The 60,948-nt window shown below is 38.2% G+C and overlaps 1 protein-coding gene across 2 annotated transcripts; it reads right to left on the bottom strand.

The window, feature by feature from the left end:
• Positions 1-3,050: 3,050 nt before the first annotated feature.
• LOC129245765 (equilibrative nucleoside transporter 1-like) lies at positions 3,051-56,847 on the bottom strand. Of its 2 annotated transcripts, none has more exons than XM_054884148.1 (9): positions 56,552-56,847; positions 36,723-36,832; positions 36,520-36,662; positions 36,301-36,446; positions 28,789-29,021; positions 24,610-24,778; positions 20,984-21,108; positions 8,359-8,534; positions 3,051-3,271 (listed from the first exon to the last, which is right to left on the bottom strand). In XM_054884148.1, exons 2-9 carry the CDS (start codon positions 36,822-36,824, stop codon positions 3,130-3,132), a joined length of 1,236 nt encoding a protein of 411 aa, XP_054740123.1. In that variant the 5' UTR covers positions 36,825-36,832; positions 56,552-56,847; the 3' UTR covers positions 3,051-3,129. The 2 variants fall into 2 exon arrangements, with proteins under 2 accessions (XP_054740123.1, XP_054740131.1); XM_054884156.1 differs by having other exon boundaries at positions 56,616-56,847.
• Between the last annotated feature and the right edge of the window lie 4,101 nt (positions 56,848-60,948).

Below are 60,948 nucleotides of genomic sequence, written 5' to 3'. Positions count from 1 at the left end.
GTGGAGATACCAAATTCAGACATCGCGGCATACAGGAAAATCCTTTTCGTACTGTCGAATGCTGCTTTGAAATCGACGAAAAGGTGGTGTGTGCCGATTCTCTTTTCATGGGTATTTTCTAAGATTTTGTGTATTGTGAATGATCGATGGTAGACTTTCCAAGTCTAAAGCCACACTCTTAAGGTCCAATCAGTTAATATAGTTGATGGTGGGCTTCAGCCTTTCACACAATACGCTCGCTAGAACCTTATAGACGATATTTAGAAGACTAATCCCGCGGTAATTGGCACAGATTGACTCCAGGATCACCCTTCTTATGGATTGGGCAGAGCATACTTAAATTCCAATCGGTAGCCATACTTTCATACGACCGTGTTTCGCATAGAAGCTGATGGATCAACCTTACCAGCTCCTCGCCGCCATGTTTGAATAGGTCAGCCGGCAGTCCGTCGGCGCCGGCGGCTTCGTTGTTCTTTAGCCGCGTTATCGCTATTCGCACTTTGTCATGGTCGGGAAGTGGAACGACAGTTCCGTCGGCATTGATTGGGGTCTGATCAAATCGGCATGTTCACATTCTCTGTTACATGCACAGCTGTCACTATGTAACAGGTTCCATAATTTAAGTATGCTCTGGATGTCAGTCATCAGATCGCCGTCTTTGTTCTTACAGAAAAACGCCCCGGTCTTAAAACCTTCTGTAAGCCGTCGAACTTTCTGGTAGAATTTTCGGGCGTTGTTCCTATTGGCCAGCATCTCAAGCTCCTCGCACTCACGTATTTCCGCCTCTCGTTTCTTCCGTCGGATAATACGTCTCTCTTCCTTTTTTAGTTCTCGGTAGCGATCCCACATGGTTCGCATTGCGCCCGGTCCCAGCGTGGCTCTATAGGCGGTATCCTTTCTTTCTGCGGCAGCATGATATTCCTCGTCGTACCAACTGTTTTTTCGGGCTCGCCGCAATCCGATTTCTTTGGCGGCGGTACGTGGAGAACGAGAAATGTTGCTTCATTGCTCGTGCATGCCGGTTTGTTGGGCAGTACTCTCTGAGAGCAGGAGTGAGAGTCGAGTGGCGAATCTTCTGGCTGCCTGTTGTGATTGCAGCTTGATTTTTAAGTGGCGGGTACCAAGGCCAGCACACAACCAGCAATCCTGGAATGCTTCGCCTTCTCACGTTAGCTCACTCTCAAACGGATATTCGGAAGCTACCCAGAGGATACGTGGGCTAATCCCGGACGTTGTGAGCTGCTTGAACCATATGCAGAAGAATCGTCCTGACCACTCCCAAGAGAATGGCGATGAGTAACTTTGCCCACTTGCGGCGACTTCTACACATGGAACGACGACCTGAAACACTCTTTCGAAAAGCTTTTAGATCGCGCGAAACAGTGTATCGAGACCGGAGGGACTATTTTGAAAAAATAAACTCGAAGTTATCAGAATAAAACTCCTGTCGTTTCTACTTAAGCTCAGTCTTGTTTATTCTGGACTTCACCTTGTATACGAGGTGTGTTCAAAAAGTATTGCGAATTTTGTCTTTTTTTTAATTATTTGTTTATTCACTAATATCTACTTTGTCCTCTTCAAAGTAATCCCCATGGGATATTATGCACTTGTGCCAACGTTTTTTCCAATTTTCGAAACAAACACAAACCATTTTTTTGTATCTTGTTCAGCTCCTCCTTCGATGCCGTCTTTATCTCGTCAATCGTAGCGTAGCGTCGTCCTTTCATGGGCCTTTTCAGTTTCGGGAACAAGAAAAAGTCACAGGGGGCCAGATCTGGGGAATACGGTGGCTGTGACATCATTAGTGTGTTGTTTTTGGCCAAAAAGTCGCGCACAAGCAACGATGTGTGAGCAGGGGCGTTATCGTGATGCAAGAGCAAATTTTCGTTCTTCCACAAATCCGGGGGTTTCTGGCGGATTGCATCGCGCAAATTGAACTCGTCGACATGAGTACCAACATATCGCCACAAAAAAAATTGAAATTCGAATATACGTAACCTGCGAAAATTCAAATATTCGCGATACTTTTTGAACACACTTCGTATATTGCAGAGATAGTCTCTTCTGATGACGAAGGTGATTTGGAACCACTACGCACACGGTGCAAACCATTATCAGATAGCGATAATGTTTAAAAAAAGAAAAACTTTTCATTAGAAAAAATGAATTAATGACATTCGAAGTAATTTATTAAGCAGCCTATTTCTTTTAACCCCTGCAAACCTTTTTATGCGGTTTTAAGTTAATTTTAACACGATGTTGTGGTTTTATGTGATTTTAGAAAATTACGGAACGTACATATCTCTACTTTTTCAAGACAAGTTAAGTCTTTTTTAATGCGAATTTTTTATATGCGCCTTTCTGTAAAACGTATCTACCACATAAAACAAGAGCTTACAGTATTATGTTACCCACGTACTCTCTCGGATCGGCGATCGGAAAATCCAGCACGATAATTGCAACAATAAGGATACTCTCTTTACCTATATTGAACTGGCCCCGAATATATTGGTTCAATCCATGTCAACATAAAAACAATGGATTTGCTACCAAACATTAACAACAAACACCTCTATTTTTTATGCACCTGGCCGCCGTGGCCGAATGGGTTGGTGCGTGACTACCATTCGGAATTCAGAGAGAGAACGTAGGTTCGAATCTCGGCGAAAGACCAAAATTAAGAAAAAGTTTTTTTTTTTTAATAGCGGTCGCCCCTCCGCAGGCAATGGCAAACCTACGAGTGTATTTCTGCCATGGAAAAGCTCCTCAAAAAAAATATCTGCCGTTCGGAGTCGGCTTGAACTCCATTTGTGGAACAACATCAAGACGCACACCACAAATAGGAGGAGGAGCTCGGCCAGCACCGAAAAAGGGTGTAAGCGCCAATTATATATATATATACTATGCTTTAAAAGCGTCTATTTCGCATATACAGTTATACGAAAGTTTATTAATATGTATGAAAATATTAATTTGATAACGATTTAAAAATTAATATACCAAAATGACGGCATGACCAATCCCATGATTAAGTTTTGTACGCCACTGTATATGGTTACAAACATATTCCAAATTTATTTATATTTAAAATATTATATTATTAAATACGAGTATATTAAAATATATTTCTTAAGCAATCAAATAAGGATTTAAGAAGGAAAATAATATTCCAGCGAAAATTCCAGTTATGAGCATTGCAGCTGCAAACATGCCAGCTTTCACTTGATATTTTGGTTCAACTTTTTCTGGTGCGTACATCATGGCCAACGAGCTGAAAGAAATGATAATAAATTTTATAAAAAAATACAAAGAAATTTGTACGGTAATATTGATATGAATTTAGCAATAATTAAAAATATGGTTAAATATATTTAAAAAAAAACGTTCATATTAGAATAGTACTAAAATTCACGCAATCGTCGCCAATGTTTGTTGGTTAAGGTTTAATAAAATGAAATCAGAACAAACACGAATAGTGCATATTCATGTCGTCTTACCGCGGCTCGACCTCACCATCGTAATCGGTGGATGCAATTCTAGAAAGCCAACACTAAAAAATAAAATATAATTTTAGAGCCAGATAATTTAAACATCTTCACTAGTTCAGCTTAACATGAGTTATACGGTGTTTTGTCCATAGCAGATCGCTAGATCACAATCAATTTTAGGGAGAAAAGTAGATTTTCACCACGAATAATAAATTATCAGGTTTGGCCAAATTGCTATGGTGAAAACCCAAATTGTGCGAGCAACTTCTTTCCGCTCTTCTCACATGTATTCACACACTCGTCCAATCAGTCATTGTTCAGACGGAGTCCTTGTTGAAGAGAATGTTTTTATGCAACAGGAGATGCGTGCGTTCAAAATTCAGTTGCACACAGTCGTTACTTACAGTTCCAAAGTCGGCATTTTATACTCCTCGGTGCATAAAACTCCAACAAGATTTCTGCCGAAAATGGTCCAGTGAATACTTGCAACCGCTGGCGCGAAGCAAATGGCGCGCTTTTCATCCAAATGCGGAAAATGGACAGCTTATAGTGATTAATGATGAGCGATTGCCTCGAAAGTATAGGCCATTAGGTCATATAGTTAATAAACATGCTGGTGCAGACGGAGCTGTTTGAGTTGTTACAATTAAGACGCTATAAAGAGGCCTCTTTCCAAAATTTTTGTATTACCCATTGATAGACAAGCAAGTAACATGAGCATGGAGCAAGGTTCTGCCCAAATATCATCGCTCGTCGTATGGTTGCTGAGGTGGGCGAAATGTGCACAGTACAACCTTGCTAAGCTTATTTAGCGTATTTTACCTTTCGTTCATTTTATCGTTCTTTCCTATATTCATTTTTTTCTAACTGTTGTATAGTAAGCGGCCTCCGTAGCCGAATGGGTTGGTGCGTGACTACCATTCGGAATTCACAGAGAGAACGTTGGTTCGAATTTCGGTGAAACACCAAAATTAAGAAAAACATTTTTCTAATAGCGGTCGCCCCTCGGCAGGCAATGGCAAACCTCCGAGTGTATTTCTGCCATGAAAAAGCTCCTCATGAAAATATCTGCCGTTCGGAGTCGGCTTGAAACTGTAGATCCCTCAATTTGTGGAACAACATCAAGACGCACACCACAAATAGGAGGAGGAGCTCGGCCAAACAGCCAAAAAGGGTGTACGCGCCAATTATATGTATATATATGGTTTGGCCGAGCTCCTCTTCCTATATTGTACTAGGCTAGCAGCTGCCACCTACCTACCTGGAATACGTTTTATGTGTTTTTGTGATATAAGTGCACTGACTATCAGCTTACTATATAATAGGACTATGAATAAGTTCCTTGCGGTTTTACAACAGATGGCGTAACTTGATTATTATTCCATCGATCCACATTTCCAAACATTCATTGGAGAGCTACTGTCGTAAGGCACAAACGTCAGTATAAGTTTTTTATTTGAAGCGTAAACAACAATATTTTTACCACACTTGAAAATGTCGAATTTCGTGCCAAATAATGTGTTTTTGCGGGGAATTCTTCTTCATTATTTTAATATGAAGAAAAAAGCAGCCGAAAGTCATCGTATCTTGGTGGAAGTTTATGGTGAGCATGCTCTAGCTGAGCGAACGTGCCAGAAGTGGTTTGCACGCTTTAAAAGTGGTGATTTTGGCTTGGAAGACGAAGAACGCGAGGGTGCGCCGCCAAAGTTCATGGATACCGAATTGGAGGAATTGCTCGATCAAGATCCGGCTCAAACGCAAGAAGAGGTTGCAAAAACTTTGGGAGTTGATCAATCAACCATTTCCAAACGTTTAAAAGCCATGGGAATGATCCGAAAGGTAGGCCATTGGGTGCCGTATGAATTGAAGCCAAGAGACGTTGAACGCCGTTTTATGGCATGCGAACAACTGCTTCAACGGCACAAAAGAAGGGGTTTTTTGCATCGAATTGTGACTGGCGATGAAAAGTGGGTCCATTACGACAATCCAAAACATCGGGCAACGTATGGATACCCTGGCCATGCTTCAACATCGACGTCGGCGCAGAATATTCATGGCCTGAAGGTTATGCTGTGTATCTGGTGGGACCAGCTGGGTGTTGTGTATTATGAGCTACTGAAACCGAATGAAACGATTACGGGGGATGTCTACCGACGACAATTGATGCGTTTGAGCCGAGCACTGCGAGAAAAACGGCCGCAATACGCCGATAGACACGACAAAGTTATTTTGCAACATGACAATGCTCGGCCACATGTTGCACAAGTGGTCAAAACATACTTAGAAACGCTCAAATGGGATGTCCTACCCCACCCGCCGTATAGTCCAGACCTTGCGCCATCCGATTACTATCTCTTCCGATCGATGCAACATGACCTGGCTGACCAGCACTTCCGTAATTACGATGAAGTCAAAAAATGGATCGATTCGTGGATTGCGGCAAAACCGACCGAATTTTTCACAAAGGGAATCCGTGAATTGCCAGAAAGATGGGAAAAAGTAGTAGCAAGCGATGGACAATACTTTGAATATTAAATTTGTAACCATTTTACGTCAATAAAGTTTCAAATTTCGAAAAAAAACCGCACGAACTTAACCATAGTCCTATTATATAATATATACTTATATGTATACACCACAATATACACACCACAAATAGGAGGAGGAGCTCGGCCAAACACTCAAAAAGGGTGTACGCGCCAATTATATATATAATATATTCTAGTACAATATATACTAGAATCTTCGAAGAAACGTGGAACTATGGTTGTAACGTAGCCTCAATAATTATGCGAAGGCTGAGATACGTTGACAATGAACACAGATGAATGAGTGAATAAACACATCCTGCCCCCACGAAGGAATATCTTAACTGGTCACTACGAAACCTGGTTCAAGAGCTGAGAAATATCGCATGTGAATCGGGCAAACCACAAAACCAAAAGACATCTACTGGACCAGAATAAACGACATTCACTGGGAGACCGTCACCATCTTCTTAAGCTCCTCACCCCTGAATTCCGTTATCGGAGTCCAACCACCACCTATTGCAGATGAAGAGCTCCAGCTTCCCCGTGAGACACGTGTACCACTTGCACAATTACGTTCTGGATACTATAGCAGGTTAAACTCCTACTTATCCAGAATCGACCCCGACATGCCAAACATATGTCCGGCATGTGAAGGCACCCCGCACGACACTAACCACCTTTTCACATGCCCTCTAAAACCGACTCATCTAACACCCCTCTCGCTCTGGGCCCAACCCGTCGAAACAGCATGTTTCCTGGGCCTACCTTTAGATGAGCTAGACGAAGACGACCGGTGATATGCCCTACACTGGCGGGGCTTCTATTACTGTTAGCAAACAAACCCCATCTTGCCAAACTCATCAGCAATTTTAATTCCCTCTATGTTCCTTGACCGCACCTTGACCACGCTCCCGTGATTCCTAAGCATTGTGTATACCTGCAGGATCGCAAAGACTTCTGCCTGAAAAATACTAGCAGAATTCGGCAGTTTTAAGGAAATAGAGGTAACAGCCTCTGTTCCAATGTTTCACCTCGTTCCCATCCTGCATACTTGGAAAGATTGCCCTCACATTCTCTCCAGTATGCGTATAGAGAGATCTAGAAATCTGTACGAAGTTCAGCGAAATACGGTGTCCACTGCCCAAAAATGCTATTATCTCCCTGGAGAGATTACCTCCAGAGGCCAACCCCTTTTAATCTGACTGCCCATTGAGCAGCGATGGAAGTAACGTGAAAGCCAATAAAAAGTAAGTGCAAAACGACATTAAGGCCAGCGCTTCTACGCTGACGCAAATATAAGCAGTCTTTTGTACCTTCCGAAGATCTTCCCACCGAACCAAGTACTTCAAAATTAGCAGAACCAACACGTTGCACACATATTCCAACTATCGCAATAATTTCCATATATTGTACATTCATTTGAATTATAGAAAACGAAGTGCTATATTCAATCACATTAAAGGCTTTTAATAGAGAATGTAGAAGGGCTTTCAAACTGCAGTGTATTGTTAATATTTTTGGAATACAACCCATAATTTGTTCCCCTAAAGGCGAAGAAGACTTTTTGTAAGAGCCTTCTTCATTTCGCAAGCGAATGCTTTGGAAGGTAAAATGTATTATAGAAAGTAAGACTTATCCCGAATACAGCTTAACTCGATCAAAAACAATTTCAATATATGAGCAAATGATTTCATTTTCGAATCTCCGTTCATGAAACATGAACTACCACTTGGTAGGATATGACAAACCACCGAGTATGCTTCGAGAAGGTGCTTGACCATATATCATATATCATATATATATAATCCGCACTTGTCTTTGTTTGTCAATGAAAGCACTCATAAAAACCACTTACCATTCGGAGTCGGCTTAAAACTCTAACTCCCTACATTTGTGGAACAATATCAAGACGCACACCAAAAATAGGAGGAGGGGCTCGGCCAAACACGTAACAGAAGGGTGCGTGCCATTTATTTTATTTTTTATTTATTTAGCTTTCAATTCGTAATTCTGCTACCGTGCATCTTGTATTTTAACAAGTTCATGCCTTCTTTTAACTCTTTACTGCAAATACATACATAGAGTTATATGTACATCTTTTCCAGCATGCTAATATCGAGCCGTGCAGCCTAGCAGCGCATATTCGATTTCTAATTATTGTAGATTTGGTATTAAATATTAAGCTAATGTATGCATAGCAATTCTTTAATGTTAAAGATTTTATCTATTATTGTTAGTCTGTTTTAAAACATACAATCAAAATTAAAGCAATTGGTTAATTATTGGACCTTGATGGTCAGACAGTAGTCTGGTTTTTAAGATATAGAGATAATGCTTACCTTAAATAGCCTGAGCTCCATGACATTATGATAGCGATGAGCCAATAAACCCACTCGTTGCTTATTAAGACTGGCAGTTTTCTATCAACATTAAGTGGTAAGTAGTTGCAATATAGAAAGAGGGGTATAAACACTAACCGCAGTGTTACAGGAACAACCAAATATTTTGGGCCAGGCTGGAAAAAATAGATGTATTAGACGTATTATTTGTGGTCAGAGATGGGCAAACTTTATTCGAATAACGTTATTTCTATATAACAAATAATTTAAAGAAAAAATTATTCGGATGACGAATAAATTATTTTGTTTGTTATTTATTTAGCTATTTATTTGGTTTGATTGAGTATTATCAATGTCCAAAGTCTCGTTCTCTAAATCCATTGCTTCGTTAAACATATTACTCATTTTCAATATTCCTCATTTCAATACAAATATAATATATTAGTAATACCAACAACTATAGAAAGAAGTGAATCGTGATTTATAACCATATGACACTATGAAACGGCGCTTAATTTACCTATTAATATTGGATTTACTGTGATAATTTTAAATTTTACTCAATTTTTAAATATTTTTCTGTAATAGTTTTAAGCATTGGATTACTGTACTCTTAAAAATTGAATTTCACAATACAATACACAATACACATATCCTTGCCATATACTTAAGGGGGGGGTAAGGGATAAAAATCGATTTTTTTTGCATGTTGTAGTAAAACATTTCAAAAATACCGTGTTAAAATTTTAAGTCAATCCGAGCAAAACTTTTTAAGTTATAGAGCATAAAGCCGAGCCGCCTCAAACATCTGCCGAGACCCAGCAGTTGCGCGCCTAGTCCGTTACAAACTTTAAACGCGGTTTTCTCGAACCTTTTTTTTGAAGTGCGTAGTCATTGGCATTTGAAAACTACTCAACCGATCCTTTTGAAATTTTGCACACATATTTTACATATAAAAAACCATTTTTTCGCCATTTTTTTTTTATATTAAGGTGGTTTTATACCTACAAAATGGCGGCATTTTTTCGTCAAAAATCACTTTTTACTTCAAACGACTACCAAATGGCTGAAAATGAAAATAAATCGTCAAAATAAACGTTGGGGGGAAGTTTAACTCATACTTTAACTAAATTATTCGATTTTTTTGATTTCAGATGATTCTACGCTGAGATATGCTGACTACTGCAAAATGTATTTTTGAAAAGACGTCTACGTAAATGTGCTCTCATTCGCTCATTTTGCAATATTTTTACATGAAAATTTTATCAATTATCATTTATATTCTTAAAATGTTACTTTATAATATGCAACAACTTTTAGTAAACTGACTTGAACCGTTTCGCTACAATAAATTCATGAAAAAATTTTTTTTTTTAGCGTTTATCCCTTACGTCTTTGGCGATTGGTTTTCCTAATTTCTTGGAAGACAACTGGCAAACAAATGATTGTGTACCACTCAGAATTTACTGTTCTGCGTTGTTCTAGTGGTACGGTTGCGACATGTCCAGTTTTTCCGAAAAAACAGGCGACCATTTGCTTGGAAGTGCTTCGTGCGCGAACAACTTTTGTTGGATTTGGCTCATCTTGAAACACCCATACAGTCGACTGCTGTTTACTTTGGGGCTCATACGCGTAAATCCATGATTCATCAACTGTCACGATGTCATAGACGTGTTTCGAAGCCCCGCGATCGTATTTTTTGAGCATTTCCTTCGACCAATCGACACGCGCCTGTTTTTGAGCGATTGACAAATTGTGTGTGATCCAACGCGAACAAATTTTTTTGAATGTATGCTGGTCCCACTAATGCCTAAGATTGCCTCAATCTCACGATAGGTCACATGACGATCTTGCAATATCAGTTCGCGCACAGCATCAATGGTTTTCGGAACAACAACTGATTTTGGACGACCTTCACGAAATTCGTCTTGGAGTGAACTACGACCACGATTGAATTCACCATACCATCGATAAACACTGGTCGTTGATGGAACTTCATCGCCAAAAAATGAATTAAGTTCATCCATGCAATGTTGCTGAGTTAATCCACGTCGAAAGTTGTAAAAAATAATCGCACGAAAATGTTCACGATTTAATTCCATTTTTGGACCGAGATGAATCTTTTAAGTTACTGTAAACAACACAAATAGCGCTGGTATTTCAAAACGTTCTGAGTACGTAAAAGCCAAAAAATGTCACACTTTGCGATACAGCTGTCAGTTGCCAGATTGCAACACCAGGGATGCCAAATCCCGAAATATAAAAGGCACCCCTCGTAATATCATAATATAGGCGGCCGAATGGGTTGGTGCGCGACTACCATTCGGAATTCAGAGAGAACGTAGGTTCGAATTTCGGTGAAACACCAAAATTAAGAAAAACATTTTTCTCGGCAGGCAATGGCAAGCTCCGAGTGTATTTCTGCCATGAAAAAGCTTCTTATAAAAAATATTTGTTCGTCGGAGTCGGATTGAAACTGTAGGACCCTTCATTTGTGGAACAATATCAAGACGCACGCCCCAAATAGGAGGAGATATAAAATCATTAATAATTTATTCATTCACAAATGAATATTGTGTTAAATCACCAAAGTTCGCGATCGAGTTTACCACAGTGTACAGTCCTGCAAAATAACCCTTAGTCGACGTCAACGGATTCTATCAAAATCTGAAATATGAGCTATAGAGCGGCAAATATAACGATGGAAAGATACTAGTAAAGACGAGAAAATACACGAGGGTTTCAGTGAAGGTCCCAGAAGAGAAGAATTCCCCCCGATGAAGACTTGATTACATGAAGTAAGACGGCTAGAAAGGACAAAAGCTAAGAAATTGCTGTAGAAATACGGCTACATATTCGACGGGAATTGTGGAAATGTGGAAAAACTGTCATCATGAAGCATCGAATCGCACCCGGTTTTGCATAGATTACAGAAAGGAGATTAGTAATTATTATTTATTAACTATTAATTTTTTGGAGGAAGCACTGTGAAGAGATTGATTCTCTTCCAGCGGGTACTAGACTTCGAAAGTGACTCTCAAAGATCACGGACGGAGACTTCACGCAGAGTCTGGAGGAAACGGGATAGTCTCTTTTCGGAATGTATCAGCGTGGTTGATGAATAACTGTGACAAAACAAAATGGGCGATCTCCACTTTTACTCCATTTAAATCACCAGGTGTTGATAACCCACAGCTGTATCTACTTCAGCACGGCGTGAATGTATTAGCACCGGTCTTAACATATATTTTCAGGATAAGCCTCGAATTAAGCCTAAGAATTGAGGTAAAGCTAGGATAACTTTCATTCTCAAAGCTGCCACAAAGGCGGGCCAAACCCCAAAAGTCTTTGGACACTCAAGCTTAACTTCTTTCCTGCTCAAAGTTATGGAAAAAATAATAGATCAATACGTTAGAGACGTTGAACAATACGCTTACCAGTCAGGTAAGTCAACTGAGACTGCTATACATATGATCCAAAACGCGTTGGCTGGTAAAGAAATTGCCCTCTGTACATCAGTTGACATTACGGTGGCTCTTTCAGCTCTACTGAGGAAGGGATGGGTTCTCAACTTGCTGAAGAATACGATAATAATTTTTTAAACTGGGTCGAAAATTTATGTTTCATTTCAACCAAAGGATGCTCCCTAGGAGGTATTTTATCACCTTTCCTTTGGCTTTTGGTCATCGACGAGCTTTTACAAGCGCTCCATGATTTCGGGTACGAAATTCAAGGCTTTGCTGGCGATCTAGTTATTATGGTTAGAGGCAAGATCGACTTTACTATAGCCGATCGCATGCAACTAGCTTTCGACAATAGGCAAGATTGGTATCAAGAGAAAGGACCCTCGATAAATCCGAACAAATAATGTGTGGTACCCTTCATCAGAAGAAATAAGCCCTAGAGACCATAAAATTACTGAACGCAAACTTAACTCTATCCGGTAATATGGAGTATCTGGGAGTCCGCGGCCAAAAATGATGGCTTGGTCTTATAAAACCTAATAAAAGTAGACCAAATTAAGACCCAAATGACACTTAACAAGTTAAACAGAATAGGCTGTCTTAGGGTAACTGGAGCAATACATTCTGTCAAAAAAAGTACCGGGAATTGTTCAATAACACGCAAAATAATTGTTTCATCATAAAAATTAATTTTGTCGCTTTCAAAATAGGCTCCATTCGAAGCAATACATATATGCCAACGATTAGTCCAGTCATCAAAGCACTTTTCAAACGCGTTTAAAGGGATCTCCTTCAGCTCCTTCACCGAATTCGCCTCAATGGCCTCTATCGACTCAAAGTGGCATCCGCGGAGTGGCAATTTAAGTTTTGGGAAAAAGAAAAAGTCACAGGGGTCTAAATCCGGTGAATACGGTGGTTGTTCGATGATATTTGTCGAGGTGTGTTATCATGGCGCAAGATTCATGAGTTTTCTTTACCCAAATAGGGCCGTTTCCTACGCACATTCTCTCTCAAACGTTGCATAACTTCCAAATAATACAGGGTGGGCCATATAGCGTTTGCTTTTTGAACCACCTATTTTTTTGAGAATGGTAACACAAATGACATGTCAAATGTGTTCATAATTTACTTAAAGGTTTGACATTTACGAAATGGGATGCTATACGCTTGAACAAAATTGGGAAATATTGAAAACCTATTTCCAAAGTGGCGAGTCTTCTTCTTTTCTGATTTTCAACGATGGCTACGTCAATAAGCAAAATTGTCGGATTTGGGGCTCAGAAAATCCACAATTTACTGTAGAGAAGCAAATGCATCCACAACGAGTCACTGTTTGGTGCGGTTTTTGGTCTGGCGACATCATCCGGCCATTTTTTTCGAAAATGAGCGAGGAGCCGCGGTTACAGTAAATGGCGAGCGTTACCGTGACATGGTCAACGAGTTGTTTCCAAAAATTGAAGAGGATGACATGGACGACATTTGGTTGGTCGGTGCAACTTGTCACACTGCCAAAGTTACACTCGAACTTTTGGCTACCGTTTTTGAAAACCGAATAATCAGCCAAAATTCCGATATCAATTGTCCGCCTCGGAGCTGTGATTTAAGCTCGTTGGACTATTTTTTGTGGGGAGCCGTTAAGGACAAATGCTATACGAACCATCCAGAGACGATTGCGAAATTCCAGTTCTTTGTTGAGGGTAGGGTAATCAAACATGTCATTGGATTAGGAATACATATTATGTATGTAATGCTTTTTAATGATACACTAGAGTACAGTACATATTATGAATAGTCACATTTAAGTAGGGTTTGCACACACGGTACATAAATACATATGTCTAAACATTTTTTATAGTACAAAACTAATCTAAAAAAAAAAGTCGAACATATTTGTTTGCTTAAGTTTTGAGACTCGTTTTTTTGCCGCCAAATCTCTTAGGCATTTTAAAGGCTGCACAGAATCGCATTCGCCTTGGTGTCCCAACCATTTAATAGCAGTCTCAAATCATTTATAGGCTTCTTCATTGCACGGACATTTTTCAGCTGAGACGATGTCATCACTAATTTCGTCTTCATCGTCGTCATCTTCAGGAAGTTGAACCTGTGCTATTACATCGTCGTCTGTCAACAATTCGTAGCCAGGATCATCCTCGTCAAATTCTAGCCATTCATGCACGTTTTCTTGGTCACATTCTTTAAATCATGAAACCTCTTTCATCAACTCAACCATTTCTGAAACAAAGTTTTCATTTGTTGGTTCTTTAGATGTAAGGCTAGCTTCGGATTCCACTGCTGGACAAAGCTTATTCCAGGATTTCTTTAGAGTAGTCGCTTTGACATAAGCCCACACCATGTAAACAGCATCCTTCAAGTTAATTCGCGGCACGATAACACCACCGACGCTGTTATATTTAGGAACTGCGATACTAACTTAAATTCATAAAGCGCGTGACAGAAAGCAAGTATGTACATATGTACAACACTGTCAATACCTATGAATCATGTTCTAAATATAACATGCTATCGATGAAGACACGGAAAATGTCAAAATCAGGACGTTCCCTTGCGTCGCTCTCTGAACGTTTCTATTTCATTTGTACATACTTTTTTTTATTCTTTATATCCGAGAAAGGCGTCATGTTTCCTTTCGGTTAACCGACGTTTCGGATGACCGGCTTTCGGATAATCGACGCTCTACTGTAGTTCATTTTCTAGGAGTGTCATTTTATCAACAAATCTTACTGACGATTTCATTAAGAAAAAGTATTTTACATTTTTCATACAAACTTTTATTAGAAATTATTTTCCGAAAAGTACCACTTCTGTAAGGTTGGCGGTTGAGACCGCTTCGTTGGCTTTGGTTATGCGTGGGTGAGATCCCAATATAATTATGTCATCTGCGTATATGAGCACGTTAATATCGGAATTATTAATTTCAGAACTTAATGGCGGGTCAGGGAAATCGGCTAAGAAGATGTTAAGAGAATTGGCAACAACAAATAGCCTGTGGCACACCTGAGCTAACGACTTTTGTCAAAGAATTAAATACTATCTACCTTCATTAACATACAATGATCGCTCTTTTAAATAACCATACAATATTATGCAACGATTTTTTCAAAGTTGAACTTCCTATACATTTTAAATATGATTCCTTCCACCCAAGCAATAAAATCAGAGAGTAATGTTAGTGCGTGGTATGTTGAATGGTATGATAATCTTTTAACACATGTCGCTCTTCAATATGTTGTTTTATTCTTTCAAGCAAAAAATCTTCCAATAAATTTACTAATATTTGAAAGAAGAGATATTAATTAGGAAGATAACTAAGGTCAGTGTTTGGTTTTGGAATGCGTTTTATTTTTGCTGCTTTCCATTCCAGTGGGAAATAGCCTAAGAATCTCCAGAAAGTGTTTGTTGTTTTCTTTAGCAAAAAGTTTGAGATACAGTCTTTTCCACAGCTCTTTTTATTATTGTTTAAGGGGTTATACGCAGTTATGACTTTCAAAAAAATCGATTTTTTTTTGCATTTTTGTAATGTATGTACATATATTCAAAAGTATACGCACGAAATTTGAAGTAGATCTAAGCAATACTTTCGGAGTTATACCTAAATATGTAGAGATGCCTCGGCACGTTTTAAGGTAGGTATTGAAACTTTAAACGTGTTTTTTTTTTCAAAACGGCATTTTTCAAGTCGGTGTACACGATATCTCGAAAACGGCTTGTTTGATCGGTCAACCGTTTTAACTCAATCTTTAAAGATACATTTTCTAGTAATTAATCGTTCCTTTTGTAAATCTGATACTTATTTTCCATTTTATAATCAATTTACGGCCAAATTTTAACGTAAAAATCGAAATCATTTCTTTTAAAAGCTGCCTTTTTGTGAAAATTCACTATTTTGATTAGCCGAACGATTAATTACTAGATAATCTAATATATTAACAAAATTTGTTTGGTTTTTTTGATTTCAGATAATCCAATCCTGAGTTACGATGTACACCGTAAATCGTCTTTTTTTAAAGGAGGTTCCAGAAATCGCCTGCATCGCGCTCTATAATCAACATTTTCATAAATAAAAAATTTTGTTACGTTCTTGAAGGATGCTTTTATAACCGCCAAAAATTTTCAAATTAAAATATTCTGAAGTTTCTTCAGGATAAATCTTTGACAACCCGTCTTTTATTTGCTTCATAACTGTGTATAACCCCTTAATCGTAAGTGAACAGTAACCACGCGACACACCCTTTACTTCTCTCTTATTATTATTATTATTATTTATTAGAGCAATATGAAATAAAGCGTTTTTCAGTAAGAGCGCTTCAACTTTTTTTTTAATAAAACACAAGCGGTTTGATTTTTTTAACTAATTTTTTTTTTATTGTCGAGTTTGAACATATACATTTAAGTATGAAATTCGATTTCTTTTGCATGATCACCGCGTGCACGTTTTACGAAGTCCAATCTTTCAACCCAATTTTCGACCACTCTTTTGCATAAATCGGCCGAAATTCCAGCAATTTCGCGTTGAATATTGGCTATGAGCTCACAAATCGTCGCCGGCTTGTTACTGTAGACCAATGACTTCACATAACCCCAAAGAAAATAGTCGAGAGGCGTTAAATCACACGAGCGCGGCGGCCATTCGACCGGTCCATTTCTGGAAATAATGCGCTCATCGAACTTACTCTTCAACAAATCAATTGTAGCGTGTGCTGTGTGGCTTGGGGCCCGTCCTGTTGAAACCACATGTCGTCTAAGTCCATACCATTCAATTGCGGCCAAAAATAATCGTTTATCATGTCGCGGTATCGATTTCCATTCACAGTAACGTGGCGATCGTTCTCGTCAACGAAAAAATATGGGCCAATTACGCCGCCGGCATGTAAACCGCACCAAACAGTGATTTTTTCGGGATGCAACGGTGCCTCATGAATCACGTGTGGATTGCTTTCTGCCCAGTAACGCATATTTTGCTTGTTGACAAAGCCATTGAGCCAAAAGTGAGCTTCATCACTGAAGATGATTTTTTGGAAAAAAGTAGTCTTAAAGTAGCAGCAACAGAACGATTATTTTCATAAAAAATTTGCACGATTTGCTATCGTTGCTCAAGTGTGTAGCGTTCCATGATGAAATGTATACTAATGAAGTTTACAAATGACAAGCGAAAAATAAAAAATATTGCGTCATTCGCCCTCCCTATCGGAAAAAAATTGAAGCGCACCTATTGAAAAACGCGATATAACACTAATTAATGGAGCACACTAGCTACTTAGGCCTACGGTTCTTCTCGTGACATACAGTAGATTCTGTTTTTATGCGGTATATACGTTCCGCAAGAAACAGCATAAAAAAAGCTACCAGTTCTATAGTAAAACTATAGATACGTTTCAAAACAGCTAAGAACCGCATAAATCTGAAATAATGTAATAAAATCGCATAAAAAAGGGTACTAGTCCCATATTATAACTATAGATACGTTCCATAGACCGCATGAATCTGAAATAATTAAATAAAATCGGATAAACAAAAAATTGTATTTTTGAAAATTATATCTTTATTTAAGAAACGTCAGAGTCGAAAAATAAATTTACATCGTCAGAAATAGAATCAGACAATACCCGCATGTTGCGCATTCGTTTAGGATTTGGCGTAAAATCACATCCGTCACTTGAGGAAATGTACACGTCTGATCCGGATGGTGATGCAGGCGGTTCCATACTTGTTGGGGTAGCATTTTTGATGTAATCTGTGATGAGTTTTTGCTTAGCTGGTTTAGAATCTTGTTTATATGTACAATTCCCGATAGGTCGACATGCATTTTTTAATTTTTTTAAAAACCGCACTATTTCAAAACCGCAAAAAACAGAATCTACTGTATTTGGTACACACATATGTACTTACATATGTGCATTGCAAACATCACGCCACCTTTTATTTGAATATAATGTTATATGTATGTATGCTTTGAGGATAGCGGGAGTCAATCGAAATTGGGGTTAAATTGCAGTAAATCAACATGCAAAAACTGAGGTCCAAACGTGCATTGCTGAAGGGAGCTGTTACACACATTGGCATCGATCAACCCATTGAAGATTGGGAGTGTCGCTTGGAACGTCTGGAGAAGATTTGGGTGGAATACAAGGTCATTGTTCGGGTAATGATCGAGAAGAGCGACGATGAGGAAGGGATGCATGTTGAGATCGAGGCAGACTGGGAAGAATTTGAAGAGCGAATGCTCTTCATTAAAAGCAAACTACGGTTACACATAGCTGAAAACTCTCGAGTGGCGGCAGCTACATTTGAATCAATTCGCCAAGATGCTGCAGTAACGAGTATTTTATCATCACAAACTGATATCCTACAAAATTTAGCAAGGCAAGTGTCTAGTCCTAACATAAGTTTTTTGCCAAAGCTAAAAATAAAAGCATTTGGTGGTGAACTTACGGAATGGAAGGCATTCCATGACTCTTTTGTCAGCGCAGTTCACAATAATACAGTGTGCACCAAAAGTTCCAGCTGTTAAAGAGTTATTTGGCTGAAGCAGCATATGAACTAGTAGGGCATATTCCTGAAACAAACGAAAATTACTCAGAGGCTTGGAGTAAGCTATGTTTTCGATACAACAAATTAGGTGTTATTGCTAACACGCATATTACTAAATTTATAAATTTGGCAACTACTACTAGTTAATCGTCGATTAATTTGCGCAAGATATTATATACGATGGCGCAGATGAGGTTTTGCGTGGATTACGTGCCTTAGGAGAAGAGGCAGAGAAACGCGATATCTGGCTTATACATCTTTTATTATCCAAGCTTGATCCAGCTACCACTAGAGAGTGAACTAAATTACATAAATCTAATATTGATTTTCCTACCATTAATGAGTTCCTTCATCAAGACACCACTGAGGCATCACAACAACGACAGCGTGATGAGCAAGCGGTGACCATCAACTTCAACGCATTGCCAGAAATCAACACACTCCTTCCTAAAGCGGTGTGCGAGGTTACTGATTGCTACGGTGAACAACAACAGTGTCGCATGTTATTAGACAGCGGCTCGAAAAAAACAATAATCTCCGAAAATTGCGTGCAGCGTTTGGGTTTACGTCGTCAGCACTCAAGAATACCAATACATGGCTTAAACAACATAGCAACAGGTGTTTCCCATGGCTGGGTCTCCCTTCATATAACCTCCATGGTGGGTGGTGAATCATTAAATGCCGAAGCTCGGATTATGCCAATAATTTCTTCATCCGTCCCGGTGCAATGTCTTGATAAAGCACAATACTCATCATTTCTATCACTGATCTGGCTGATCCGACATTTTATATTCCTTCGCCCATTGTCATTCTTTTAGGGAGCGAAAAATGCTTTGAATTGATCAGAGGAAATTCAATGTACACTACCGTACACAGAAGAAGAGGACAAAGCAGAGAAGTCATTTTTAAATACACATACGAGGGCTGATGACGGTAAATTCATTGTTGAGCTACCATTCAAATCAAAATCGAACAACTTTGGCCAGTCCGCCGAACTCACACTAAAGCGACTAAATGCAACAGAAACAAGACTTGTAGGTAATTCCAAATTGAAAAAACAATATACAAACTTCATGGCAGAATATCTTAATAAATAAATAATTGGCGCGTACACTTCTGTTAGGTGTTTGGCCGAGCTCCTCCTCCTATTTGTGGTGTGCGTCTTGGTGTTGTTCCACAAATGGAGGGACCTACAGTTTCAAGCCGACTCCGAACGGCAGATATTTTTATGAGGAGCTTTTTCATGGCAGAAATACACTCGGAGGTTTGCCATTGCCTGCCGAGGGGCGACCGCTATTAGAAAAATGTTTTTATTAATTTTGCTTTCACCGAGATTCGAACCAACGACCTCTCAGTGAATTCCGAATGGTGATCACGCACCAACCCATTCGGCTACGGCGGCCACAGAATATCTTGCTTTGCTACATATGGAGCGAGTGCCGGAAGCCGAAATCAAAAAGCCATCGCCCGAATGTTGCCACTTGCTACATCACCCTACAACAACAAGGCTTCGCGTAGTGTTCATTCGTCACTTAATGAAGTTTTGCTTTCTGAACCATCGCTTTTGCGTGAGTTATTTTGTTATTTTGACATTTCGTAGACATCGATTTATTATGTCTGGTGACGTAGAGAAAACGTACCGTATGATTTGGGTGCATGACTACCACAGAGATTTTCAACGTATTTTATGGCGTAACGCTCCTAATCAGCTATTACTTGCGATGGAAAATTGCTTCGAGTGGCCATAGGCTCAAATTCTCGTATGAGCGTTCGGTCAAGTAAACACGATCGTTTTGAGTGTTTATGAACTGCTCAAATTGGAAATTTTTTTCATAAGAAAACACAATGTAGGAAATTCGCCACGTTCGTTCAAGCGCCACAACTCTTTTGCTCTTTCGCACCGAACTTTTTTTGCTGGGGTGAAAGATTGTGGGCTTTTTGGAACTTATAAGCCTTGATCTTGAGCTCATTTTTCAATATGCGTCGAATGCTGTCTTGCGATATTTTCAGTTCTTTGGCCATTTTTCTTCCACTTCGACGTGGACTTCGTTCAAGTCGAGCCTTCACAACAACAAAAGCCGAACCATTTCTGGCGTTGTTGCGGTTATTTTTGGTCCACCTCCATAGCGTTTTGCAATGCTACCAGTATCTTTGTAACGTTTTATAGTGCGATACACAAACATTTTATTCACTTTGAGGTGACTGAGCTCACGAACAATGGCTGGTTGTGATTTTCCAGCCAAATATAACGCAATCACACTATTACGTTTGAATTCCATCACAGAAAAAAAAAAAATTCAAAAAAACTGAGACGCAAATGCTTTTGATGGCTTATAAACAATATATTGAACTGTCATTATATCGTTCACCCTGTAGAATCGAGCTGAAGAATACAAAGTACTGACTTTACAGCACCCAATTGAATAAGTTCGCTCGTAATCACGCTACACAGAATTTAAAAACATACATATTTATACATAAGAAGAATAATAAAATAAATTTTCTTAAAAAATGTAACTGCATATTGAAAGTTTCTGGATCTACCATTTAATACATGTACTCTTTATTTTAGAAAGCTCAACAATATTTACTTAATAATAGTAAATACTCACCCACTGAATCCAAGACGTTGTCAAGCTACCTAGCATTGCAAACAGATTGAATGTCAAGAAACATGTCACTGAAGTGAACAACCCAGGATCTTGTATAATGAAATTATTCGACGATGATTTTATATCTATAATTATAAGAATGTATTTAAAGAATAATTAATACTCAAATCAAAAACAATTACTTTAAAAGTATAAGATATTAATTAAAAACATCACAATTACACAAATGCAAAAATTATTCCGGCAGAATAAAAATTAAGTAATATTTTAAAAATGGTTATTTATTTGGTTTTCTGTTTTGTTAGCTCCGGGAAATATTATTTTACATATAGTACTGTCCACGGGCTCGGCTATCCCATAAATAAAAGAAGCAGCAGTACTTGGTGTATCCGCTTTGTAAGACAGGCAGCTTAGGCATACAGCAAAAAAGCTTTAAAGCTCAAATTATATATAATATACACCATTTATTCTATGTTGGTCACTTGTTTAACTTTACATTAAGGAACTCTTTCTTTTCAGATGGATGTGTTGGGCTTAAGATATGCGTAAAACAACAATTTTCGAAGCTGTTTTTGTTTCAACTTTGTAAATACCTAGAAAATGTTTAAATTTTAATGAAAGTGACGCACTGAGCGCTAGACAGCAAATTTAATTTGATATATCACTTGTTTTGATTAGTTAAGGGATTCTACAGATGTCAGACTTTTTTCTTTAATCCAATACCTTGGTGATATCTTCAAAACTACTTGACACAAAAAAAATATATGAATTTTCGGACTCAGCGACCTTGAAACACAGAAATTGGATGGTCGGGTTTTTGGCTGAAAACTAGTGTTATCGTAATTTACAAATTTAAATCAGTTACAATTTTTGGGCAAGTGGCGAACAGCTTCAAAAATTTTATTCGATTAAAGTTTACAAAAATATCTCAATTTAAACTCCAATGTGATTCCTCAAGTGGTCTCAAAAATATCATTGAAATACTAAAATTACAATAGTAAAATAATTTCCGCCTTTTTAAAATATTTTTCATTCCAAGATTAGAGATAAATTGGAGAATGATAAGAATAATAATAATATTATAATTAGAAAATTCCTCAAGGTCAGAGAAGAGTAATGAATGATGTTGGATTTCAAGGTTGGAAATGAATTGGAAAATTAGTTAGATATCAAATTGAGAGCTATGAAGTACCCAAGGTTTTACTTCTGAACCTATATTAATAAGCAAAATTGCAGCACCTGGGAATTAAAAAAACTCGAACGTGCTCCAAGAAAACCTCAGAGAGTGAAAATTTGGTGCGGCTTTTGGAGCGGTGGCATCATTGGCACATTTTTCTTTGCTGGTGGAAACACCATTTCGGTCAACGGTGAGCGCTACCGAGGCTTGACAGATAGACAGTGGCACGTACTTGGATCATCTGTTTTTAATACAAAGTAAACATACCAGACATATGTCCATCAACACGCGAGCCCTAGCATACTCGTATTTATACGAGGGGTGCCTTTTATATGTCGGGATTTGGCATCCCTGGTGTTGCAATCTGGCAACTGACAGCTGTATCGCAAAGTTTGACATTTTTTGGCTTTTACGTACTCAGAACGTTTTGAAATACCAGCGCTATTTGTGTTGTTAACAGTAACTTAAAAGATTCATCTCCGTCCAAAAATGAAATTAGATCGTGAACATTTTCGTGCGATTATTTTTTACAACTTTCGACGTGGATTAACTCAGCAACATTGCATGGATGAACTTAATTCATTTTTTGGCGATGAAGCTTCATCAAGGACCAGTGTTGATCGATGGTAAGGTGAATTCAGTCGTGGTCGTAGTTCACTCCAAGACGAATTTCGCGAAGGTCGTCCAAAATCAGTTGTTGTTCCGAAAACCACTGATGCTGTGCGCGAACTGATATTGCAAGATCGTCATGTGACCTATCGTGAGATTGAGGCAATCGTAGGCATTAGTAAGACCAGCATACATTCAATATTGCATAAACAATTGACTGTCAAAAAGATTTGTTCGCGTTGGATCCCACACAATCAATCGCTCAAAGAAAGGCTCGTGTCGATTGGTCGAAGGAAATGCTAAAAAAATACGATCGCGGGGCTTCGAAACACGTCTATGACATCGTGACAGGTGATGAATCATGGATTTACGCGTATGAGCCCGAAAATAAACAGCAGTCCACTGTATGGGTGTTTCAAGATGAGCCAAATCCAACAAAAGTTGTTCGCGCACGAAGCACTTCCAAGCAAATGGTCGCCTGTTTTTTTCGGAAAAACTGGATATGTCGCAACCGTACCACTAGAACAACGCAGAACAGTGAATTCTGAGTGGTACACAATCATTTGCTTGCCAGTTGTCTTCCAAGAAATTAGGAAAACCAATGCCAAAGACGGATCACTCTTCACCAGGACAATACGAGCTCTCACACATCGGCTCAAACAACTGCATTTTTGAGCACCCAAAACATCGAATTAATGGGTCATCCGCCGTATAGTCCTGACTTAGCACCGAATGACTTCTTTTTATTCCCGTACGTAAAAAACAAACTGAGAGGTCAACGTTTTTCGACACCTGAAGAAGCGGTTACGGCATTCAGAATACATGTTTTGGAGGTACCTCATTCAGAGTGGCAAAAGTGCTTCGACAATTGGTTCAAACGCATGCAAAAGTGTATAGATCTTCATGGAGAATATTTTGAAAAACAATAAAGTGATTTTCGATGATTAAAATTTGTTTTTGTTCTCTAATCCCGACATATAAAAGGCACCCCTCGTAACATAGTAAGTTTTTTTTTTGTTTTTTAAATTATCTCCGTACACAAATAGACAAAATTTAATACGTTTTGTTTTTTTAGGCGTAACAAAATACACTGGGTATTTAATATGTTATAAATTACAGTGCTTCTTTACAGAACTTGTTGACAAGTTTTGACAATTTATTTGTTCTTATTTAATTATAATAACTCATTTTTAATGAAACTACAGTTAACTTTCCAACAAAGCCTATATAAACTCAAATTTAAAACTTTGTGCAAATTAACAAAAAAATTCAAGAAATGGGTAAGGTATTTAAACTTTTTATCGAAACAAAATTTAGGAACCTATGAATAATTGAGGGTCTAGGTCGGGTTTTTATACCTACTCGACTTCAATGCGCTTTTCTGAAATTTGTTACTTTTGAAGTCCTTGTACGCCATAACTTAAAATCCACTGGCCCAATCGTTTTGAAATTTTTGGACAGTACTACTTCATATTTTCCCCAGAGATCCATGGGAGCCTTATTTTTTCAATATAAATAAAATAATTATTAATCATATAACAAACTAGCAGATTTTTTGTGCCGAAAATTGTGTTTTTGGCTTGAAAAAGCTATGAAAAACAGAAAAATCAAAAGAAAATCTTCCCGGGAATACGTTGAAAACATCATCTTTAACAAATGTATTTAGATTTTTTTTTTGTTTCAGATGATTTTGTTACGAATTATGATGCACACCGAAAAACATCTTTCGAGAAGCCTCCGGAGATTCACTAAATAAATTAACACTATTTGTGTCGATTAAAAAAAATTCCGAAAAACGTGCATTTCTCCACAGAATTAACCTTTAAATAAGACCACTTACCTGAATGTACAGAAGGAAAAATCGCTAACGTAACGAAGAAAGTGCAAAAAACATTGTAGAGTTGCAAAGATATTTTTTTGAAAATTGCCCAATATGGTACGCTAGATCCTTTAAATTTTTTTTCTTCGTCGACTGAATTTCTAGAAAGTTGATTATATCTGTAAAATTTCTGAAATTAGATCAGATGAATTAGAATCAGATAATTTATAATATAAAAATTATAAATTTTAAATAAAAAATGTAAAAACATTCTAAATAGCACATGTTTTTATTTATATTTAATAAATAATATTTGTATCCTGAAGCGGGCCAACAAGTGTCGGTTGGGTTACATATACGATTTAAATATTTAAATTTTAATAGATTTTAAACCACTACATTCATATATCAATGGATTTTGATAAAAAAAAGCAGTCAACGATTTGTATCATCTTCAAAATACCACAACTGCGGTTAGAATTTATTGATTTGCGAAAATCGACTGGCAGTCGATTCAGAAACGATTGGGCTTAGGCTAGGTTAGGTTGGGTTGTAATTGTTGCCCAGAGAGTGGGCCCACTTGGATGAAAGAAGTTTGGTTCATCATTTGTGATACCATTGCAAGGAGGAAAAAGTGGTGAAACACATGATAATCTGAAGGCGCCAAGTCTGGTGAGTAAGCCGCATGCACCAGCGGTTCCCAATCGAACGTCTCCACTAATTCCCGGGTCGCTCTTGCTCGATATGGCGGTGCATTGTCATCAAGAAAAATTATTTTGTGATGCCGATCGGCATATTTTGGGAGTTTTCGATGTATAGCGCAGTTTAAATCGGCGAATTGTGGTTGGTAGCGTGCACCGTCAACTGTTTCACCTGGTTTTAATAGCTCGTACCAAATCATACCACGCTGATCCCAGAAAACACGCAGCATTGCCTTACGGCCGAAGCGATTTGGTTTGGCCGTTGTTTTTGGCTTGTGGGCGGGCGGACGATACGATCGTTCACGCTTGGGATTGGAGAAATACACCCACTTTTCATCACCCGTAACTATTTGATGCAAAAAAGATTTCCTTTTGAACCGGGAGAGCAGCATTTCATAAGTGGTTTTTCGATGTCCGCAAATCGTAGTTTGAAGACACGAAATTCGACATTTTTAAGAGCGACAAAAATGCGTTGTTGTATGAAACGTAACAAACAATGAACAGAATATTGCTGACAGATGACAGATGAAAAAACAAGACATTTGGAAAGGTTTAAAAATACTCCTAGCGACATCTATGGACTAATAGCTGGAAGTCTCATTTCATAGGTTTATACTGGTAGTCTCGCGAGAGCGGTGCAGCTGCTGAGATTATTCTACCTCATCCACCATCCGCCGATAGAGTCCCGTGTGGATGCCTACAAAATTTGAGAGCTGAGTTTTTGTCATCCGCACAATATCCTGGATCGGAGTCCAAACGTGGGCAGAAGGATTTCGCGACCTTACACGTTCGTGTACTTGCCCAGCGCTCGCTGAGTTGGTGGAAAGCCCAGGAGTAGAGCGCAGGTTGTCAGAGTAAATATTTACCGTCTTTGATTGCGGCCACCTCTGCATGGAGCCGGAATTTGAGTTTGATGGAGAGCTCTTTGCAGAATACCCCTCCTCCAACCCTACCGTCAAACTTCGAGCCATCCATGAACAGGTTAACCAGGCCCTGTCCCCAGGTGTTGCCCTCGGTCCACTCCTCCCTTGATGGAATATGGGTGGAGAAAGTTACGTTTGGACTAAGCGAGAGTACACACTGATCCGTCGACGGGGGGATGAACTCAACGTTTCTGAGGATGACATTTTACAGTTTTTCTTTGAAAAAGGGGAAATTGCAAGCCATTGAAATTCTGAATGGTGTTTATGGGCCCGATATTGTAATAGCTAATTAATTGCAATTTTGGTTTCGTCGATTCCGTTCAGCCCCTTTTGATCTTAAAAAAACAATGTCCATAAAATCACAGAAGTAATCGAAGTCGGCCGACATGTTAGTAGTCGTAGCATCGCCCAGCAGTTAAAAATCGACTATAAAACAGTTTGCGCAAAAATTTTACACAAAAATGAAGGGTTTATTTTTCCCAAACTAATATCGTATATATGTAAATCATTTATTTATTCAGCCAACCTAATGTTGGCGTCTGGGGACTGGGAAGGTCAGTCCAATACTGTGACGCCATTTTCTTGTTTTGTTGTTTCTCAATGTGTTTTTCTGAGAGCGGTGGTTTTGATGATGTGGAGCGGTAGGATATGTTCGCCTCCTTCAGTCGATGTTCAATGGTGTTGACACTCACATCTATTCCCTTTTTAGCAAGAACTGATCGTGCTTGGCGTAGTCACAAGGAAGGGTCCCGCTTAAAAAGTTGGACGATCACTTTAGTCTGCTTTTTTGTCATCACTCGCTTCAAGCCGCGCTCGGAAAAGTCATCAACATTTTTGTACATCTTATACCGCTGATTCTACATCACAACAAACTTTTTTTGATTTTTTAATTACTTTTGCAGCCGCGGCGTAAGATAATTTCGGCCCTTTCGAATGCGTGCCTAAAAATACGGCCTCAAAACGCTTCGCGTATTTCTTACTCATTTTTGTTTGGTTGAGTTTACGGGAAAGTTTCGAACGACACTAACATGAGTTAGCACTGGCGTCGTAGTCCCCCCTTGAGTGGGACTATTATGCAGCAAAAAGCAGAACGAAATATATCTTGAAGTTACAAGAAAAAACGGTTATTTTCTTCTGGCACAAACTGCAAAAATAAATATAAGTCTGAAAAAAACACTTTTCTCTAAAAGCTCTGGGTAGCAGATTCTAATTTTAAGCTTCAGGTGATCTAGCAGCAATATATTTAAAGAAAATTCTAAGTGTAATAAATTTTCAATTGATTTTGCTCACGGACATCGTAAAATGTAGCTGTTTACAATATTCTTCATAATAGACATTATGGATTCGCCAAACGTTAGCAAGGGACCAATCGATGAAGCAACTGGTATAAGTAAAGATATGTTGATCGCACTGAAAAAGAGCTACCAAAAATTACATTTGTTTAGGCACTTAATGAGTATTAGTAAGTCCACGTTCAAACATGGAAAAATGTGTTGCTTGAACCTATTACTTGTGATACTCGTGTTCTGTCAATTCCCTTTGTGTTCTCTTTATTATTAGTGCTGTTGTTGGCTGTAGACTAAAAAATAACAATTCCAAGTTGTGTGAAGCAACAAAAGTTTCCCTGTATGCACGTGGTCTAATGAAACTGGCCTAATAGCAAAAAAGAGAGATTTATCAGCATTGAAAATAGTGAATTATGCCAGTTTATGAGGTATAACCATGTTCGCTAGTGGCAAATCTTGCTGGATAACATTGTTGTTGCTTTCACATGCCAACTTTACGTCAAACTAGCAAAGCCCAAACATAGCGATCAGAGAACTTTCGCATCGAAGGCGCCTAATATGGTATGTAATCAAAAGCAAAGATTGCGCTATTCGCCACTTCTCTAACTAACTTAACGAAAAATTTGCATGCGAAAGCAACAACAAAGTTTTCGAGTAAGATTCTTCGCTAGCGAGTATGGTTATACCTCATTAAACTGGTATAACTTACTATCCTACAAACACATGTAATAAGGGCCGTAGAGAGCATATCCGGGCCCCGGGGGAAAATTGCAAATGCGGGCCCTTTCCAATAATGTCTAATTCATATAAATACATATAATCTCGAGTCCGGGCCCCTCTGAGAACTCCGGGCCCGGGTGAAAAAGTACCCGATCTATTTTTTACATTTATAATTTAATTTAATTCCAATATGATGTGACCCATGGTTCCAAAATTGTGGCTTACACATGGTGTCAAATTTCTGGAAGACTGACGGACCTACTTTTATATAAATATGTATATAACTAATTATCATTGGCAATACTGATATATTTAATTGAGGAATTAAATGTTAATCCTGTTTTTGTCCTGTGTTTTAAATAAGGGAAAACGATTCGATTAGGTAACCGATTTTCAAGCCTGATGTTTCAGCCAGCTGTTATTTTGACCAAAGTATACAGATACATTTCTATAAATATTGTACATTTAGCCAAGTCATATAATTTTAGCCGTGTATATAAAAAAAAAGATTAAGATTTTATTGTTAAAACATAAATTATAAAAGCATTTTTCATTGAGTGAGGAACTTACATTTAACGGCAGAGCAAAAAATGTGTCAAAACAAGCAAGTAAAACAACCATAGCTGTGATGAAATAATAAATCGCTGCAGTCCGTTTCGATGAAAATATAGAATTGCTTACTATACTTAGTATAGAAACAAATAATCCACAAATATTAGATCCCAACACTACAGCGCCAGTGTATTTAAATGGATGTGTAGCAACCATCCCATAAATAGTGTTTTGATAAACACCTCCGGCCACTGGAAATAAATAAAACATGTTATTAAAACTTAGCTATAACAGGTTTTGACTTTCAGCTTAATTTTAACGTTCATTGTAATCAAGGCTAAATATTCTAAAATATATTTCGTCAAAATACTACCTAACACATACAAGTTGCTTGATGCAAACAACAAACCATCTTGGATCGATCATATTACAGAAAATAATATCACACTTTTTTCCATTTGAATTTCATAACAACACTCCAATAAATGGCGCTGCACAAATAATTGCTGATGCTGCATATTTACTCGAACTCTTCAAGTTCCAGTCAAGCAAATGTAGAAATAAAATCTTAAGTAGAATTCAACTATTACCGACAGCTCCAACTGTAAAGAACTAGAATTAAACTACGGGTTTTTTGTATTTAATAAAGTATTCTTTTATTTACCCAATAAATGTTACATAAAATAATCTTCTATGTATTTACTCCATAAATGTTACAGGCGACGAGGATGGGATACTAAGTAAATTTTTAGCGATAGTTAAGGATAGAGATTTTACTCTTGAAAATAATTGTAGAATTATTTTTGAGGTTTACGGGAACTTTATTCCTATACATATACAAGTATATGATTTCTCTATAGAAAACGATTTATTTAAATATAATGGATTAAAAGGATGGAGTGAAAAAAATTAATAAACTTAATTTCCGAAGGGTTGTTAAAATGGGCAGCCAAATAATAAGGGCGAAATCGCCTTCTCTAACTAGCTCCGAGGGGCAATACGAGTACGGGCGCTCAAAGCTTTATATGGGAGGTTTCTGGGGGGGAAAGTCGGAGTCGACTTCGAGCATTGTCCCAGAACCGCTTAGGTACGGCTGGAGGGGGGCACCAGCAAGGGGAACTGATGCAGGATTGCGGTCTCTCAATAAATCCGCTTATTTACGAGGAAATATAAAATACCTAGAGTCTTTCTCCCCTCAAAAGCGGGGTACAGGATCATTGTATTACGTGCGCCACTAGTTCCCGCTCGGCCTCAGCCTCACGTTGCCAAACCCGTTAAAACCTACTGGAAACACTGAAATGGGAAATCGTACCCCACCCGCCATATTTCCCAGATATTGCGCCGTCCGATTATCACCTGTTCCGCTCGATGGCACATGGTCTAGCTGACCAGCAGTTCCATTCATATGAAGACATCAAAAAATGGCTTGATCCATGGATAGCCTCAAACGATTAACAGTTTTACCGCGACGGTATACGAGATCTACCAGAAAGATGGGAAAAAGTAGTAGCCAGCGATAGGCAAAACTTTCAATGATTCACTTGTAACCATTTTTTCAGAATAAAGTTGTATTTTCATCAAAAAAAAAAACAAAAACAGCGAGAACTTAGTTGCGCACCTAATACACCCCGCTAGGTCCGAGCGGAACTTTTCTATTCACATTCTCTTAACGGAAGATGGAGGCAGGGCATGGCAAACATGTTTACGGATGGCGAGGACCTCCCCATCATGCTCAAATTTAGGCTTCCGGACTACCTGTAGTGGTTGCTTGATTCTACAATTACTGTAAATATCTACTCCGACAGCCGAACGGCTATTAGGACCTTGGGCGCGTTGTTTATGCATTCGAAATTATTCGTGGAATGTCTGGCTTCTCTCTCGATTGCATCCGAATATTTTGATATTAGGTTCATTTGGCTTCCCGGTCACAGTGGCATAGAGGGAAACTGCTGGGTTGATGAGCCAGATATCATCACGAGAACTGCACTGAACTGGAACAGGAAGGGAGCAGAGGTCGCGGTCGGCCAAAAATCACTTGGCGAAGGTCGATGTTGCGCGAGCTAGCAGATGCCGATGCGCAAAAACAACAGCCCAGAACCAGCCGATTTTAAGGCAAAAAGTCAAACTGGTGTGTTATGCCAGTCGGGCTATGAATGTCCATGAAAGCTTTAGTATGGGCTATTAAGAACATGGTCTTTAGATGCAGGTTTTTGGTCTTGACAGATCACCAACTATTAAAATGGCTATATTCATTAAAGGAACCGAATGAGCGAATAATTCGTTGGAAGATCTCATTAGGCGAGTTCGAAGTTGGTATTGATTACGTAAAGAGCAAAGATAATAAGGTAGCTGACTTCTTAAGCAGGATAGAAAATCGCGTAGATAGTTCTGTAGAACAAAATAATTTTGATTTAGGACCCATTTCTCAAGATTTTGACGAAGAAGCGATGATCGACAAAAATTTTACAATAAGTTAAGGCTTCGCAAATAAATACAATATAAAACGCAAATTCGACTTGTAAATAGGAGAAGTTCGGAACTTCTATTTGAGGAAATATATAAATTCATATAGGTATGTTTAGGTAAGGGTTTTAGGAAATGGCCACTATTTAAAATAGTTATATACTCACAAAATTAAAAAAAAGAACAGTTAGTATACAATCAACAAAAACAATGCAATTCAGGGAAAGTTTGAAACTTTTTAGTAATGATAACCAGTTAAAATGCATAAAGTGTTGCAAATTATCAACCGACTTGACCAATGAAGAACAATTTCTAGAAATTATAGAGAGAATAAGGAGGAAATTAAAAATATGTATATAATTTTATCCAAATTTGATCCGATATATTAACTGATATGTGCATTAATAATACTGTACAGTACCTCGCTGGATGTTGGACCAAACCAATTTTTTTAAAACATTGAGTCTTAAGTAAAAAAAGGAATTTCTCCGATTTTCGAAGACAGCCCTCAAATTTGAGATATGAGCCTTCGAAGCTCGAAATTAGGGCTTTAATAAAAATTAGTTAAAATAAATGTATGCATATAACTAAAACAAGGAAAAATATGGTCGTGATCTACTTCTTCCAATTATTTAGGGGTCAAAGATCAGATCTTCAAAAAACTAAAAACCTTATATTTTAAAAACTTTTCAACCAATTAAAAAAAAATGGTGCTGTAAATGATAAAATACTCTTTCATTTAAATTAAAACTCTATACTTTGTACATAAAAATTTGCAGAAAAAAATTTTTAAATAAAAAAAATCCGCGTTTCTAATAAAAATAAAAATAAATAAATTTAACACAAAAGTCATTACTAATTAGTAATAGTATTGAAGACTTTATTTACTGGGTCCGGCACTCGAAGTGTAATCAACTTCAGACCGCTCGCGCAGCTGATGCCCGTGCATGGCATCCAAAGTCACCAGACGCGAATCCGATGGATTATCCTCTTTGGGCCATTCTGGAGAGCAAGGTCCGAACTAAAAAAATCGCCAGTTTCGAGGCGCTGAAAAAAGCCTCTGTCCGCGAGTGGGTCAAAATACCTGCAACGCACATTCGAGCAGCTTGCGAGTGCCGGACCCTGTGTATAAAAAAGAAAATTTACTTTAATATACAACTTGCAAAACACGTAGTGATATTATTTTTTATATGCCATATACTTCTGTTGCATATAAAGTTTTGACATTTTATAAATCAGAAAAACTCAACCAATTTCCATCAAAATTTCCAACTTTTTAAAGAGCTTTTTTAAAATGCTTTTGGGTATGCAGTTTTCTATTTTTTTAAGTCATGACATGTATGGCGGTTATGGACATCCCTTTAGATAAACTAAAATTTTATGAGTTTTTACCTTTATCGTTTATTGATGAAACTATTTTCAAATATACATCCCGTGATTATCTAAGCTTCCACAATTCACTTTTATAATTTAAATTAGATGAATTATTGTCCGACTTGCGTATTCACAGTTGTTTTTTTATATTTTAAATCAATAATACATGCATTTTGCATTAATAATATTCCTTTAAAAAAGAAGTGCTGCTATAAGTCACCTTGGCATAATAAGCAAATTAATTAATTAATTAAATTTAAAAATCTTAAAAATAAATGCCTCAAAAAATTCTAAGCAACTAGTAAGCACTCATTTTTTGTAAAATACAACTATTTTCAAAAGAAATTTAAGTCCTTCGATAATCTACTTTTCAAGAACTATATTCTTAGCCTTGAGTGGAACATCAAAGCTATTCCAAAGTCGTTTTGGAATTTTGTCAAAGCTAAAAAGTCGAGTTCGAGTATACCTGCTTCGGTTGTGATGATGATAAATTTGTAAATACACCTGCTGAAGCAGATACCTTATTTACAGACTTCAGGCGCCCGCTTACCTTTCCTCCAAGAAATCTTCATTTATAAATTTTGGCTATTTGCACATCTCATCTGATGACATTTTCTAGAGGATGCTTTATCTCAAGTTTTTTTTTAACATTTTTTCATCTGTTAAGGACTCAAAGCTTAAACTCGACTAGGCGCATGAAATCGAGTGTGTCTTTGAATATTAAAAAATGTTTTCATCTATCATTTTCGAGGCGTCAATACATTTTTAACGCATCCTGCACCATTTTTGATAATGTACCACAAGGTGTAACAGTCTTGGAGTTTTATTCGCTACGCAATTTTCCTTCAGTGGTCACATTAATTTTATTCTTTCAAAATCGTACTCAGTTCTGTCTTCATTCGTCGCAATGCATCTGAACTTTCTGATCCGTACACCTATAAATTGATGGTTACGGCTCTTGTTCGTTCTCACTTAGAGTACGCTGTTATCATTTGGAGACCTTACGACCAACTTTTTATAGATAATAGAGTGTTCAAAAAATATATCTTAAGCAGGCATTACGTTCCTTACGGTTAGAGACCTCTGTTACATCCTGTAATTCTCGACAAAATCTAATTAATCTAGAATCTGTACAAAATAGAAGAACAGTCCTTTCACCACTTTCGTTTATTTTCAGTGTTATTAATAGCATCGTTGACTGTCCAGTTCTACTTGAGCGGATAGGCTTAATGTTCCCAAAGGAGTCTTCGCAATGTTTAATTTCGCTTTATCTAAATCTAATTTTGTAAAAATGTTAAATTTAGTTGCTTAATATTGTATTTATATTGATTGATAATATTTTAGTCGGTAGCCCCTCGGCAGACAATGGCAAACCTCCGAGTGTATTTCTGTCATGAAAAAGCTTCTCATAAAAATATCTGCCGTTCGGAGACGGCTTGAAACTGTAATCCCCTCCATTTGTGGAACAACATCAAGACGCACACCACAAATAGGAGGAGGAGCTCGGCCAAACACCCAAAAACAGGGAGTATGCGCCAATTATATATATATATAATATTTTAGTCACCAAATTTGACTTGTTTTTCATTACTGTAAGGTAATTGATATTGTCCATTATTAAATAAATAAATAATATAACCGTAGAAATATTTGATGATTTCTACTCATTACACAGTACACTGTTGTCAGTATGTAAGTACCCGGTTCATAACAAATTGCAGGAACTCCAAACGTCGGTTGATCAACTTCTTTCTTCCTCTATTTTTTAAAACTATTATAGCAGGTCATACGTATCATGCTGGGTACCAAAAACTCTGCTTTTATGATATATAGATATAATTGGCGCCCTTTTTGGGTGTTTGGCCGAGCTAGTCCTCCTATTTGTGGCGTGCGTCTTGATGTTGTTCCGAACGGCAGATATTTTTATGAGGAGCTTTTTCATGGCAGAAATACACTCGGAGGTTTGCCATAGTCTGCCGAGGGGCGACCGCTATTAGAAAAATGTTTTTCTTAATTTTGGTGTTTCACCGAGATTCGAGCCTACGTTCTCTCTGTGAATTCCGAATGGTAGTCATGCACCAACTCATTCGGCTACGGCTTTTATGATTGCTTGATCAAAATATTGCTTATAGATTGTTTCAACAATTGGAGTTATATTTAGCAAACTTGTTTTTATATTAAATGTTGCGCAAATAAATCAGAAGTTCCATGTGGTTGCTGTAGCAGCATAAACATTCCCCATACATATATGGCGAATGCTGCGGAAGTGACAGTCCTTGGCCGGATATAACTGTCGTGGGAACGTTCCATCGCAGGCTTAGCTTACCTCACAGTCTTGACCGGACATTTGTTAGTTCGAAAGAAATAGCATAAGTTTACGTGAATTCGCCGTGCTATATACCGTTTTTAATCTCTTTTACTCACTTCTAAATCCCGGTATATATGATGATCTGGATTTTTAAGAAAGCAAAGTGTTCATAAGTAAGAATCCACATTTTTAAAAACACCATCTGTTTGGATTTTACCATAACAAGGATATTGAAGTAAAGGTTTCTTTTGTTTTATATGAAAAGTTGTTTCTGTTTTATATTAAAAAAAACGCTCAATAGTATTACTAATTAGTAATTTCTTTTTTGTTAAATTTTTTGTTTATAAAAGGTATATACTATTTAAATAGATGCAATAAGTGGATCACGTCCATATTTTTGCTTGTTTAAGTTATTTCCACACATTTATTTCAAAACATTTTTTACTAAAGCCCCTATTTCGAACTTCGGCTCATATCTCGAAATTAGAGGCTAACTTCGAAAATCGGAGAAATTACTCTTTTACTTATAACGCAACCTTAGTCCAATACCCAGAAACAAAGTCGATTTTGCCTTGTAGTGTTATTATTAACATTGTTCACCCCACAAATGTACATATGATATAATAATATTCTTTTTATGACATTTAGTATTATTTTATTTGTTAATATGAAAATATTACATTCACTTTTATACAACATAGTAAATGAATTGAACACAAGCTTGACTTTAGTGTTAATATGTTTGCTTTTAGTAAACGATAAGTAAATAATAAAAAAAAAATACAAATGCAGAAATTAATTAAAAAGTGAAATAAAATGCGATAATTCGTAAAGCAAATGTAATGCTTTTTTCCGATTGAAAATTATAATTCGATTGCAAATGGTGACATTATACACTAAGAGGGTTAGAGCTAGGGATCTAAACTGGTGATGGAGTACCTAAGAAAATTTAACGCACTTGGCAGGACTCAACTCGGATTCTCTAAGGATTGTTAACTATTGCGGTAACATTGGTATTGAAGGAAATGAGATTGCTTACAAACTCGCATCTTATATATATGTTAGGTTCGGAGCCCTTCTACAGCTAGGGAACTAAAATGGGGCAATTAACCAAGTTTATAGCACTCCAGAGCATTTTTGGGTTCTTACAATCATTGCACGAGTTTGCGTCAGAACAAATTTAGAATTTTCATGGCAGTTTTTCTTAAACCAAAAAAAAAACTTGAAAATCTGCAAATTTGGCACAGTACAGAACGAAATTAGAAGATACATTCTAGAGCATTAACCTAAACCGATGAAAAAATGCAAAATAATAATGGGATAATGAATGGCACGAGTACGAATAAATAAAATCAAAATATAAAAAAACATGGCATAAAACTTACTATTTAAGAGAACAACAGTGACCATAGTTGTCCAGAAAAAGATCCCAGGCCAATTTGATGAGTCCACCATAGCCAAAATAACCGTTAATATGAAAAGAGCTAGTTCTAATAGTATGCTGAAAACAATTCGCTTTGTCAAATCGCCTCTGAAAAATATAGAATATTAGTTGAAAACTATGTTAAATTCTTAATTAATTTTAAAATTTTGTTTAAATTTACCCTAAATTAACGAATATGTTCAACCAATTGAATACTACATTAGGAATTTGGGCTGCGAAGTTATGGTATTGAAGAAAGTTTGAAGCATATGTCGTGGAACTGGTTGAGTTTGTATTATCGCTTAGTTTATAGTCTACAAAGTACTGCAGAAGAATTAAAATTATTAAGTAAACACTAGCATTTCATAGTATTTCCCTACTTACACTTTTCGCAGTTATGAACATGTTCCACGGCATCAAAGTCCCAATGCCATGCACAACAAAAATGAGCAAAACAAAATTCCATTTGTCCTTTGGTGGTTCCATCGCTAGAGCTATGAAAATTTATTAAAAAATTTGTTAGTTTAATCAAAGCGTAGTAATGGAAGCATATATGGGTTTATAATTTATGTGAACTAATACTGGGCTAACGTGACTTAGTAAAAATAATTAAGGGAGAATGGGGAGTTGTGAGACGGGTTTTGTTTTTAGACCCGTATTACTCAAAATCTTAATATTCTGCATATGTCAACGATGGAATCTTTAGTCAACGAATACTGGAAGCTATTGGTATGGCCTATTTAACAAAACTACAATTTTCCTTAAAATTAAAATTGTATATAATAATATAAAATATAATACAAAATACAAAAATGTGGGGAGTTGTGAGACACCATGGTTTAAATCAATAAAAATGACTTATTTTAGTTGTTAGTTCTTTATTAAGATGAAAAATAAAAAAGAAAAGACAATTGTTATAAAAAAGTGTATAAAAAATGCAATGCCATCAATCTGATGATTCGCAGTGAGAACATGTATAATAACCAGTTCGTAAATTGGCACACTTTAGGTGCATAGCTCGATCGCATACATTGCAATGAATGGAGTTGTTTCTGCTTAACTTTTTCGGCATTGCACCTTTGCAGATGATGCAAAAATCTTCTTCTTCTTCAAACAATGCATGAATATTGCGAGGTACTTATGAAAGATGCGTTAAAACGTCGAAAAAATGGTGTCTCACAACTCCCCACATTTGTTGTCTTACAACTCCCCAAATCGTTTTTTTTATAAACACATCGAACGTTCATGCCCAAGTGAATGTGTAAATTCAAAGCTAATAGGACAATTAATAATTTGTATATACAGTGCCAGCTCGATAATCCGAAGGTGTGTAATCCGAATTATCCAGTAATCCGAATTGAATTTATGACGCATTGCGTGCTCTATAGTCCGCATTCGTTGCAAGCTCGCTAAACCGAATTTTTGTTTTTTTATTTTTGAGTCTGTTTTTTTGCAAAACCATGAACGGAATTTTATAACTAACGGGACATTATTGAAATACAGAGCCTTCTATGTATGTAAGTGTGTATTTATCTTGTTGCGAATAGTTTAGTTGTGATATTAGTCGCGAAAACATCAATTTAAATAACATGGCAAAAAAACGTGCACATAAAACACTGTCATTAGCTGATAAGCTTAAAATAATAGAAGAAGTAAATCGTGGACAATCAGGAAAAGTTTTAGCAAAGAAATTTGGTGTAGGAGCTTCAACAATTTGCGACATAAAAAGAAATGCTGAAAATATTAAAAGGTAAAAAACCTGTGTAAAAAATGTATTCTGTAAATATTACTGTACATACATATGTATTTATTCTTTTATAAGATTTGCTGAGAATTCTGATGCCAAACTTTTAAAACAGCGCAAGACACTCAAATCGGGAGAGAATGAAGAATTAGAGATTAAGTTGTATGCTTGGTTTGAAGAGAAGCGGTCACGGCATCAAACCATTTCAGCAGAAATTTTACGACAAAAAGCTAAATCACTTCATCAAAAAATGTATCCGAATCAATCATTTCACGCTAGTGACGGATGGTTGCAAAATTTTAAGAAGCGATTTTCTGTGCGAACTTTGAAAATATGCGGCGAATCCTTATCTGCTAGACCTGATCTTGTACCTGATTTTCAAAATAAGCTCTGTGACATTATCGAGACTGAAAATCTGATTAACGACCAAGTTTACAATGCTGATGAGTCTGGACTCTTTTGGAAAATGTTTCCAGAAAAAACTTTATGCATTGTAAAGAAAAGTCTGCTCCTGGTACCAAAATAAGCAAAGAGAGAATCACCTTCTTGTGCTGTGCTAACAAATCTGGAACTCACAAGCTTAACATTGCTGTGGTTGGGAAATCAAAAAATCCACGTCCGTTTAAAAAACAAATATTACGCATCGAAAAATGCATGGATGACAACATATATTTTTACTGAATGGTTTTTTAAATCGTTTATACCACAGGTAAAAGACTATCAAATTGAAAATAATTTGCCCAAAAAAGCTTTATTGTTACTGGATAATGCGAAGTGTCATGGAGAGCCGCTGGTATCTGAATGTGGGCAATATAAAACTATGTTTTTACCCCCAAATTGTACTAGTATTATTCAACCCATGGATCAGAACGCGATACGACTAACTAAGCTGTTTTACAAAAAAGATCTCTTGTGTGAACTGGTAAGCTCTGTAGCGGATGATTCAGACATTTTTTTTGAAACAATTCAGTTTAAAGGACGCTTGTGAATTGCTTAAACGATCTTGGGACAGGGTGGCCAATTCTTCTATAAAGTCTTGTTGGAAGCATATTCATTCTCAGAGGTGGGCTTCAGATGATAACATCCCTCTATCATTGTTACAACAAGAGTTGCCAGAGAATTATCGTGTTGAAGAAACAGAAGAATTTCGCACAATAACCAACTTATTTCACCGCAACAATGACGTGCCTATTTCTGAAGATGAAGTTCTTAGCTGGATTATGAACTCTGACAATACTTCGTGTAGTAGTTCAAAGTCAGACACAGACAATGTGGAACCAGAGCCTTTAATTACGAAACACGTTAAAAATCGTGAAGCTCTGCAGGCCTTAAATATTTCAATAGATTGGGCAAAGGAACCAGGTCTGCAATCAGATTACATATTAATGCTAAAAGAATTGCGGAACAAGGCTTTAGAAGCATGTGCACTGAAAGACAAGCAAACCTACATCACTAATTATCTACGTTAAAAAAAAACGTAATATGTAAATACATACATATGTACATATGTATTTATAAAAATCTTTAATTTTTTCATTGTTGATTAATAAAAATAAAATAAATTTGTTTTTAAATCCTGGCTTTTGTTTTATTTTCGAATATAGTGAATTATAAGCATAATAACAGCACATCCAGTAATCCGAATATCTCGTTAATCCGAATCAGGGTCTGCAATCATTAATTCGGATTAGCGAGCTGGCACTGTATTAACATTTGCAATTTGCTTCAGCAACTGATCGAATGTATCGCAAAACAAATGATGAAAAAAACTTACCGAGAAATTCCAAAACACAGTAACTGGAGAGACGCGTCGAATGCGTGTAAATATGACCAATGCTAGCTGAAAAGTGAGATCGTATCGAGAACACTTGTTGACACTTAAAATCGAATGTAAACAAATGAATAATGTCGAAAGGTAACAATGTCTCACAACTCCCTGTGTCTCACAACTCCCCATTTTCCCCTACTTATATATATATAGTTATAGTTATATATAACTTCATAAAACTATAAGGCCTTCGGGATATTCGGGAAAAGTTCATCCAAAAATCTCTTCAACACAAAAACTAGCCAAATTTCTACAATAGATTCTGGCAGAAAAGAAATATACGTGCAAAGGAAACTACGTGATCAGACAAGTGATTATGGTAAGTAGGTAGGTATGTTAGATGGCAAGAGTACCACGGGTACACTACAAGTACTCGTAGCACTAGAGCGCCAAAATTTATCTTTTTCATCTCTTTTGCGAAAATGTATAAAAAAATTGTAATAGGGGGTTATGAAATGTATCACAGATATTTGTTATGAAATCCCATTTAAATCTATTTGTTAAGAGAAAGCTTGAAATTCAGCTTGAACGCCAGAAATTAGTTAAAACGTACTGTTTTTCTCTCCCGCCAATAAGTTAAGCGTGCTTCAGGACGCCATGTGGAAACATTACACGGGTGAAACACAAATTGCGAAAATAAATTACCGAAAGGTTTAAAGAGATGATCGGAAAATGTTGTTTCAAGACTACGCACTTCGACTTTGTTGCATTTCTTTCTTTGCAGTTCTGAAAGGCAATTGGCAAAACAAAATTGAGTGTCTAATAGAATTGTGACCACCATAACTTAGAAAGCATTTGACCAATTCAATTCTAATGAACTGCATTGTATGGCCTTATAATATTTATTATACACAATACATTTAATAAAATTTATAGTGTGCACCATTAGCCATACGGACTTCAAATCAGCCGAATTTGCCTTTTCAATAGAGTTGGCATCAGGTGAGTGTGAAGACCAATGCAACATTTCAATCACATTTTACTATTTCCATTATACACACCTTCGGTTTCGATACCTGGAGTCGTTGTCTTCTTTTAAATCTAAAAGTGGGTAGTTCTTTCAAACATCTTCGGAGCTTACGGCAATAATGCTATTTGGCAAATTTTATAAATCAAACTGCATTCAAATTGGCGGTAAACACAAAACCACAGCCATATTCTTTTTGGGAGAACCAACCCCGGTGGCCGCCGTAGCCGAATTGGTTGGAGCGTGACTACCATCCGGAAATCACAGAGAGAACGTTGGTTCGAATCTCGGTGAAACACCAAAATTAAGAAAAACATTTTTCTAATAGCGGTCGCCCCTCGGCAGACAATGGCAAACCTCTGAGTGTATTTTTGCCATGAAAAAGCTCCTCATAAAAATATCTGCCGTTCGGAGTCGGCTTGAAACTGTAGGTCCCTCCATTTGTGGAACAACATCAAGAGACACACCACAAATAGGAGGAGAAGCTCGGCCAAACCGAGAAGCTGCGCCTACCGTTCCGACTGTTGCAAACCACCGGTTCCAGTCACTGCAGCGTTAAGGCCGTTAACCTTGGCATTTCCCCGCCGAACAGTTAAAACGTTTACTGTGTTAAACGCTGTTCGGCGAGGTTATTTTCGTCTCAACTTTTTAATTTAATTTCACTGCGATTTTAGCACAACAAGGATCAGGACGTGTCAGCCGACAGAGGTAAGGATAAGGCCATCATACATTATCATATTATACCTACGTACATATACATATTAGTATATTAATACATACATAAACCTTGTCATATTGTATCATACACATACATACATAGGTGCATTCATAGATACATATGTACGTCCAAATATTAATAAAAAAAACAATGATAATATCTAGAGACTAACAATCTTCTTTAAAAAAAAAGAGGTTGTCTGTAAAGTCGGTTTACTGACAATAATTTAACGTGACAACGTCATAAGAAAATACTGATGGAATGGTTGCATTTTTCAAAAGAAAATTTTAATTTTATTTGTTTGATAGATATTTTGTATGGATATAGAGAAGGGGGTAAATGGAATTGATCAAGTTACATTTACATAAACGTGAAAAATTACGAAACATTTATCAAATTCATGAAAGATATGTTCATTTTCAATTGTGCATCAGACGTTAATAAGTCAACAACACTAAGAGGCATCATCCTCGATATGACTTTTTCAAGACACATTACACTCCCTTTCATTTCCTACTTTTCCTATCATCATCCTATTCTCAACAGAGAAATGGTTCATTACCATGCACACAGGAAGAAGGCATATGCAAATACAAATATGTGAATTTATATTCATATGCGCATATGCATACATATACATACATATATATGCTCACTCAAGTAGGACAGAGCCAGATGTCGAACGTTGCCGAACGCGGGGGTCGATTGTGCTCTTTGTCGTTTGTTCCGTGCTCTCGCTTGCAGTTCAAGCACATTAGCTTACATTTGCTTGCATACAGAATAGATTCGTACATTTGATATGTCCATATGATTTGTATGCATCTTTACATATAGATTTGTTCTTTTTGTTTGAAAATTGCTTGAAATTGTATATATGCATGTTTATATGTATTGGCATAGGACATATGTACAGGGTGAGCCATATAGCGTTTGCTTTTTGAACCACCTATTTTTTTGAGAATGGTAACACAAATGACATGTCAAATGTGTTCATAATTTACTTAAAGGTTTGACATTTACGAAATGGGACGCTATACGCTTGAACAAAATTGGGAAATATTGAAAACCTGTTTCCAGAGTGGTGAGTCTTCTTCTTTTTTTCTGATGAAGCTCATTTTCAAATCGGTGGCTACGTCAATACGTCAATAAGCAAAATTGTCGGAGTCACTGTTTGGTGCGGTTTTTGGTCTGGCGGCATCATCGGGCCATTTTTTTTTAGAAAATGAACGAGGAGCCGCGGTTACAGTAAATGGCGAGCGTTACCGTGACATGGTCAACGAGCTGTTTCCAAAAATTGAAGAGGATGACATGGACGACATTTGGTTTCAACAGGACGGTGCAACTTGTCACACTGCCAAAGTTACACTCGAACTTTTGGATACCGAATAGGCAGCCGAAATTCCGATATCAATTGGCCGCCTCGGAGCTGTGATTTAAGCTCGTTGGACTATTTTTTGTGGGGAGCTGTTAAGGACAAATGCTATGCGAACCATCCAGAGACGATTGATGCTTTAAAACACGAAATCGAAGTTGCCATTCATGAAATTGGAGCCCAAACAATCGAAAATGTGCTTAAAAATTGGGTTGATCGAATGGCCTACTGTAAAGCCAGTCGTGGCAGTCATTTGAACGACTATATATTAGACTATGAAAATTGCACCAAAGTATATGGTTCCTGCGGTAATTTCTCAGCAAGAATATCGAAGTTGAATAGCTTTGGGGAAAGGACACCACCCTCTCACACCCCTTAATTTATCCTCTTCTGTTTAGTGATTTGCTACTGACAAAAGCCGACTACTCAGGTAATTTGCGAATCACCTCTTCAGTCCCAGCGTGAAAGTGGATTTAAGTCAATGGCTAACTGTATCAAAAGCATTGGATGGGTCCAATGCTACTAGGACTGCCCTCTCAGAGGGGCGGTGTAGGTCAATGACCTTAAGTGCTACGCACTTTTGGAAGCCAATGCTGATGTGTAGCAGATATCACATATTTCGTAAAGACTGGGATTAGAAGGCTTTTACGAGTCTTCACTACTGAGGAAAGGAGAGATATCGGAGCCATCCTTTGGTTAGCGGGTTTCCTAGATTTCAGTAGTTCAATGTTCCAATGCGATCTACTGTTGTTTGATAGGATCGCGCACAATCACCAAAAGCGATTATCACTCTGTCATTGTGCTTCGTTGAATTATACAAAGACCTTCCGATGGACCAGAGCTTACTTCCGCCAAAAGTGTAGTTACAGGTCTTCAGGTGTTCAACCCTTTTCATCTGTAAATTGAGATGTTGTTGTTGTTGTAGCAGCATAAACATTCCCCATACTTACATACGGGGAAGGCTGCTGGAGTGAACGTCCTTGACCGGATATAAATCCGGGTCGTTTCGGTAACGTAGAACCGACTGTCGCCTAGGTTGTCCCGCTCATTTGCCAAAACGGCTGTTTCCTCTAGGACGATTTTCCCCTAACTGTTCAGCGGATATCAAGCAAGCCGCAGGAGCAGTGGGAATGGGAATAGCCACGAAGGTGACCTCAGTGAATTTCGTGAAGCCGACCCAATCAGCTTTATTAAAGTTAATATAGAACCGATGATTCCTGAAAATAAAGTCAGCAGGCCTATCAATCGATACGATATGGAATAGGCGGAGTGATGCTGCTCTGGCGAATTCTTGATGAAGTGCTTAAAGGAGGCAAAGGCGCATAGAGGGAAATGGAGGCTGTGGAGGGTGAGAGTGCCACAAACCGTGTGGACAACTTCCCACCACTACCATCTAACCAGTTCGGGTAGAGCAGTCTTTGGCAGCCGCAGCAAAAATTGATTTCAGGTGCAGGGCTCGATGGAGGGGGCCGCATAGAGTTGCTCCAGTGGCGTGCGTTTCAGCGCACTAAGCAGGGTTAGCACACTGTGCGGCAGCTCTTAGTTGAGAAAACCCCCGAATTAGATCCAATCTGCCATATTGAAATATGAGTTCCAATCGAATATGAAATAATCTACTTGTGGACTGAACATTATTCAATTAGACATCTTTTTTTTATTATGTTATTCCAAATGACGTTAAGCTTCCAGGAACTAAGATATGGTGGATAAGTACTAGAACGGAGCACTTGAGGCTACGGATTTTTGGAACAAAAAATTAAACAAAACGTCGGCCATATCATACTTCAAGATTCGATCATGAGTGCCAAAGGTGGCCCCTCAACTTGGCAATAAAAAAAATTGTTTAGCTGAAATAATTCTACTGGAATAATCAAAATACTTCCTTTGGAATAATTTAACTATTTTTGATGAGCTTTAACCCTTTGCGGTTGTATTTCTACTCTCAGCTACCAAAGCTTTTCCACCATTCCGGTGGTATGTCTACTCTCAGTCACCACAGCAAGGAACCATACTATTTTTATACTGTATTTTTTTATAGAACTAATAAATATCCTTCATAACCTAAATTTAATACGACCGCAAAGGGTTAATTTACTAATTACCTACTTAAGGCGATAGAAAATGGGATCTGGTAAGTAGGCATTAGAACGACATACATCTGTTCCATAAATATACTGCTTCTATTATATTTCTCACATCGTGTGCCTTCAGATTTAGAGCTACAAGAGGCAGACGCTGAGCGCTCGCCACAGTTGAAGACGCTAAAAAATCATTAACACACGTGGAATTGTACGGAGATCTGCGTCCAAAAATGCATTTTTGATGTTGATTTAATGCGGCTCATGGGGGAGGCGATGTTACCGATTAACGCATTATAATTTATAATTCTACGTTACAACTGTTATTGTGCTGTATTTAACTTCTTATATACAAAATTTGAATTATCTCTTTATACTCAAAATTTACTTCATTATAAAGTATCTCTACCCAAAAATACAACCCTTAAAATGTAAACGCCTTTGAATTGACCGAAACGTGCTTTTGAAATTCAGTTGCTTACTGGAGTTCAGCCACGTACGAGGAATAAAAGAATACATAAACCTCACTCAGCCTACCTTAACATCTTTATTTCATTTACATTTTTATTTCATTTTGCAAGTGAACTCCTTTAAAGTCTCGTTTTTAATAGTTTTGAACGCCTCGTACCTTTGAGCCACTGTTTTTTTGCCTTGGAGAATGAGGCAAGGGCATTTGCCTTATTCAATCAGTATCCGCGGATCATTTTCTGGGTTTCGAACGGTTTTACCGAGATTTATTTATAAAACCTCTGCAAACCTCAACTTCATAGGTTTATATTGGAATTAAAAGAAGACTGTTTAATTCTCTCCGATTAACGACTATGCAACCGGATAATCTGACCGGAAAATGCTGACCTAGCAGTACTCCACATAAAACATAAACTTAACCCGAAAAAATTACGATTTTGGAACCATTTCCACACATTTTTCGTAACGTAGCCGAAATCATAGCAACATAATGTATATATAATATTTTTTAATACTATATTATACGGAATGACAGAATTCTGCTAACATACAGTCGTATTAAATTCAAAATATATTGCTGGAAAGTGGATGGATGGATTTCGCAGATTGATCAGCTAGAAAGTACAAGTTGAATTTGGAGAATAGTTTCTGGTACAAAAATAACTTTTAGTTCTCTGAACTTACCAACTCTTAGTCTACTGAGCTTGCACTAAGTTCTTAATTTTGTGATACACTTTATTTGCCGTATCTCGTTACTATAAAAGCAATCGCTAAAATATTGCTAACTAAAGAGATACAATCTATTATCTAAGCTGCTAGCCAATATCGATGTATTTAATTACAGTATGTAACATAACTAAATTTTTTGTCGCCTTTGTAGTTTTATTCAAGAGTTCATTTTTTTTAATAAACGGATTAAGGTATATTGCATTTGTAACAACATATTATATATATAACAATATATTATATATACAGGGTGGCTGATGAAAGCCGCTACCAAAAAAAATTGAATAACTTTTTTTCTTTTTAAGTTATCTGTTCCATTTTTGTTTTAATTTGCAGATTGATCTTTAAAATTTATTAAAATGGATAACTGGGACACGCAAACAAGAATTTGGATAGTCCGCCGCTATCACGCACTGGAGTCCGTAGTTTTGGTACAGAGAGAGTACAGGCGGATGTTTGGCGGCGATCCCCCGAGCAGATGGACCATAATGAGACTGGTGAATAATTTTGCTGAGCAAGGAACAGTCGCAAGAAGGCCTTATCATCGAAACCCACCAGTTCGGACGGAGGAAACGATCGCTGCTGTAGCTGCAGCTATACAAAGCAATCCAAGGGTTTCAACAAGAAGCTTATCTGCTCAACTTGGTGTCAGCCGACAGTCTTTGCAAACAATAATGCACAAAGATTTAGACTTATTTCCCTACAAAATTCAAATGGTTAACAAACTGAATGCAGCAGACTTGCCGATTCGCTTGGAATTTTGTCAGAAGATCCTGCAAATGGTGGAAGAAGACCAAAACATGTTAAACTGCCTTTTCATGTCTGATGAGGCCCATTTCGATTTAAACGGCAATGTGAACAAACAAAATTGTCGAATATGGAGTACTTCTAACCCACAGATACTCCACGAGACGGAATTGCATCCTCTTCGCGTGACAGTGTAGTGTGCGGTTTCTTCACGCTGTATTGTCAGGCCTTATTTTTTTGAAGAAAATGGTCACACCGTTACGGTTACTGGAGACCGTTATTTGAAAATGCTGAAAGAATTTTTCTCTCCAGAACTACGCCGAAAGAGAATTCCTTTCAACTCTGTGTGGTTTCAACAAGATGGGGCAACGTCTCACATAGCCCAGACTGTTATGACAGAGTTGCGACGAAAATTTCCCAATAAACTGATTTCAAGAAACTCCGAATTTCGTTGGCCCCCCAGGTCGCCTGACCTTACTGCACCTGACTTTTTCTTGTGGGGTTTATGTAAACAAGAAGTTTATAAAACAAAGCCAACAAATTTGGATGAACTAAAACAACCCATTCGGGCAACAATTGCGGCTATTCCTGTCGCAACTCTCAAAGCAGCAATGAACAACTTTTTACTAAGATGCCGCACTTGTGTCAACGAGCATGGGGGGCATTTAAATTCAATTATTTTTAAAACTAGTTAAGCTAATAAAATTTAATGACCTTCAACTTGAAAAAAAAAAATAAATGAATTCCATACACTAAAAAAAAAGTTATTTGCGTTTCTTAATGTAGCAAAATTCATCAGCCACCCTGTATAACCATATTTTATATAAAGGGGTTTCCAATAACAGGTGTTATTTTGGAATGGATTGCGCTATCGAGAGATGATTAACGATTTTTTTAAGGCCGGTATTGGATGGTACTGATCTGGACAAGGTTTATTTTCAACAAGACGGCACTACGTACCACACAAGCAACGAAACCATTGATCTTTTACGGGAAAAGTTTCCGGGCCGCGTTATCTCTCGAAGAGGTGATCACAATTGGCCACCGAGATCTTGTGATTTAACACCTTGTGACCTTTTCTTTGGGGCCACGTGAAAGAGAAGGTCTACGCCAACAGCCCAGGGTCGATTCAAGACCTTTAAGATGGAATTCGTGAGGCTATCGAGGACATAGGGCAGCCACTTTGCAATTCGGTTATGGAAAATTTCATGAAAAGTTTATTGTCCTGTAAGCGTGGTCGTGGTGGTCATTTGCCTGATGTTATTTTCCACTATTAACGGCATACCTTCCTCTTTATAATGAAATACATATCCGATCATTTATATTAAAAAATAGCATTTTTCTTTGAATATCAAAAGAACACCTCTTATTGGAAACCACTATATTAGGTACGCAACTAAGTTCCCGCTGCTTGTCAATAGTGCCGTCAGCTGTGTGCTAGTTGATTCTAACATAACCTAAACGTCATAAACCAAGCTTAGACATATGGTAAACAAACTGCTTCGACACATTAGTGATTTTGATATATATACTTATGGTCTTGTGAAAATGTCTCATTTTGTGCCGAATAATCGTCATTTGCAGGAAGTATTGATATTCCTCTTTCATTCGAAAAAAAACGCGGCTGAAGTGTATCGAGAGCTACAAAAAGTTTATGGAGATGCTGCTTTAAGTGATACAACGTGACAAGATTGGTTCCGTCGCTTCAAAGACGGTGGTTTTAATGTTGACAACCGTCCGCGTGAAGGAAGGCCAAAAACCTTCGAAGACACTGAATTGCAGGCATTGCTCAATGAGGATCCACGTTAAACGCAAGAAGAGCCTTATTCAGTATTAGGAGTTCCCCGCCAATCCATTCCGAAGCGATTGCATGCTTTGGGAATGATTCAGAAACAGGGGACTTGGGTTCCTTATGAGTTAAAACTAAGGGATGTTGAACGTCGATTTTTCGCCTGTGAACAACTGCTCCAATGGCAAAAAGGAAGGCTTTTCTTCATCGCATCGTGACGGGTGATAAAAAATGGATTCATTACAGCAATTAAAGGAAAAGAAAGTCATGGGGACTGGACTGCCCGATCTTGCTTCTACGTCCTCGCCTCGGCCGAATATTCACGCTGAGAAGGTTATGCTATGTATTTGGTGGGACCAAGTTGGTGCTATTTATGATATTATGAACTGTTAAAACCAAGCGAAACCATCACTGGGGATCGGTATCGATTGGCGCGTACACTTCTGTTAGGTGTTTGGCCGAGCTCCTCCTCCTATTTGTGGTGTGCGTCTTGATGTTGTTCCACAAATGCATGGACCTACAGTTTCAGGCCGACTCCGAACGGCAGATATTTTTATGAGGAGCTTTTTCATGGCAGAAATACACTCGGAGGTTTGCCATTGCCTGCCGAGGGGCGACCGCTATTAGAAAAATGTTTTTATTAATTTTGCTTTCGCCGAGATTCGAACTAACGACCTCTCTGTGAATTCCGAATGGTAATCACGCACCAACCCATTCGGCTACGGCGGCTACCATAAATTTTATACATCATATACCCTTACACTGCTACAATTGCTGCTTCAACATATACTTATAATATATCCTTAAACTCATTTTGAGTAATGGAGTTCTAATTTTTCGCACATTTTTAATTAAATTTGGAAATTTCTCTATTTTCCTTATATTTCTTTTTTTCCATTCATTTTCTCTGCTACCCGAATATAATTCCACTTTCAAAATACCTCACAGAAATAAGTATATGTGCAAAGTTTTTTATATCGATATCTTTCTTGATAGTAACGGTACATTTTTGTTTGGTATGCCAAAGTCTGTATTTGCAGTCCAATTAAAATATTTCCTTACAAAATTCTTGTTTAGTCATTATTCTTAGTACTGTTATTACAAGTTTGTGTTGCGAGATTTGGTTTTCATATGAAATAAATATATGTGCAATCAGAGATCAGTATTGATTTGGCAAGCATAGAGAGCAAGTTATCAAAAAATTGTGTATTATTTGCATTAGTATCATAAAGAAAAATGTATGTAAAATAGATTACTTCTTTTGAACAAAGAATAATTGAATTATTGATGGGTTAATCTGTAGAATGCCACGTGAAAGCCATTTATCCGGTGAAGAGCTGATTAAAGGGCTAAGCGAAACTGGCAAAAGTATTCATGAAATTACTGCTAAAATAAATCGGCATAGGAATACCATCAGCAACTTTCTTAAAAATCCAGAAACATATGGTCAACTCAAACGAAGCGACAGGCCAGCTAACAAATGAACGAGAAATTCGTCATCTGGCTGCTCAAAAAGGAATGTCTTGCAAGGAAATCAAACACCATTTAAGTCTTAAGGTAACCGATAGACGAATACATCAAATTTTGTTCGAGGACGGAACACTTAAATATTGTTTGCGGGACCGGTACCAACACTATTAGCACGCCACATTAAGGCTTGTTTAGCATTTGCTGGAAAATATAAATTTTGGACTAACGAACTCCGAAACGTTGTATTTTCGGACGAAAACAAGTTCAACTTAGATGGTCCAGATGGTTGCCAGAAATATTGGCGGGACCTTAGGTAACCACGGCAAACGCGCCATAAGCGGAACTACAGTGGTGGGTCTTTGATGATTTGGGCCGCTTTCGGACATAATGGAAAGTCTCCAATTTGTTTTATTCCGACAAGAACCAACGCAGAATTCTGTGTTGAAATATTAGAGGATGTTTTCATTGAGTTGCGGGAAACATTTTCAGTTCTGGATTGGCCAGCACTAAGTCCCGATTTAAACCCAATTGAGGACCTCTGGGGAATATTGCCGGCCCGTATTTATAAAAATGGTCAGCAGTTTCAGACAATCAAAGACCTGAAAGGTGCTTTAGTGGAAGAGTGGGATCAGATAGGTGATTTCACTCTTCAAAACTTGACATACTCTATGCCTAAACGTATAAATGATGTCCTTTGTCAAAATGGAAAATATATTAATTATTAGAAAATCGGAAGTTATAGAAACGTTGAAAAAAATGTAAAGAAAGGCCAATGCACATATATATACATATTTGATATGAAGTTATTTTAATTTCTTTTTTAATTTAATAAGTTTAATCATGTGGAATTTTTGTTGTATAATTTTTTGTTCCTATTTTTTCTAAATATATATTCAAATTATTGGTTGAACCTCTCTCCTGCTTCTTTATAGTTTTTCATATGAAAATACCCTTGCACATTATTTTTTATTTCTGTGAGGTATACTTATACAAACGTTGGTTTTTCATTATCTATTCGACAAACTGAAAAAACGACGCATAAACATATTATTTCCTAAATTTTGATACATACTGTAGATTGTAGCATAAGACTTATTATAGGTTAATTTATAGCCCAAGACTATGAAATTAAACATGGTATTAAAGATCTCACTATTTACATTGTTTAATACCCTGTAAAACTGCCTCTTATCACTTATCTTAGATAATATTCCGCGAAGAAATTTATAGTAAGCACTTCACATGGGTACTTTAGGTATAGCGAAACATAAAATAATATTTACATTATTTTCATGACATAAGTATACTATAAATGATAGTACAGATATGTACGGTATAGCACCTACATACCATAAGTTCTCAATTGACTTCTTTTGTCCAGGTGGTAAATAGGGTATCCGTGGATTTATTAGAGGAAAGTTAGATATTTAATCTTGAAATGCTACTGACGATAAAGGTACTAAATTACCATAAACCATATTTAAGTTTTGTACCTCTATTGCGAATGTCGACTCGCAGTAGATACCCGACTACTGTGCGATTATCGACTGTGAACAGTTTTCAAGCGCTTATTGTTCTACATTCCTTATGGTGCTCACACTCACCAAAGTAAATGTAAACCCATATCATATTTGTATTTGAAATTGTAAAAAATTAATGAAATTAATATACATGGATTTGTGTATTACAGAACTCGAGTGGTAACCAATAAAAAAAACACTTGAGAGACCCGTTCAGGTCCCAGATGCAGATTCATCACGGTTTAGAGAAAAGGATCTCTGCAAAGATCATGGGAAAAGTGGTTAAAACTAAACTATTCTAATTGAGAACTGATACATTTTTCAAAAACTTGTATAGATAAATATTTTAAATAAATTTCTTAAGCAATATTTGAAAATTGCACACAGCGACAGAAAGGATTATTCAGTATCAACTAGTAGTGTGGAATGGACTGTTCTATCGCATGAGCGGAAGCCATGCTGATATGGAGGTGGGATGAGATATTCCGTTAAGACCGGGAGTAAGAAGGCTTCAAGAGTCTTTACTACTTCGGATATAAAAGATATCGGGTTGGCAAGTTTCCAATACGTCAGTAGTGCGACTACCCTTCCTGCTTCCCATATTTGAAGGATGGCAAGAGTAACCGCAGACAGATTGACATTCGCTTACGGAAGCGTTTGCTTTCTGATGGCCAATCGGACCTCACCGCTTATAAAAGTAACAATTACATTGTTATTGTGCACTTTTTGGAACCGCGACATTGCACAACGCTTCGACCATTCTCATGGTAGATGGTTTACGTACCGGAATGACCAACCATGAAACCCAAAGCCATTGGGCCTGACGGACTAAACATGCTGATGCTGAAAAAGCTTGGTCCATTGGAAGTAGAATATCTCACCAAGGTCTTCAACTTGTCTGTGGCCACTCTCATTTCCTGATAAGTGGAAATTAGGGAGAATGGTCCCACTACTGAAATCTGGGAAACCCGCCAACCAAGTGGAATCTTATCGCCCGATAACTCTCCTTTCCCCAGTAGTGAACTCTCCTGAGGCCCTTCTACTCTCACTCTTTACGAAACACCTGACCCCAGCCTCACACCAGCATGGTTTCCGAAAAGTGCATAGCACCACCACGGCACTCACCGTCATTAATACCCAGGTAAACAGCGGCCTCAACCAAAACCGCCCCAGCGAGAGTATTGTCCTAGTAGCGTTCGATCTAAAAAAGGCTTTCGATACAGTCAGCCACGCCACGCTACTAGATAATATTTGACAGTCGACACTCCCGCCAGGGCTGAAGAGGTGGACTGCGAACTACCTGAGTGGTCGTCATTCGTCAGTGATATTTCGAGACCAAACATCTAAGCAGAGGAAAATAAAGCAAAGAGTACCGCAGGGTGGTGTCCTTTCCCCTTGCTTTTTAATTTCTACATTTCGAAACTCCCCCAGCCACCAGAGGGAGTCTCCCTGGCCTCATACGCCGACGACTGCACGATAATGGGCTATGCTCCAAGGTAAACGACTACCTCGCCAGTCTTTCTCGCTTCTTCACTGCGAGGAATTTACAACTTTCCCCCACTAAATCCACGGCGACCCTTTTCACCACCTGGACAAAGGAGGTCAAGCTACAACTCAACTTTCACGTCGCTGATACACAAATTCCAACGGTTAACAATCCCAAAATATTGGGAGTTACCTTTGACAGCTTGCTCTCCTTCTCAGCGCATACAACCGCTATTGCAACGAAAGTACAGAATCGCAACAAGGTTCTCAAGTCGCTTGCCGGCAGCACTTGGGGCAAAGACAAGGAAATGTTGCTGTCGACTTTTAAAGCAGTAGGCCGACCGGTTCTAAACTATGCTGCGCTTGTCTGGTCGCCTGGAACCAGTGATTCGCAGTGGACGAAGCTTCAAACCTGCCAAAACACTGCATTAAGGACCGTGACAGGATGTCTTCTGATGTCACCTATACAACATCTACATAACGAGGCCCTAATGCTACCTGTTAAGGAGCACAACAAACTGCTCAGTAAGCTCCAACTTCCCCGAGAGTCCCGTGTAACCTTGGCACAATTACGTTCTGGATATTGTAGCAGGTTAAACCCCTACTTATCCAGAATCGACCCCGACATACTAAACATATGTCTAGCATGTGAAGGCATCCCGCACGACACTAACCACCTTTTCACATGCCCCATTAAACCCACTCATCTAACCCCCCTATCCCTCTGGACCCAACCCGTCGGAACAAAATTTTTAATTCAGATAATATGAAAATTGGTTATGCCATTTACACGGGCACTCTTCGCCCTGAAGCCCCCATACCTAAGCGATGGTATATAACTTGTTTTACGGCCCACTCATCTCAATAATTTTTTTTATGATATTCTGTATGCACTAACGTCCACAACAAACTTTTCTCCCGCGACAAAATACGCTAACATAGACACAGTCCAAAGAAGGTGCGGGAACGCTGCCTTTTGTGCTTTTTATTACACAAAAGCGCAATTCTTGTTAATAAGGTTATGTAGAATCCAGAAACAAAACGACGGTAATACGTACACAGTCCTAGAAAAATTCGCGCTTTTGGCACATTTCTTGAACATTTCTCGTCTGGCTTGACGCCTTTTGTTGTCGTCTTATGTCCCACATTTCCGATGCACACTTTTTCGATTTCAATCGTAATCCCGCAGATGCAATGCGCTGAAGAACTACTTCCAAATTTCTCAGATGGTCGTTAAAATTTGTACCCATGATGATGATGCCGGCCAGATAGACGATCCCTGTTGCATATTCCCTCTCGGAAGTATGTTGTGCACTAGATAAGAGGAACGTGCAAAGGCTTATCTGAATTTGGATAGAGTCCCTGCCATACTGGTCAGGTAAACTGGCAACGGCGGACAGTACCATCCAACTTCAAACAAGTAAATGAATGGAAGAAATCAATATGAGTGCGGTTGATATTGAAGTGATCCGTGAAGTTAGGTACCTTTGAAGGAAAATCCTGTGATTGTAGCTCAAGAATTCTGATATGGATGTAGACCATGATAATTAAACCAACGTCAGTGAGGGCGATGCTCGAGCAGACAGCGTTTGGTTATTCAATAATCAGCCAAGCGCATCCTGTTTAATAGAACAGGGAATAAAGGGTCCGCCATATAACTTTACGGAATTAAAAATGCTATAAAAAAGAAACTACTCAATATTTTTCCATTGTTTTTTTTTTTTATTTTGAGGTACAATCCTTCCGGTTAATGATGAAACACAACTTCATTCATATGGCTGCCTCGGCTAGCCATACGATCGGTCCAATTTTTCAACACATTTTCGATTGTATGCGGCTGTATTTCAGCTATGACATCGCGTATGTTGGTCTTCAGTGCATCAATTGTTGCTGGTTTGTTGGCATAACACTGGCCTTGACGGCACCCCAAAGATGGTGTCAAATCGCAGCTCCGAGGCGGCCAAACGATATCAAAATTGCGGCTGATAATGCGATCTTCGAAGACAGTGCGCAAAAGATTGATCGTAGCATTCGCTGTGTGGCAAGTAGCGCCATCTTGTTGGTACCGAATGCCACCAATATCCTCCTCTTCAATTTCTCGGAACAAACCATTTTCGTTCAGCGGAAGAATAAAACTAATTTTCTGTCAAATCACATGACAGCTAAGTGTTACTATTCTTCAAATAATACCTAGTTCAAATCCGTAACGATAGATGGCGGGCCCTGTATATATATATAATTGGCGCGTACACCCTTTTTGACTGTTTGGCCGAGCTTTTCCTTTTATTTGTGGGTGTGCGTCTACAGTTGTTCCACAAATGTAGGGACCTAAAGTTTCAGGCCGACTCCGAACGGCAGATATTTTTATGAGGAACTTTTTCATGGCAGAAATACACTCGGAGGTTTGCCATTGCCTGCCGAGGGGCGACCACTATTAGAAAACTTTTTCTTCATTCTGGTGCTTCACGGAGATTCGAACTTACGTTCTCTCCGAATTCCGAATGGTAGTCATGCACCAACCCATTCGGCTACGGTGGTTCACTTGATTCGAGGCAATAATTTTTATAGAAGAATAGGATAGCTGAAGCTTGCAATATGTGGAGGTTGGACTTAGATGACAGCATTTAGAGTTCGGGAGTTTAGGAAGGTGGCAAGCGTCTCCTGATGAATGCCATTTAGTGTCTGTCTGTATACTGTCCGGTTCAGTAGTTGTAAATGTGTGTTTAGTCCTGGTATTTAACTTCTCTTTTTTTAAATTTTGCTTAAATGCAATTGTAGTATTACCTACTTCATTTCACTTGTAGCTACGCTGCATTAATGGATAAATAAAAATATTAGTAAAACTTCAATGGTTCTTGCTCGTTGGGTATTTTGGTCCAAGTAATTCATATTTTCTCTGCGAAAATGGTGTTTGTAATTTTTCAAATGGCTCCCCCGGGTTTGGATAGTGGGAAAATAGCGGACTTTTTTCAAGTCTGTATTGACCTCTTTCGGATAGGAAAAATTTTAGATTCCACCACGAATGCAACGATAGTTAGTTACATTGTGTGCGGACAAGCACGCGTATCGTCATCGTCGCTACATAAAAAATAATGTACTGCCGATGACGATAGGACCCGTGCGCGAAGGTCCTTAGGTCGGCGGGTAATCACAAACTTGGAATTAGGAGAACTTTACCTTTCCTCTCATGTTATTCAGAAATAGAGTCCTACTTATTTAGTCGTAAATATATAGAACGAATTAGTAAAAAAAAATATGTGTTTTCATGCATTTGTATTTTATATAAAAGATATATACATACTTCCAATTAAAATCTAGTTGTTAAAGAGAATATATCACACATTCGTCATCTAATGGATTCGTACATGTGCTGTCTATTTTTAACTTTGTAACGAAGTAATTAATGTTATTGATTTTATTATATAAAAGTGCGACACAGTGCCGAGTACAAAATGGGAAGACAAGACGATTTTCTTTTATTTAGCTATAATTGCTTTTAAATATAGTTCCACAGCATTAAATAACGAAATCGTCGAAAGTATATGCACTGCTTAAAAGATAAACAAACACGCAATCGAACACTTTGAGGTTATTATTGGTTCACATTAACGTCATTACACGGTGTACAGAATATAGAATATAGCAGCTTCCGAAAACCGCTACTTGTTTTCGCTGTTTTGACACTCGATGGTGTCAGTGTAGCGAAGAAACAAAGAGAAAGCCAAGAAGCTACTTGTTACTAAATATTTAGTTTGATGAATAAGAAATTTTAAGTTTTGTGATTTTTAAATTGAACAATATATTAAAAATGGAAGCCGCGTGTTAAATTGTAAATGTGTTGAACATTACCTGTTCCTCTCTATGATCCCGTGGCAAGAAAGCGTGTGTGTATATCATGCGTTGACAGTTTCGTCTTCTTTTTGTTTGTTTATTTGCATCACTGACGTCATAGCAGTGTATTAGTATTTGGTAATACTTGTACAACTACAAAAACTCTCATGTATTTTGTTTTTACATATGGGATAAATATTGTTAGGAGTCTCTCGAAATGAAACGTCTCTCTATAATTGTTCAGAGTTCGATCCCGGGATTGCTAAATAAAAGTCACGAACTAATGGCAACACAGCTAGCATGCTTTATCCAATTTTAATATAATATTTATAATACGTTCAAATATAAGTAGATTATACGTAATTGAAAAGCGAGACTACCCATATATAATTTCCCTCCCAAAATCTATGATTACAAAATAATTCTAGATTATTTCCTACTTATTTACATACAACCCTGTGTTAATTAATTTTACGAATGTAAACAGAAACGTCAGAGTAAAAACTAAATAAAATGCGCGCCGGCAAATAAAACAGGTTTGTAGACATGGTTGGTTAGAGTGGTGAACCAGAATCCAACTAGCGCTTCCGCACCATTTTGTTACCACATCCTCGTTACCAACTTGTGGGCCAGTTATTTACGCATGACTTCTATATATCCAGTCTGTGCGGCTTTGTTTCCGCGGATCACCGCTCATACATCAACTTCAACAAAGCTGATTGGACCTGAATCGCGGAATTTCCTGAAGACATCTTCGCCGCTGTCCCCATTCCCACCGATGTGTGCGCAGGCGAACGCGCATTCCGCAAGGCGATCACAGCTGCCGCGGCTCGCTTCATACCCGCTCAGAAGCAGCTGTTCTGGTGAACGAGCGTGATCGCCTACGCCAGGTCGATCTAGGGGATCCTCGGATAAAGGATCTCAATTCCGAGATACGACAACTGGTAACCCAACAGAAGCGGAGCAAATGGGAAGAGCATTTGAAGTCCTGTAGTTTCACCTCTGGTGTGAGCAAACTCTGGTCCACCGTAAGGTCCCTGTCGTACCCGACGAAGCACAATGACAAGGTGGCTTTCACCTTCAACGTTCGTGCTTCTCCGGAGCCTAAGAGATGCGCGTGCTATTTTAGCCGGCAATTTATTCTGCATCCTTCGGCCGACATTTGTGCCACCAGACAGCTGCACAAACTGACGTACAACAGTGTGCCACTTGTTTTCTTTAGCGATGAGGTTTAGGGGCCATCAAACACATGAAACCGTCCAAAGCCATTGGCCCTGACGGACTAAACATGCTGATTCTGAAAAAGCTTGGTCCATTGGGAGTAGAATATCTCACCAAGGTCTTCAACTTGTCTATGGCCACTCTCATCATTCCTGATAAGTGGAAATTAGGGGCGGTGGTCCCACTACTGAAGTCTGGGAAACCCGCCACCCAAGGGGAGTCTTATCGCCCGATAACTGTCTTTTCCCCAGTAGTGAAGACACTTGAGACCCTTCTACTCTCACTCTTTACGAAACACCTGACCCCAGCCTCACACCAGCATGGTTTCCGAAAAGTGCATAGCACCACCACGGCACTCACCGTCATTAATACACAGGTAAACCGCGGACTCAACCAAAACCGCCCCTGTGAGAGGACTGTCCTAGTAGCGTTCGATCTAAAAAAGGATTTCGATACAGTCAGCCACGCCACGCTACTAGATAATATTTTACAGTCGACACTCCCGCCAGGGCTGAAGAGGTGGTCTGTGAACTACCTGAGTGGTCGTCATTCGTCGGAGATATTTCGAGACCAAACATCTAAATAGAGGAAAATAAAGCAAGGAGTACCGCAGTGTGGTGTCCTTTCACCCTTGCTTTACAATTTCTACATTTCGAAACTCCCCCAGCCACCAGAGGGAGTCTCTCTGGTCTCATACGACGACGACTGCACGATAATGGCGTCGGGCAATGACATTGATGGCCTATGGTCCAAGGTAAACGACTACCTCGCCAGCCTTTCTCACTTCTTCACTGCGAGGAATTTACAACTCTCCCCCACTAAATCCACGGCTACCCTTTTCACCACCTGGACAAAGGACGTCAAGCTACAACTCAACTTTCACGTCGCTGATACGCAAATTCCAACGGTTAACAATCCCAAAATATTGGCAGTTACCTTTGACAGCTTGCTCTCCTTCTCAGCGCATACAACCGCTATTGCAACTAAAGTACAGAATCGCAACAAGGTTCTCAAGTCGCTTGCCGGCCGCACTTGGGGAAAAGACAAGGAAATGTTGCTGCCGACTTTTAAAGCAATAGGCCGACCGGTTCTAACCTATGCTGCGCCTGTCTGGCCGCCTGGAGCCAGTGATTCGCAGTGGACGAAGGTTCAGACCTGTCAAAACACTGCATCAAGGACCGTGACAGGATGTCCTCTGATGTCCCCTATACAACATCTACATGGTGAGGCCCTAATGCTGCCCATTAAGGAGCATAACAAATTGCTCAGTAAGCAGTTTCTGCTAGGGTGTTACCGCAAACGAAGAACTCCAACTTCCCCGAGAGTCCCGAGTAACCTTGGCACAATTACGATCTGGATATTGTAGCAGGTTAAACTCCTACTTATTAAGAATCGACCCCGACATACTAAACCTATGTCCAGCATGTGAAGGCACCTCGCACGACACTAACCACCTTTTCACATGCCCCATTAAACCCACTCATCTAACACCCCTATCACTCTGGACCCAACCCGTCGAAACAGCTAGCTTCCTGAGCCTACCGTTAGATGAGCTAGACGAAGACGACCGGTTATTATGCTACACTGACAGGAAAAAGGTACTGCTACAACAACAACATTTCCTCCAATGTTGTGACCGTACTCTTAATTTTTTTATGTGAGAGTGATTTAATGGATCGGAATCCTTCCTATCCTGTTCCCTACTGCATTTTTGAACCGTTTCCAATTTGGGCTAAGTGGGTTACGATACGGTAATCCACCCTTACCCTCATCTCAAGATCCAGGTGATAGAGGATCCAGCTATGGTCCGAAAAAGACTTGAGACCCTCTAATTTTATACCCTCACTGTAGTATTTTCAGACAGTAATGTTATATCTCTTACTTCCGCCTATCCTCTAAAGCATTCCCCACTTGGAAAGATGTAAATCAGGGTATTACCCCTGTTACAAAGTGTTAGGTTAGTATTTATGATAAATTCATATAATGACTCACCTCGATGTAGACATAATTCGAGAGAACGCCGCGGTGTGGTAAAACTTTTAACAGAGCTGATTACAGTGAATTCTCTCTTTATTATATTGGCTCTGCACAGTTTTGGGTGTACGCGCCAATATAAATATATATGTATATAAATATATATTTAACGCGATCACTAAACATCAGCTGTTTTTATTTGGAAGGCAGCGCTTGCAGCATACGACTTAACGTCCTGTAATATTTTGCGCAAGGATGGATTTTAATACAAATTTATAGTGGTTTGGTTTACGACCTTCTATACCCAGATAACATAACCAATGTTTGGCAGCAGAACGAAAAACGTGTATTAGCCAGTTTGGCGAAACTGCAAGCGGAGATACAGCAAGCGCATACTCTGACATGCATGAGCTTGCAATTTACCGGTGCGCTTCCAACAAGTACAGCAATGCCCAACGGCACTTTATCATAGACACAAATAGTGGTACGTTCTGGCATTTCAAGAGAATTACCTCTATTTTCCGAAAAACCCGAGGAATAGCTGCTGTTTATAACCAATTAAAAAGAGCCAACAGAGAGCTGTGGATTAAGCAATGAAGAAAATCTCATCAGGCTACAAAAATGTCTGAAGGGACCAGCTCTGGAAGCCGTACTGAGCAAATTGATGACTCC

This window comes from Anastrepha obliqua, chromosome 1, assembly GCF_027943255.1.
Source record: "Anastrepha obliqua isolate idAnaObli1 chromosome 1, idAnaObli1_1.0, whole genome shotgun sequence".
NCBI lineage: Eukaryota > Metazoa > Arthropoda > Insecta > Diptera > Tephritidae > Anastrepha > Anastrepha obliqua.
This window is presented reverse-complemented; position numbering and strand designations above follow the sequence as displayed.

Excerpts from the sequence above, each read along its gene's own strand:
- LOC129245765 (XM_054884148.1), bottom strand. The coding sequence starts at position 36,824 with ATGGAACCACCAAAGGACAAATGGAATTTTGTTTTGCTCATTTTTGTT. Across the intron at positions 36,447-36,519 it reads AACATATTCGTTAATTTAGG|AGGCGATTTGACAAAGCGAA; the intron begins GTAAATTTAAAC and ends TATATTTTTCAG. Across the intron at positions 3,272-8,358 it reads TGGAGCTCAGGCTATTTAAG|CTCGTTGGCCATGATGTACG; the intron begins GTAAGCATTATC and ends CATTTCTTTCAG.